General features: G+C 42.5%; 2 protein-coding genes across 2 annotated transcripts; both read left to right on the top strand.

Moving 5' to 3' along the window:
- Positions 1–11,092: 11,092 nt before the first annotated feature.
- Positions 11,093–40,636, top strand: dhrsx (dehydrogenase/reductase (SDR family) X-linked; the record flags this gene model as incomplete). Its single annotated transcript, XM_083632918.1, has 8 exons — positions 11,093–11,228; positions 16,623–16,811; positions 26,983–27,090; positions 28,905–28,976; positions 34,927–35,028; positions 37,075–37,282; positions 39,270–39,477; positions 40,454–40,636. The coding sequence occupies 8 exons, from the start codon at positions 11,093–11,095 to the stop codon at positions 40,634–40,636; spliced, it is 1,206 nt and encodes a 401-aa protein (XP_083489044.1).
- On the top strand, positions 21,677–23,728 carry LOC310774193 (E3 SUMO-protein ligase ZBED1-like; the record flags this gene model as incomplete). Its single annotated transcript, XM_083634261.1, has 1 exon — positions 21,677–23,728. Exon 1 carries the CDS (start codon positions 21,689–21,691, stop codon positions 23,726–23,728), a length of 2,040 nt encoding a protein of 679 aa, XP_083490387.1. The 5' UTR covers positions 21,677–21,688.
- Positions 40,637–58,038: the final 17,402 nt, after the last annotated feature.

Genomic DNA, 58,038 nt, shown 5'->3' with positions numbered 1-58,038 from the left:
TCTACGGGAAAATAAATGGCGGATGAAAATCTCTGGTACAGTGCTGAAGCAGGAAGTGACGTTCCACACCACAGTGGGGGTGAGCCAAAGTCACCCCCACTTCCAGGTTAGGCACACACACACACACACACACACACACACACACACACACACACACACACACTTGCCTTGAGATGGAGGACTGTGCTGCAGCGTTCTCCGCAGCCATCATGGCGGCAGCAGAAAGGATTCTCTCTGACCTGCGAGACCTTCGCTCGGCTGTAGAGTTTTCTGTTTCAGCCTGAGCTTGACGGGACCCGGTCCAGCCCGACGGGCTCCAGCCCGGGTCGGGGTCGGGCTGAGTAAAAAAATGTAATATATACTTTTTAATGCATTTACAGTAGGCCAGATTGATACTGTCTTGATTCTCTCTCTCTCTCTTCCATGCATGCACACACACACACACATGCATGCACACGCACGCACGCATGCACGCACACACACAGCTTAGAGTTCTGTTTCATCCTGAGCCCGACGGGCTGACTGACAATTTATGCTAATTGGTCGGGTCGGGTCGGGTTTCAACTTACTCGGGTTGGGTCGGGTCGGCTTTGGATTTTCAGGCCCGTTGAGAACTCTGCTGTCTTGACCCTTGACCACTGGTAAAGAAAAAAGGAGGGGGGGGAAGACCCATTAAATTCTCATGTTTTCCTCTGCCCCCTCCCCAATTGTACTTGGCCAATTCCCCCTGTTGTCCCAGTCGTTGCTCCACCCCCTCTGCCGATCTGGGGAGAGCCGTAGACTAGCACCATGCTGCTTCCTCTGATACATGTGCAGTCGCCAGCCGCTTCTTTTTTCACAGCGAAGGAGTTTCACCAGCAGGACATAGCCTAACGTGTGCCAGGATCACGCTATACGAGGGATCAGCCGAGCAGCATTTTGGTTAACAAACCGCGTCACTGGGTGGCAACGGCAACGGAACCCGATGGAGCCTGAGCTTTGGGAGGCTTGAGTGTCTGACTCTAGCCGGCTGACTCTGTTTACATTTTAAAAACGGCGACCGTTCACACAACTTTAACATGACATGCATATTATACATCAAACTCTTGAGCTACTTCTGCTCTCACTCAGCATGTCAACATATAAGCGATGTGATGTATAGTTTTTGAGATATTAACGTTTGTTTGGCACAACTCATACAGTTAACTGCCACGGGGTTCCGCATTTCTGGGTGGCAAGTGACGTCACGCTGATTCGTCCTATTCCCCCCCAGTTCCCCTCCCCCCCTTTTACTTGAATGAATTCAAGTGTCCTCATGCTGCACAAAGTGTAACCTGAGCCTCACCTGCGCGGCGGAGAGAGAGGGCAGAGATGAAGGTGTTTTCAGTTCCTCACACTTCCTCCACATGCAGATCTGCTTGCCAATCCTGCGGTTGAGGCAGTTATTGCACTGGTCACAGCTCACCTTCCTCAGGCACGGCTCGCACGACCCACACCTGCGCCTCTTCCTTCTCCGCGGGGGAAAGTAGGAAGGAAGCAGAACAGAGGGGTGGGGGGGGTCTCCGCAGCCCGCCTCCGATTCAGTGTCGAAGGAGAGGGAGGACTCGTGGCTCAAGGAGAAAGACAAGCTGCCGTCCAGGGAGGGCGTGGAGGGCTTTGGCACTGAGCCCTGCTCGGGTACGACGACCATAACGCCGCCGTCGCCCAGGTGTGGTTGACACACGGCTGTGACGACATCTGTGCTGGACGGAGGAATCGCCGACGCCGATGATGGGTTCTCTTCCCGCCTGTGGTGCTCCCATGGCTCTTGGTTGGACACACTTTGGTCTTTGGTCTGCGTCTCGGCTGCGGTGCAAGCTGCTCTGTCTTTCTGAGGGGGAGGGGCCTGCCAGCTTTCCGGTTCCCCCTGGCTTGAATAAAGGGGCTTGCGGGATTTGTTGCAGATAATAATAACAGTTTTTTCATTCTTCTCTGTCGTCTGATTCATGTCTGACATCGGGGTGGTCTGATCCGTCTGTGACATCAGGGTGGTCTGATCTGTGTGTGACATCAGGGCGGACTGATCTGTGTGTGACATCAGGGTGGTCTCGGGGACAGCCGAGGACGCTGGGAATTGGAGTTTAGCACCGTGATGGGTAGTTTTCGTGTCTTTCCTCGCCTGGCTCAGAAGCTTGAGTGACTCTGAGAGGGAGGGTGCTTCGGCGGGATCGGAGGTAGCTGGGTTTGACAGAGGCGACACCCAGACGAGCGATTCTGGCCGCGCCGTCGACACCCCATCGCCGGAGCGAGGCGGATCTGGAGATTGAGAGATTGGAGTGCTCAGGTGGGAGTCCGGGCTGATGGAGACATCGTTCTCTGCTTTTGCCCCTTCCTCATCTCTCGTAAGAGGATCCAGCTCCTCAACGCTCTCTCCCACCTCGTCCATTGTCTCTTCTTGTCTGGCGACTGCTTTCTCTGCCTCTAAACTTGCCCTTCTCTCTCCTGTTATCTCCTCTTTTCTCTCAATATCATCATGGCCAGCTTTCACTCTTTCATCTGTCCTCATCTGTACCAGGTCCAACATGGTGTGGACAACAATCACATAGTCTTCTTGGTACCCCCAACTTTTAAGTTTCGTTTTCTTTCAGGACCGTAGATATGCTGCAGTTATTTTTCCATTGTGAAATAACAGTCCATGACCTAAAAATAGTAGCCTACACATAGAAAAAATAGATGTACATTACATTACAGCATCTTCTTCCAATGCCCCAACACAGTAAATAACACCGCACCGCGCGCACGCACACGCGGGCACACACACACACACACACGCGCGCGCGCACACACACACACACACACACACACTTAATTTCAGTGATTACATACAGGCTACCCTACCGTAAAGGGAGACAGTTATTTATTGCACTGAAGTCTGAAGTGAGCTACTCCGCCGCTCCAGACGTACCGTACCGTGCAGTCGGTGTAGTGGTTCCTCTTTAAGGAAGATACGGGTGGAATGCTGGTAGTTCAATGCTTTTCACGACGAGAGCACACAGACACGCTTTGAGCACCGAATGTTATTATGCATATATTCGAGCAGAATACAACGTGCACATGTAGTACGACGCGTTTAAAGCGTCAATTAAGTATTTAACGCTACTAGCGCGCGGAACGGAGCTCCGCGAGAACAACAATAAGACTTCCGGTCGGGCTTCTTCAAAATAAAAGAACAAAAAGCACACAGAAGCAAAATAGGTTTATTTTGCGCATTAAAACAATAAACTATTAAAGTCAGCTACAATACAAATTATGTTTCTGTATGACATTGAGAACATTATTCCCAGTAAATGTATAAATGTGCACATTGTTGTGCATAGCACCGACATGGAATTGTGTTGCTACGGGACCGTTTAACATAGCTTACGTCCTTCATACGTGTTTCCACACGGACGTGTTAGTGTGTGACACAGGGTCTGGTGGTTCGCGTGTTCGTGTTTAGGCTAGTGCTTTAACCGTCCGTTCTGTGAGACCAGGCAGAATGAAACATCAGTTATTGTACTAGACACTGCAACACGGATAAGCTGGGGAGATGATAGGTCTAATAGCAAAGTGGGAGCATGATGACACACTCAGGAATCCATTAGGTGGCGGTAATGCAACATTAAGGATGCCAAACGACGTAAAACTCCAAACGGAAGAAGAAGAACGTTCACTTCCGGGTACAGCTTGTTGTTGTTTCTCGCGCCGCGGGTGCAGAGAACTCGGAAAGCAGAGCAGCAGCAAATCAGATTTTCTTCGCGATGGTTAAGAGCTGCTGTGTGACCGGCTGTTCTAACAACAGGAAGAAAAATCCAAGTATCCGTTTTTATATCATACCAGTGGTGGAACCACGGAGGACGAAGTGGCTTGCGGCCATCAAGAGGGCTGACGTGAATCCCGACGGGAGTACTAGACCCTGGTCCCCCTCTAGTTACACTTATGTCTGCTCGGCTCATTTCATAACAGGTGAGAGAACGTGTTGTTCAGGGCACAGAATGACTGCTAGATTTGCTTCACACACTAGCCCTTCTCAGGACGCTGGATACGACCTGAATCCAGCGTCCTTTATTGGACTTTACAAGTGTCGCACCGAAATGTCAAACTTTCATCCTCTGTTACCGGACAGTCTTGCAGTCTCGCGTGCGGAGTATTGAAAGTCTAGCCTGACTCCGCCAGATGGGGGCGGCATTGATGTGACGTTCGCGAACGACCCGAATCTATTGAACGGCTCTTTGCTTTGAACGATGGGAACCGAGTCCTACTTGACTTGAGAGCCGTTCGTTTTAATGTTGTGCCCAAATGTCACTGCCTGCCGCTCCCTACCACACAGTGTAGACCTCCCTCCCTCCCTCTGCTAGTCCACTGAGCAGGGAGGATAGTAGCCTGGGTAAACCCATCCCCCACGTGACCTGCTCTCAGGCCTGTTCTCAGTCACTAGTGACTGGGAACTGAGAGAGCAGGTCACGTGGTGGCTGGGTTTACCTAGGCTAGGAGGATAGGTGCACTCGTTACGGGCGCATGCTGTAACTGGGTGGGCGGACTCAGCTTAATATCAAAACGGGCTATCTGCCGACTTTCTGGGCAGCGAAGTGTTGCATGAATTGCATTCAAGGAAAACCAACTTTATTTACACAACACATTTCATAGAAGAAGTAAATTCACTGACTAAGCAGATGATATGGCATCACCTTGTGTTATGTTTACAATGCAGATCATTGACATGAGGTCTGGAATATGAGTAATTTAGTGCTGCTGCAGTTCACCAAAATTAAATAGTGGTGGCTCTAAGATAAAATCTGATCCAAATCGTACCATATCATTACCCTACTGATTTCGCAGATAAACAGTATTGCACGCCGCCTAAAAAAAAAAGAATAATAATAAAAAACAAAAAAATAAAAAGGAACGAGGATCCGCTATTTTGAACGGCTCTCGGAAAGGAACGGAGCCATAAGATCCGGCTCCCTTCAAAGAGCCGTAATTCCCATCACTGCGGCATTGTTCCATAAATTCACAATCCCACCTGGCAACGTCAGGTTATTGGACGCTGATAAACTATTCTATTCTTTCTAAACAACAGTTCAACATTTCTTGAACTGTTCTCAGCCACAAGACAAACACGAACCACTCGTGCCATTTACCCCGCTAGCCGGGCGCTTCTGGCTCATAATGCGCTCGTATGAGCCAGAAGCGCCCGGCTAGCGGGGTAATCGTGCCATCACAAACTCAGAAAATCCTCTTCCTAGATATAAAAAACAATTACGGCAAGCAATCTTTCTTTTACAATGGTACAATAAGCTGGAATGAGATTCCACAAATTTTACAGAATAGTTCATCTTTAATTAGATTTACATGGCTGTATAAGAATCTCCTCTTGGAGGAACAGGTCTGCGGTCATTGACCTGGGTAATGAGGAAACACTTGCAGCTGCCTCATGGCCTAAGCCAGACAATCTTGAATCCTCTTCTTCTTCTGTTTTTCTCGAAACTTTCCCATCTTTTATATATCTATTACTTTAACTGTGTTTTCATTTTTCTCTTGCTGCAGGACAGGAACCCTCTGAAAACCAGCATTTATGCTGAGTAGGGCCCAAAAGTATTTGAATTACCTTCTTGGTGTTGTATGCTTTTTTTCCTGTTAAATAAATAAACTGAAACCGAAACTGAAGATGGCACTATTGGGTTGGGTTTAGGCATGAGGAGTTCGTATTCGTATGTCCCAGAAGGGCACTTTGGGTTGCAGCAAAACAAAAACATAGAATACAGGCATAACATCACGCAACATCCTGGATAAAAACATACCGTACATAAAGTGCAGACAGTTAAACACAATATAAGTACAAAGTAGCAGTTCAAAGTGCCAGTGTGGTTTAAAGTACAGTAAAGTGCAAGGCTATAGGCCAAAGTGGTCGTTTTGACACTCAGCACTACACAATTACAAGAAATAAAATGCTACAATATACATACAGCATAAGAGAACGCAGAAGACCAAAGGAAGGTTCACATTTAGCTACTTACATATACTGTATATGCCAGTATAAGATGAGTTCAACCAAACTGAACATCATCATCATAAAGGCCTTACATTCTAGTCAGGGTAAGCCAATCAGAGGCAGAGGAGGGGCGGGATTTAACAAGAAGAGATGTGTGGTATCCAGTGTCCTGAGAAGGGCTACTACCAGCCAAAACAAACAGAAAACAGTGGTTGAGTGGCTTCACTGGCTTGTAAAATTTGTAAATTAATTTGCCATTTTTATTGCACCCTGTTTGTACATGCTCTACTATGGACTTGTTATTGAATTGCCTTGCTTTCAATGTACATTTCAGGTGCAAAGGTCAATGACGAAACACACCCAGACTATGTTCCATCTGTATTCCCTGTGCTGACGGTTGCTACTCAAGGCCGCCGAGGGACGTCACGCAAACAAGGCAAGCAGGAAAGCAACTGGAACTGGGAGTAACCCGGGCGTCAAAACAATGAGTGAATTCTGTAAATAAACAAGTATATCAATGACACAGACTTGGTCTGAACCTTTCGGTTAAAATTGGCTATGTGGCTGGTGTCTGGCGGTGTCAGTCATGATTGTGATGTCATCAATGATGTCACTTGAGCAATTGTGATGTGAATTAAATTCAACTCGTTTGTTTATAACGTTGCACCGATCGAAGAGCTCAGAGAGAGCAGGGAGAAAAGTCCGCTAACGATACGTTAGCCTACCTGAATAAATGAACATTTCGTGGCAAATAATAATATCATCATGCCAGATGAGGAGCTTTTTGTCACGATTTTATAAGCCTGGAAGAAAGTTTGCTGTGAGCTGAGTCCTATTTTCAGCATATTCAACCCAATGTGAGTCGCCGTTCCTCTGTTTAGCTGCATTGTGTCGCCTACTGTGTGTTACTCACAGCGCTGCTGTTGTCTGATATTCGAGCCACTACACAGCTCCAGCGCCATGGCCGAGAACGCGCGTTACCGGAGTTCCCCCCCACCGCCCCAACTGATCGCAGAAGCTTCGATTAGAATCGATGTTATCCCCTCGAAGCGACAATGCTCATATGGTATTCGGGACAGCCCTAATGACATCACAACAATCTAATTAAAATGAGTAAAGCACACAGCAGCCATTGAAAAGGGATTATTTTGGTATTTCCCTGTCTTTCTGTGTGTGCATGATGAGGGGGGAGAGATTGACACAGCGCTAGTGTTAATTTCGTCGACGAAAAATGTTAGTCGACTACCTTTTTCCCCAAGACTAAGACGAGACTAAAATGTTCAGACTTTTAGTTTCATTGACTAAGACGAGACTAAAATGCTCAAACTTTTAGTCGACTAAAAATTGACTAAAAAAAGGAGGATGGGGTTGACTAAATATGATAAAAACTAACAAGGACATTTCACACAGGACTAAGACTATGACTAAATTTAAAAATAGACGACAAAATTAACACTAATTATAGACTGTTTCCCCCCCTCAATGCAGCAGTTCAGATTCCTGTGCTGAAGCATCATATATGTAGCTGATATTTAGCTGTCTTAAAAACATTTACAGTAGTTACAACAGAACCCACCCAGTCTTAGCTGAGGGTCTTATCTATATGTGTATGAGGCATTGTGTTCCCAAAATGTACAGCTACTTGCTTGTCTACATTATATCCAGAGAGGTCTGAGTGCTTTCCGCACACAGCCAGCCTCCCTCCATTCTCCCCTCAGCTGCGGGCTGAGCAGGGACTGTAAATACGGTCCGCTTGTCGTTGCTACTGCCGCATGCCAACACTGGCCCGGGTGGGCAGAGTCACCATTAGCTACTTTCCCTGGGAAAGAGTTGCCAACACTGCTTCGAATTACAATTACTAGTGCAAGTGCATCAGCAGATTCAACAGTTTTCATTGACTAAAACTAGACTAAAATGTGAACAGTTTTCGTTGACTAAAACTAGACTAAAATACTTATGGTTTTATTTGACTAAGCTAAGCTGAGACTAAAATGCTCAAACTTTTAGTCGACTAAAACTTGACTAAATAAAAACAGGATGAGGTTGACTAAATATGATAAAGACTAACAAGGACATTTAACACGGGACTAAGACTAAGACTAAATTAAAAAATAGCCGACAAAATTAACACTACACAGCGCCCCATGCTCACTCACTCACACACACACATACTGTACATACACACACACACTAAATGTCAGGTGCACTGAAAATATTTAGGCGTACTGGCAGATTTTAGGGTGGGGAAAATGTGCCCAAATGGACGCACTCTGGAGCCCTGAAGCCTTATGTGCATTAGTCCCAATTCTATAGAGAGGCAAAGTGAACGTCACTTCCTGCTTTTCTCCCTGTACCAGTGCTGAAAAAAATATGAATGGCGGTGAACGGAGAATAACATTACTTTTTTGATCCCGTTTGAATTGTGCCACGGGGTGCCAACGTTAATTTTGTCAATTTAAAACATAACTTTGCATGTCAAGAAAGTCCCAGTTTGTCGCCAAACTGTTGCACTATAAGTTATAAATCAGAAAGACTACATGCACTTTCTCTACCGGCAAAGCTGAAGCGACATGCCACGAGCTTTCACGAGCTGTAGTTTTTATTCAAAACTAACCCTACCTTTCATTTTGATGACAAACTGCGACTTTCTTTTCTTGACAAAGCTATGTTTTACATTGACAAAATTAACGTTGGCACCCCGTGGCACAATTCAAACGGGATCCTAACGTTATTCTCCGTTCATCGCCATTCATATTTTTCCCAGCGCTGGTACAGGGAGAAAGCAGGAAGTGACGTTTCACTTTGCCTCTCTATTGCTCATAATGACGCTACATATTGAAGATGTTTGAGTACTAAAATGCCCCCTCCCCCTCCTTTTCTTCCCTAGACTTAAATACAGGACGGACAGGAGACAACAAGGATACCTGCAGTGTGAAGGACAACCATGGATTTGATCCTGGATACTTCTCAACTGTAGATTTCAAAGGTAGCATAAATAAGCTGGATAAAGAGATATGGCCGTTGCGCATCAGCCATGCCATGAGGTCTCCAAGATATAAAGACTCGTTCGATTACAGCAAAAGAATAGGATTAGATTTTAATGTAGCATCCAAAATAAATCAAAAACTGGATTTACAGTTATTGACGAATGAGGTTCTATTTGAGGTCTGCACCTTTGCCAACGTGGTCAGCAAGTGTGAACGACATTTCATCACTGACATCCTGGAGAGAAATTTTCATCTTGGATTTGAAAATGAGCAACAGCGGAATGAGTTTGCAGCCCAAATTCTACTGAGAATTGCAACAAGGTCCCACGAAGGTAAACAAGAACGTTTTATTCTTCCTGGCAGCTCATTTAAGGAACTGAGCCTACCATTTGAGCAAGCATCAAATCCAAGATCTTTGGACATCTACACACATCCTAGGAACATTGCATCTACTGAACATGTTCAGACTGAGTGCCTCTCAGTAAACGTAGATGCCATCTACCACCATCTGCCACCAATTTCACCAGCATCTAGTCCATCTGATGGACTAGATGCTGGTGAATTTGAACACGTAGATGAAGCCAAATCTCCAAGAACGGCATCAGCAGAAGAATTGAAAAGAGAGCCTTTCTCCCACTTATACCCGTTCTGTGTAGAAATTGGGCTGAACCTCGGCTTAAGGTCAAAGCAAAGTCTGAATTTAGGTTTGCTGACAACTGGTGTGATGTTGGAAGTAGAACACTTCTCCAGAATGGTGTGTGGATCCTACAGTCCCATGGTTCTTGATCTGTTGGAGCATAATTTTGACCTTGAGCTGAAAAATCCAGAAAGCAAGCATGAAGTAATGCAATCCAAGCTGCTTTACACGTTTGCTCTGCTTCACAAGAAGGCCTTTAAAAGTAGCCAAGGAGCAACATCGCACAATAACAAAGAAAGACAAGGCCCCGCCCCTAAACCTCAATTCAAAGACGGAACCCAAAGAAGGCGATCTGATTTGAAGCGTAAGCAAGAAAACGCAGCTCTTTCAAAAGCAAAAGAAAGAACCGAGCCTGAAGATGAAGATGGAACCAAGTCGTACACCAGTCAAATGGCAACGCGGGGCAAAGCTGGGAGTGATGTGCCTTCCTACATGTGTCCACTAGGGGAGTCTGACTTGGACTCGGATGATGGCACAGACACCGCAGATACTGGTAATCAAGAAAGCATAGTGAGCATTCTGAACAATTATCTAAATGAAAGCGAGCTAGCTGTAAATCAGAAGCAAACGCAGACCCCAACAGATGTACTTCATGAACATGACTATGTCACTATGGAACAAAGCAAAGTGGGACGAGATAAAACCGCGTGGAAGTTCTGCGAGCAGAAATATGAAGGATGGAAGCAAACGACAGAAAAAAGACAGTTGGCTTTGCAACGACAGAAGGCAGCTGCCACTTCCACAAGTCGTACAGCAAAACAGAGCTATCAAGGCAGCGAGGAGCACTGCTATCCTCTTTGCGAGAAAATAGGTCTGGACCTTGATGTAAAATCCAAACCAGGAGTCCAAGTCAAACTTGACTTGAAGTTATTGACTAGGGCTGTAGCGTCTGAGCTGCATACATATACACTCAGAGTAAAAAAAAATTATGCATCTACTTTGTATGACATCCTTGACTATAACTTTGATCTTAGCTCACAAATTCACAGGCGTGAATTATTTTTGTTAACTATTGCAGACAAAGTCAAAACCATGGCCAAGTCCTATCGTAGATATCCGAAGAAAGCAGAGGAAGTATTTGAGTTACCTTTTGTGTTCCCTTCTGATGCTTCAGAAAGGCCTATCAGAGAGGAAGGAAAGGCTTCAAAAATGCCTGTCAGAGACAAGAGACGACAAACAAAAAAGGCAAAACTTTCCCATGAAGAACCGCACGACGATGTTAAAAATGGTAGATTTGTGAAGGTAATGGGAGAGCGTACAGATGGCAATCGTGTCTATTTTTGGTCAAAATCTTTGGTTAAAACTGAAGAGCAACCTGGTTTCCATTATGGCGAGACAGAGTCTAATGGAGACCTCAATGACTTCATTTACGAAAACCCTGGTTTAACTCAGGCAGTCCTTGTAGATGACGGTACCATAATGCAGATCAATGGGGTTGTCGATGAGGTTGAAAATGGATTGTTCAACGTGGTCATCAAGGAGGAAGAATATGATCCACATTATGGTGATGTGAAAACGGAACCAAACACCGAGGACATGGAATACCTGGTCCCAGGTGAATTTTGCAACTATTCCACAGTGAGATTGGCAGTTGAATCAGGCTCCTTCTAACAAATCATCGACTGTTTGGGGTCACCCCTACCAGCTTTGTGCCACAAAGCGGACCAGCTGAAACCTCATGGTCATACTGGAGGGTCTGATTTTCATCATGGAGATGTGGACCTAAAACGAGAAGTGGACATTGAGGAGGAGAATGATCTTTGGTGTCCTACATGATGGATCCTATTTGCCTGGGTCCAGACCTTCGAATCCGCCGACTCCCCCGAGTTGAGTTTTGGCTCCTGCTTCTGGTCTGTCATCGTGACATGCAACAGCTATTTCCTCAGTCGAAAAAACGGCCGGTCCAATGAGCACAGATGGGGACTAACAATGAGCCAATCGGTGTCAATAAACAGTGCAACGGGCGGGACTAACACCATTGTCAAGTGCACCAAGGAGTAATAACAACAATGGCGGCCACTAGGGGTGCTCCGATCCGGCTAAGCCACGATCCGATCCGATTCCGATTCCTGGGGTCACGATCCGATTCCAGAATTGATTCTCGATTCCAACGATTCTCAATTCCAGAATCTAGAATCGATTCTCAATTATGTAGTTTTATATTGCAATAACACACAAAGGTAAATTATAAGACAAAAAATGACAAATGTATTAATGCTGAACTTCAAATTCAACTTCTGTATTACAGTCAGGGCCTAAATTCATTTTGCAAACTAGGGGGGAATTCCCCCCTTATGTTCTTCAGATAAGATGGATTTATAGGCTGGGGGGGATCTGTAGACTTTGAGAAGGATTTATAGATTTTGGGGGGAATACATTAACCAGAGTTCTTAAGTGCAAGAGGTGGTGGCACCGTGGCAGTACAGTACACAAATGACATGAACATTTGGACACTTATTCAGCCGGTATCTTGCATGTTGTTTTCAGGTGCAATGTAATTATTATTATTTATTTTTTTACGATTTTAAGAATCGATTCTTGGGAGTTTGGAATCGATCCAGGAATCGTGGCATTAAGAATCGTGATCCTTTCAGAATCTATTTTTTGGAGCACCCCTAGCGGCCGCCATAGACGAGATAGACGCTGCTATCGAGGCCGTTTTAAATTGATTAAAAGTACCACTTACTTTGAAATCTGAACAGCTCTCTGCTTTGATGGCATTTATTCAAAGGGGAGATGATGTTTTTTGCGTTCTCCAAACCGAATTTCATTCAGGCTGATGGGTTGGTCTTTACTGCATTGGTTAGGGAAAATTGAATTCCATGGAAATTGTTGGCAACTTTCAGAAAAAAGTACCTGGCAAATGAACCATCTGTCTATCACGGGCTCTCTTCTTGCTGCCGTCACACCTAAATCCCGTCCGTAGCTGGTACGGGTGGGGTAAAACATTAGATTTTTCCGATAACAATCGATATTCATTTGAAGGAACTGATATCGATTCATAAATCCCAATATTGATCTTTTAATATAATGCCTTTTCCCACTCCAGTCTGCTATGATATGCACATTTTGTGAGTCTGATCAGAACCCTGACCCACGCACATCTCCCCAGCCAGTCCCCCTACCAAATACCGACTCTCTCTGACCTTCCTATCCCCAGCTACGGCCGCTTTTTCCTAGCCGCGCCACCTTTTCTGACCACGCCCCCTCACGCCACCCAAATACACCTAGCCACCCCTCAAACCCAGGCTCTTATGACTTTCCTATCCCTATAGAGCACCGCAGGGATACATATTTTTGTAGGCTTTATCCAAAAATCACCACCATTTGGTTCATCAGTGGAAAAGTCTATGGGGTTTTCGAATGGGGATTTCACTTAAATGCATAAAATAAGGTCTGTGGTTAACAAAAGTTTATGGGAACGCAAATTTGGGTTCAGCATGATACTCTTCACAAACGTGAATAACTTTTATGCCTTTTGAAGTGTTTTCAAAAAATTGCGTTAAAAAAACGCATTCATGTTCCAAAAGTCATAAAAGTTATTCAGGTTTGTGAAGTTTATCATGCTGAAAAACCCACTCTAAAACCCATTCACCAGATACACCTAGCCACTCCCCCTACCCACCCCTCGAACCCTGACTCTACGACCTTCCTATCCCAAGCTATATGGCCCCTTTTCCCTGGCCGCCGCCCCTCTCCTGACCAAGATGAATTTGTGATTGTGATCTCATGATCTCACGTGAATCCAGTAGCTGCCTCGGAAGGTTACCAGGCTGCTGGGAAATTTACAGATTTTCTGGGAAATTACAGATTTAGCGTTTCTCTAGAAATGCTGCATGAGTTGATAACACGATGAGCTAGTTGCATTTAGAAAGGTCTTCATTGAATTTCTAGGTAATCTTGACTCCAGAGATATGGTTTCAAACTAGGGGTGGGTGATATGGCAAAAATATCATATCACGATTTTTTTCAGGCAGGATCCCGATCCACGATCTTATCACGATTGTTTTTCATGTTGGTTAAAGACTATTTTGCAAGTTACTGAACACTACAATTAGGGCAGAGCGATATGGACCAAAAATCATATCTCTGTATTTTTAGGTTGAATGGTGATACATATTTCGTACGAAGTGAAGTAAATGTTCAGTTGTAAGTCAAAGCTACATGTGAGATGTCACAAGCACTTTTAATGTGGATATAATGACTCAATTGGTAAAGGATAGAAGGTAAATAGAACAGCTAGAACATTCTGGTAAGCTCAGAAAATTACATCACTTTGCTGTAATGTAGCCTTTAAGACAACACTTATACCATCTCACGATATTACTATCTCCAAAGTCTACGACGATATCTAGTCTCATATCACGATCTCGATATAAATTGCCCAGCCCCATTTCAAACTATTGTTTCAAAACTGCTCTGTGTTTCTGCTTTATTTCAAAACAATGGAAGGGGATTGGGTACGAAATGCAGCAAGGATTTGGGACTCTCCAAATGCTTGAAGACAGTGAAGAGCTGCCAGTATTGAAAACATGGACTTGGTTTAAAAATCCCACAACAGGGAATGGTTCCAGCTAATGTCAGTCACACATTTTATTTTATTTTTATATTGGTATTGGAATGTCTGATTTTGAAGGAATGTGTATGATGATGTTTTGTCTTTCATTTATTTCTTCCTCTCAATCCCCCCGTATTTTGAACTGTTTTGTACTTTTTTAATCCAATCTTTTCTAAATGATATTCATTGAATTATTTTCTTAATGTTTAGTCAATTTTCTGACTACCTCAGGTAAAAGACGCATTTATAATCTATTGCTATTTATATAGTAGATGTAGTTTACTCTTGAAAAGAGAATCATACTCAATGAAAAGAAAAAGGTTTTGTTAAATATCAGACTGCCTGGGCTGGTTTCTTAAGTGCTATGAAGCTGTGATGTAAACAAGATGAGTGTGTCAGTAATTAAGATAATGACAATGCATACACTGCATAATAATGACACACAGTTAAGGGCTTGACCTCATCTTGATAGACTATAATGTTTATTTTGATTCCCGTTTCAATATTTTTCAATATAAAGTATTTAAAACCTCCCCTGTCTGCCTCTTTATGTCCTATCCATTTACTTTACTGGTGACAAGTTAAAGGCCGGCTTTACCGTGGGGAATATGAATATATATTAATTCTTAAAAAATCTTAAATTTCGAATCCGTTGAAATTTTTGAAATTGCTTGTTCACAGCCAGAGAAAAAAATAAATGAGAAAAAAAAAAAAAAAAAAAGGCCAGGTGACGCGTTCCGACGCGAAACGCGTCACCTGGCCCAATTTTTTTTTTTTTTTTTTTTTTTTTTTTTTCATTTTTTTTTTCTCTGGCTGTGAACAAGCAATTTCAAAAATTTCAACGGATTCGAAATTTAAGATTTTTTAAGAATTAATATATATTCATATTCCCCACGGTAAAGCCGGCCTTTAATTTTGCCCTCGAGGCAAAATGGCCACAGTTTGTTACATTGCAAATTGAGCATTAAAACCTATTGTTTGGTAGTGATATTGCTCATAATCAATTTGTTTATTTTAATCAGAATTCTTTCATTAAAGCATGAAATTCTTGAACACATACCACATAAATCAGATGATGCCAGTCATTGTAAATGGCTGAAAGTCTTCCAGACAATCCAACCATCGAAACCTGGGAAAATGCAGAAAAGATTATGCCATAGTGGCCTCCACAGAATTACATGAATACATCCAAAATATTATTTTGATAACTTTTTTTCTCCATTTCCAGTTAGTCTCACCTAGCTAATTATAATTACATGAAATGTTATATTTGTATTCAGGCATTGGATGAAACAATTGCCATTTGGTATAATTTGTTTAAATGTTCTGAAATCTTTGATAATGTCATAAAGACATATAAAATAGCCTCCCCCAATCTCTGGGAAAATAACCCTATTCTTCTGCCTATGTGTTTCTGGCTGTGAGATTATGGGTATTCACTACTAGGCTATTAACCAAATAGTCCCAGCTGACAGTATCATAGAAAATAATGTTATTGCTCTGTAGGAATTTTTACACTGACCATAATCATAATACCTTGTCAGTTTCATCAGTTATTTCTCCACTTTGTCATGCTCACAAGTTACAACAATCGGATAGTAGTTCGACCCATGCAAAATCACTTTACTCACATTTGTTTAGTGGGGGAATACTAGGCTACTTTAGGGTGATGTGAATTTTTGTGGTGCCTATTTCAGGATATGTTGGGAAAATGCAAACATTGACTCTGACTTTCCTCTCTACTGGCATATAATTAAACAATTATATATAGTCAGTTTATTATTTTAGCACAATTTCATATATTAAGAAAAGCAAATTTAGCCGTTCTAAACCAATTATTTATGGTATTTGAAAATGAAACCAAACAGGGTATTAAAACAATTTAACTCAAAAATAAGAAAGCTGCAAAGACTGTTGATGTATGCTCTTTATTTGATGTTTTCACTTAGAAATGCCCTCTGGCTCTGATGTAACTATTAATCACTGACCTATAAACAGTCAATCACATCTTTGTGATTTCTTTGTATATCTGTTTTCCTTGTATAATAACTTCGACTGTCAATAAAGATATAAACTAAAGTTGGGGAAATGCATAAATTAATGCCCCCCCCCCCCCCCCCCCAACCACGATTGATATTTGATTAATTTAATAGGCTAGTTGTTCTGACTCATAATGATCACTGGGGGTCAGCATACACTACTAGGACGACATCACCTGTTTAGAATTTGCACACGTGGCCACGGTAGACTTCTCCATCTTAATCTTTGGCCTAAGCCTACAGTGCCATATGCATACAATGTATGTGGCTATTGAGGGATGCGCCTAAAAATCAGCTGTATTGCATTATTGACACACTATTTTGGGGCGTGTTGCGAGGATATTATTTGAAGGTGGAACCACGCAACGAGCGGTCCCATCCAGGGTGCAACCCGGCCTCCATAGCGTGACACACCCGGGCGACTCGGAAGCAGAAGATATGCTGTGGCTGCTGTCGCTGTTGCTGGCTTTTGTGAGGCTGTATTTATGTGGAGTTAAAGTTCTTCTCTTTCAGCTGTTCAACAGATCCTTTACCTTGCCAGGTCAGCTCAGCTTCTGTTTGCCAATTTTCTATTATTGTCTGCGAATTCGTCTTCTTCAAAGCTCTATTTTGCCAGTATTTCCCATAGGCGCTGTTCTGGTGCCAAACTCTGCTAACAGATCTGCTAGTTTAATGTTGCCTTGCTAATCGGCATATAAACATGACTACAGACATTTTAGGAACAGCTGGAGTGTTCTGCTAAATTCATCACATCCAGCCAGGCAGCACCAAAATATCAACTCGGATTGGCTATTCTCCCAGTTATTCCTACAATCCACTTCCACCAAAACAACGCAAGTTAACGTTGCACCTGCGTGTGAAAACCATTTATAAAAGTTGAGATTATGTTCGAATAAAGTGCTGCTTAGGGGGTTCACATGTATGCCGAATTTACCATAAGGCTCTACTAATGCGTTAAAGTCAAGTTCAAGTCATGGTCTACAAAGTGTTTACATGTGCACACATGTTTATATGTGCATTCATTAAACTGGCATATTTTAAATGAGTTTTGCGGACGACGAGTCTCTGCTTAGAAGAGCACCAACGTCACGCCCTCGAAGGCATATGAACCAAGGGATTTCATCCATTTTTATAAAAAATAAAAAAATCCTTTGTCAAACCAAGCGATTCAACTGAATCAGGATATATATATATATATATATATATATATATATATATATATATATATATATATATATATATATATATATATATTCCAAATAAATGGTAGATGAAATCCCTTGATTATTATGCCTAACCCGGAAGAGGGTGTTACTTTGGCACTCTATTGTGACTAATCACGAAGCCTACAATGTACTACTGTCTGTACTACCTAATTATGTTTAATGCAAGAAGCAACCTTTAGCCTAAATACTGCCCAGTCTGAACATCACATGATTTTGAAATCAAAGATCATAGAGAAAAATAACACAGAATATCAGCATTTAATAAATTAAATCTAGGAACCTAGGTTTTGAAACATCTCTCTGTCTGGAATAGAAGCTGGAATAAGGCATAGTTAAACGTTTGCACTGTTTAATTCAAAAGGACAATATAAATACCAATATTTTTGCACAGCACTGAATGTTGGAATGATAGAATGTGGGATTGTTCAATTACATACACTCAGTTCCATAAATATTTGGACATCGACACACTTTTCATAATTTTGGCTCTGTACACCACAATGGTTTTGAAATGAAACAATCAAGATGTGTGATAGTGCAGACTTTCAGCTTTAATTTGAGGGTATTTACATCCAAATTAGGTGAACAGTGTAGGGATTACAACAGTTTCTACATGTGCCCCCCCCCCCCCCCCCCCTTTTAAGGGACCAAAAATAATTGGACAAACTAATGGTAAGTATGCAATCGTCCAATGGGTTCTGAAGCATTTGATTGAATATGAGCAGATAATGTCCAAAACACTTCAGAATTTATTCTGGTGCTGTTGTCAGCAGTTGCATCATCAATAAGGGAACCAGTTCCATTGACCGCTACACAGACATGCATGGCTGTCAATGGAAATGGAACTGACAGTCATACATGTCCACACGTGTGCATATACAGTACAATATGGCTGTTCATAGAATTGATTCCCTTGCATTTATTGATGATGTGAATACTGACAACAGCAGCAGGATGAATTCTGATGTGTTTCTGGCAATATTATCTGCTCATATTCAACCAAATGCTTCAGAACTCATTGGACGATTGGATGATTGTTAGTTTGTCCAATTGCTTTTGGTCCCTTAAAATGTAATTTTGGACTCTTATCATGTAATGTAATTCCTACACTGTTCACCTGATTTAGATGTAAATACCCTCAAATTAAAGATGGAATTCTGCAATGAAAGCACATCTTGATTGTTTAATTTCAAATCCATTGTGGTGTACAGAGCCAAACTGATGAAGATTGTGTCCAATGTCCAAATATATATGGACCTGCCTGTATATCAAAATATGTATTTCATTCTTTACGTTTGAGCATACGCCTCATCAGGTCATTGTATTTAGAGTTCAATCTTCAATCAGAAGGACTTGATTCAGTATGATGAAATACTGTGCATGTAGGCTAACTGTTGCCCCACATGTAGACAGATTACATGTTGATTTGATTTGATTTGTTGGCATTTGGTTAAAAAGAAAACATGAAGTAAGGAGGACATGCATCTCAGAAACAACATCAAGGATACACACAATAAAGTCAAGGACTTTCCATTGTGGTCCTTGGCCTCAGACAAACAAAAAGAACAGGCATTGGTATGTAAAAATATAAAAACTATAAAAGCTACAAACTATTTTCCAATACTAAAAACTATTAAAAAAAATATATATATATATATGTGTATATATGTGTATATATGTATATGTATATATATATATATATATATATATATATATATATATATATATATATATATATATATATATATAATTCAGGTTTGTCCTTTTATCTTTGTACTGTTATGAAATTATTTGTCAAATTGGCAAATGAGCACCACACCTCCATTTGAAAGCTTTATTAATAAGCTCATGGTAGACAGCCCCCTCCAAATCACAGATCACAAATGCAATTATTCATTAGTTAAAAAGGTAGCACTCATTCACGTGATCATTTCTGAATATTGAGTCTTTTTCTTTTTATATAATAACACATGAGGTTAATCTTTTGTATTATAACATGTCATACCAGAGTGAGAAATCCTGAATACGTTGCACCCTGACACAGTGAAAGGGTTCTTGGCTAACCTTGTAATCTTGCAAAGAATGCAGGCTATTTAACTGGGCATAAGGGCACAGCTTAAGCCCCTGTTATTCATTAGGCATATCTCTGTCACCATGACAAGGAGATATGGCCTCACTAACACATCATTTTTAAGTATTATACCGATAATTGCGGAGGAACATTACAGATCAATACATTCTGAGTTTCTGACTAGTGTTTTAAGGTTGGTTTAAAACTTACATCAACAAAAAATTTGAAATAATTTTAAAATTAACATTTGTGAAAGTGCCATTTCAACTGTTTAGGATCCAGAGCTATTTAACTCAAAGTAGGCCTACTTATTTCAAAATCTCATCTCTTCTCGATGGGGCGTCTGGGTAGTGGGGATGGGGGGAGGGAGGACGGGGGGATCGATACAGCATAGAGACAGTCTGCATGTGTGGGAACGCCCACAAAATGTTATACGGCTGGCGTGCAAGCGGGGTAAACCACCCATATATCTCAATGGGCTGCTGACTCACCAAGGAAGGTGCTGTGGCTCTCAACTACAGGTTTGGGGATTCTAGAGCAGAACACAAGACCGATCGTGTCTGCCTGGGCTTGGATAGCAGCTAAATTCTAACTTTGCTGAATGGATAGAGCGGGGGATTTACCCCACTCTGACCACGCCCCCAGCCAGGCTGAGCCAGCAGCTAACCCGGCGTCTATGACGAGACATCGCCTCAACCTATAGTAGTGCTGTACGATTTGGGGGAAAGGTGCGATTAGCGATTATGGTGGACAATATTGCGATTTGCCATTGTTATTGCGATATAATAAACACATGGTATCTAGGGATGTGGCATGAGTTTTTGACTGTATGATAACCTTGGACAAAAATACCACGCTTTCACGTATCACAGACTAAAATACATGAAATATATTACAATTTAAAATATATTAAAACTAAATAAATAAAACAATTTGAAATAAAATTATCTTTACAAAAAAATAAAACATTTTGAGACATTTGCCTGTCCCAAACATGTAAAAAGAAACACCAGAAAAATTTAAACTGCACTGTGTTACAGCACATAGAAGATGGCTCAGACTGCAAAGTTAGTTACATGTCTGTCCAGTAATACAATGATACACCCCGTTTATTTCTTTTTGTAGCGACAGATGGCCTTAAACGCCACACTCACGTGACGCTTCTTGAGAGAGAGGTGAGGTAACGTGCATCTGCAGACTTTATCGATGGACCATGAAGGCGTCATGTGACAGGCTAGTTAAAAGTGTGGCTGTGCTGCTGCAAGCAGCAGCTGCGACAGTGTTTTCTCTGCTATCAACCTTGTTAATCTCACTATATTCTTCATCACAGCGGGTCATTCCCCACTGTGCACTTAATCGTGCACTAGTTCTGTATACTGTAAGCACCTGCAGCTCTCTCCTTATTTTACTGACGTTCTCACTAATCACACGGCTGTTTACATGCGTTTCTGAACGGCTAGCTAGTAATTAGCATAGCTCGCTGTTAACGATCATGGATGTTCTCTCTCTCCCTCTCGGTAAGATGTAACCTTGCTGCGCATAACATTACTTATTTGCGGGAGTGCATGGGAGAAGTCTCCCGCAAATGTTGATGCCCAGTGTGATGGCAGAGAAATGTGTGTTTGCTGCGTCACGTGTAACGTTTAGAGGCACACACACACACACTCTCAAAAAGACGTGAAAATAATAATAATAATCGCACACTTTTGCGGTTATGTAATCGTACGTGCACGAGTAATCGTGCAGCACTAACCTATAGTATTGCGATATTTTGTGAAACTGGTGAAACACCTCACTATCAGGTGAAAAGAAACCCCTGGCGACTGCATATGCATCGGAGGAAGCATGTGCTCGTCGACGTCTACAACTCTCCCCAGATCAGCAGAGGGGGCGGAGCAACAACAGCAGGGTGAATTGGCCAAGTACAATTGGGGAGAAAATGGGAGAAAAATCTGGGGGGAAAAACTTTGATTAAAAAAAAAAATCTCAGTTCAGTTTCACAAATAGTTTGTTGTTTTCATCATCTTGTAAACATCCTTAAATGTTTATTTCACTATTCTTGTTAGGTACTCAGTAATGAGTGAAGGCATCTAAACAGACTGTTTACCAAAGGAACCAATCATGGAGGGTAGAAGTGCAGGAGCTTCATCCTCGGGCCTCAATCTTGTTGCGCACCCGCGGGCAAAAAGCAAAGTCTGGAGATACTTCGGCTTTGACACAGATGCGGATGGGTGCATATTGCACTGGAAGAGGATATACTGTCGCGTGTGCATGAGCCAAATCGCCTACTCTGGAAACACCTCCAACCTGTCGTACCACCTAGAAAAGAACCACCCCGTAGAGTTCAGCGAGTTTGTGAAGAGCAACACCGATCAGATCCGCGAGGCGTTTGCTACAGCCTTCTCCAAGATCAAGCCTGAGCCGCCTGGCCCACATCTGCAGCAATCCCACGACCCAAACCCCCGGCAGAACTTAGGCTACGAAAACAGACGGCACAATGACCTGACGACAGCTGTCATCAACTTCATCTGTGAGGGCATGTATCCCGTGTCCATAGTTGAAGAGCCTACTTTCAAGGCCTTACTGAGAACCGCCGATCCCGGATACTCGCCACCCAGCAAAAGCGACCTTGCCGTGAAAATGCTCCCGCAGATGTATTGCCGCACCCGCGAGATTCTCCTGACCGAGATAGCCGGCGTTGTGAACTGCGGGGTCACCACAGACCTTTGGCAAAGCCAAACCCGGAATAGAACTTACATTTCACTCTCCATGCACTCTGTTAATCACAACAACACGACTGGCTTCTTTGTGATTAGCAAGTGCCTCAAAACCTTCGAAGTGCAGGAGGACAACACAGCGGAGAACATCACCAGAGCAATGTACGAAGCCTTCGTCGAATGGGGCATAACTCATAAAGTCAGCGGCGCCACCACCAATGGTTCAGTGGACGTGGTGAAAGCGTGCTCTCTCCTGGAACTGTCAGTGGAGATGCCTTGCCTCGGCCACACCGTCAATCGAGCAATGGCCGAAGCCTTTGCGTTGCCCCGAGTCGACAGCTTTCTGGGGTCTTGCCGCAAACTTGTCGCCCATTTCCGCGAAACGGCAATGGCCATGTATCTGCTGAGAGAGAAGCAGAAGCAGCACGGCCTCTCCCAGTGCGCCCTCATCACGGACTGGGGCAGGTCTTGGTTGGCTGTGCTGGCAATGCTCCAACGGCTTAAAGAGCAACAGCTCGTGATAAGCGCCATGCTGGTAGAGGATTCCAACAACCACTTGAGCTTTGCTGCCGCCGACTGGGCCATGGTGGAGGGCTTGATCGAAGTCCTCCAGCCTTTCAAAGTTGTGGCAAACATGATCACCTCCTGTCGATATCCAACCATCAGCATGGTGAGGCCTGTCCTTCACATGCTCTTGAACACGACCCTCAAGGTGAAGGAAGGAGACCTCAAAGAGATCAGCACGACCAAGGAGGTCATCTCCAAGGTGCTGTCCAGCATCTATTCGCAGACGCAGGAGATCTCGACGTTCCTCAACATCGCTACGTTCCTGGATCCGCGCTACAAGCGGCTGCCTTTCCTGTCCTCTCAGGAACGCACCCAAGTTGAGAGTAACATCATCGAGGAGGCAAAGGCGATTCTCGAGAAGCAGATGGCCGACCGGCCGTGTAGCGACCATTTCTCCCTGGCGTCCGATGAGCCGCCTAGCAAAAAGCAGACGCCACTGAAAGAACGCGCAGGTAGCGGCGCGACCCCAGACAACCCGCTGGCTGCCATATTTTGCCAGTCGGACACGGACCAGGGCCAGGAAGAGCTGCATGCTCAGGTGATAGAGGAGCTGAGCAACTACAAATCACAGAGGATCCTGGGTCTGAACGAAGACCCGTTGTTCTGGTGGTCGAGCCATGCGGCCTTGTTCCCCACGCTCCCCAAGGTACTCCAGAAGTTCTGGTGTGTTCCGGCCACCAGTGCCCCATGTCACAGACTGTTCAGCTCCTCGGGCACCGTGCTCTGTGGGAAGAGGAACCGCATAGCGCCCGCACTGGTAGATCAACATGTCTTCCTGTACGAGAACTCGCGGAGCTATTACGAGCCTGAGCCCAGTGAAGATGATTTGGACGATGTTTGGGATGCCAACTGTATCCTGGGTCAGCCACTGGAGTGATTGTGTGCATACCAATAGCATGTCCATTGTCCAAGGACACGAGACGTAAGATTTTAGACCATTTATATTGTGTGGTCCACATGGGAGACCCATTCACACATTAAAATCATATGATCGAAGTGTCTGTATCGGACTATCGGTGTCCAAAAGTAATGGAACCTTGTAATATATATATATATACAGTATATATATATATACAGTATATATATATATATTATATATATATATATATTAGATTCAAATGATCTTGTCCAAAGTGGAAGGAATACTATATTTAGGACAAACTGTAAGTTTAAGAATTTATAAGGTAAATAAATTAAATCATACATATGGCTTGGTTTTGGTTTTATGTATAAAACCCTTTTAGAACCTTTTATCAATGCCACTCATTAAATTAACCCATTGATACCTGATGCAGCATTTGTGTGTGTATCCCTTTTAAGCGGTTTGCGGTCTTAAAGGGATACGCACACAAATGAGGGATATACATGCAAATGCTGCATCAGGTATCAATGGGTTAAGCATGTCCTATTCTGCCGTATAAAAAAATGCAGTAATGTCTTGTCAGTGTCACTATCAGAGCAAAGCAATGTGTGCTGCTGTAACTAAAATAACTCTAGTGAACATGTAATACTTATGTCTTTGTCCATTTATCTGTGCATCTTTCACTGTTCATTATGCACCGATATGAACATTTTGGCTGATACGATAACCGATATTAACATTGCTGTTATGGCCGATAACCGATACACTTACCGATGTCGACATGCTCTGTATAAAAACACATTTCTATGATAATCAAATTGTGTACACTACATAGGCTACTGAAAAACACATGTAAACCGTATTGTTTCCTCTCAATGTGAAAGTTTTGGCTGATACCGATAACCAATATTAACATTGTAACATCGGACAGATGCCGATATGACTGCTGATATATGGTGCATCCCTAGTTCATTACAACTGTCCTAAACATTCATTTTGTATGAGCAGCTCAGTCAGATTAAAGGTTCACTCTTTACACACCGGGGGTGTTTTGTTATTTCATTTTTTTTTTTATTACTTTTTTGTAATTAATGGCAACGGGCGGAATTCCACTGAGTGAAATTGCGACAAAAAAATGTCTGATCAACGTCGATTTTTGCTAGTTTTCTCCTGCGACATGACCAGTTCAAATTTGATTCAGACGGACATCAATAATGTCTCCATTATTAAATGACACCAAGTGCTTTATACTTCCGTTATAAAACGCTATACACGGCTCCATTATCTCACTCCTGGCACAAATTTTGAACCAACCCTCAGCTCGCCATCACAGGCGCCAGCTCGCCAAATACTCACCGCTGGCACGGTGTTAAAACTGGTTTTCAGTTTCACTTTCAGTTCAGCTGGTGTTTTCAGTTATTACTAATACTAATACTTTCCCCAAAAGCATGTCGTCGTTGCTGCTTGACGTTGACACATTTTTTCATGCCGTGACCTTTTTTTTTTAGAACCTATTTAATTTTCATTTCATGTTTATTTGAGTAGGGACAGATAAATAGAACATTTAAACAAGACGTGGTCTGATGTCATATATCATAACATATATAGCCTAAGCTAATTTGCAATGTTTGTCCCTACTGCAAAATCTCATCGTGTTTGGTGTGAATATATAACTGGGCGAATAATTTGCCTGTGAATGATTCTGTATTTTCCCAACGTTTCTTCACGTCGCCCCCGGTGTGTAACAGCCTTAATATAAGCCTTGTGTTTTCTGGTGTTCTCTGTTGCATCGTTCATTTTCATTTAAACTAAATGGTCAATTTACGGTAGTTTTGCTTGAGAGACATATTTGTAATAAGGTTTGGCTAGCCTACTCCTACTGTTGACAATGTGCACTTATAAAAAGCTCATGCGCTGCAATATACTGTCATATAAAATATGTTGTAAAAAAAACATGAAATTAAAGCATTTATTAAACCATTTGCTTGGTTGATTGGTATCCATACATTCCATATTGATGGTAATACTGATACATTTGTATGAGTACTATTGCAATTTTCCTTGTTTCATTAGGGCGAAAGAAATGCAGTTTTATTTAAGTGCCATAATTACAGCATAGATAGACATTATCACCAGCATCAGAAATGTTATGAGTCATAGATAGATAAGCACTTGGACTGATTGGACTTACATTTTGTTGTCAGTTGTCAGGTTGTGTTACAGCAGCTATCTGACAGGGTGCCGGTGGTCACTGGTCATGAATGAATTGTTGCAACAAAAAAAACAGATCAGGGGCACAGTGGTAGCGCTTTTGCCTCGCAGCAAGAAGGTCCTGTATTCGATTCCCGCCTGGGGCGCTGAGGGTGTGTCCCCCCTCCCTATGTCCTCAGTGCCCACGGCCCAGGTGCATGGGAACGTCAAAAAGGGCCTTTCTGTGTGGAGTTTGCATGTTCTCCGCGTGCTCCCCTGCAGTTTCCTCGACATAGGAACCCCTGCTAAAAAAAACGTGCAAGCAAAACCAGATCTTAGAAGGCTCTTTCCTTCCTGCAAAGGCTGGGCAATATAGCCAAAAAACATTGATATAAAATATTTCATATCAGTCAATATCGATAATTTTCAATTATGTATTTTTAATAAAGACCACGAGAAAAAAGGTTGAATTTAACCACTTTATTTTGAGCCGGCTTATTTATCAAGCCACACAGGTAATCATTTTAATGTTAACACAACAGTTAGAAACACAAATTCAGTTGCAGCTGTGTAAAAAATGAACCTGACTTTGTCAGAAGGGGGCGATATTCCTTTCATAAAAACAATACTGCCCCCATCTGGCAAAGTCAGGTTAGTATGTTTGGGTAGGAACTTTAGGATTTGTCCGTTTGATTGGCTGCTTGTGTGTCACACGCTCCATTATTAAGGGACATATCGATTTATATTGAACTATTTATTTTATTGTATTGATGAATTGTCTATCGCCGATATATATTGCTATTATTGATTTATCGCCCAGCCCTGCTCCCTGCATACCATGAGACTCATTGACCTGGCTGCAACTCGCCTCAGACGCTGTGTTAACCTTACCAATGAGTTCCACTGTGAAAATCACAGCATACACCCAATTCCAAAAGAACGACTTCACCAAACATAAACAATGGATGAGTTCAAGTCATTTTGGAAGTTGGAACTATTGATTTTCTTTTGATGGATGATTATTGAAAGTGAAGGGCTGGGCTATGTTCTCATGTGGTACCCTTTCTCCTCTTATACAGTCTTACCCAAGCAAAATGGAAGGGTTGCCATAGTGACTGGGGGTGCCCGTGGAATGGGCTTTGAGACCGCAAGACACCTGGCAAGCCTTGGCATGCATGTTGTAATAGGTAGGCTATATACTACACACACTGTGCCTTCACTCTGCCAGGCAGCAACCAGGTTGATGGGTCCCTGTTCCGAGTGCGAGAGCCTCCATTTGCTGTCAAATCAAGGATTTCTTTGCTGCTTAAGTCCCTTTCATAATTTACATCAGAGGTGTGGACTCTTAGTCCCATGACTGTGACTCGAGTCAGACTCCAGTCACAGTTTTAATTGCTTGAGTCTTTAGATGGGGGGGGGGGGATTCAAAGCATCATTTTTTAGATGGTTATTCCTGTAAAGTTATAGAGAACTGGGAAGATTTGACCGACTGAATTCTTGCCAAGCAGAAGTTTCTTTTCTCGACCGACAACACATTTGTTGACCATCCACACAGTTACATTGTCAGTTTTCCTGGTTGCTCATGATCTCGAAAATACACCTCTGCTAACTTGCTGATCATGTTGCTCACAGTGTGGACACAGTTATCAATACATTTATGGTCTATCTAAGCCAATTGAAGTATTTAGAGTTTAAATATCCCGAGGTTAGCATTTTATCTAGCACAATCATTCCGCAGAATGCAGCATTCAGAATTGAGTTGAGGTAATGATTCTGCTGTAGAAGCACAAAAACGTTACTGAACTTTAGCCTAATATCTTGTGTGATTATCTGGGAATAGTGAATACATGTTATGTCATTATGTCTTGGAATATGTGTGGTGGCCTGCAGAAAGCCTTCACATGTCGCTGTTGCACTTTGTTGGTAATGAGTCAAAGCAGGTTGAAAATGAGTTTTGCAGGTATTTTGAGTGATTTGGTTACATTCATCTCCGTAGTACATCATGGGGAATAATTGTTTTCATGAAACAAAATGGAAAGTATTTATTTTTCTCACGTTTGACTTTTAGACACATAACAGATTAAAATTCTCATAACGTTTGATCTGAGAGAGCTATCACAGTCGGTCAAAAAGTTATAGGCTGGGACGATGTGAACGCTGAAGGAATGCGTGCCCGTCCGCATGTCCTTGAGTGCCCACCGCCCGGGTGGGGTCGTCAAAAGGGCCTTTCTGTGTGGAGTTTGCATGTTCTCCCCGTGCCTCCCGGGGGTTTCCTTCATATAGGAACCCCCTTCACAAAAACATGCAATATCCTGGTTGCTAATGTGGTTCCTCCTCTGCTCGTTAAGGGCGCCTGTTCAGAGGGAGGGGAACTGGTTGGAATAGCGTGAACCTCCCACGTGCTATGTCCTACCGGTGAAGCTTCCTCTGTCAGGTGAAAAGAAGCGGCTGGCTAACTGCCCATGTCTCGGAGGAAGCATGGAGCCAGTTTCGGCTCTCCCCAGATCGGCAGAGGGTGGAGTAGCAACCAGGATAAAGAAATTACGTTAGCACTAATGGGGGATAAAAAATGGGATAAAAAAATCGGGGGGGGGGGGGGGAGTTATAGGCTATAAAGGGGAGAGTTTCTAATTCATGGAAATGTAAAAAAAAGAAAAAGTCAAATTGCCACCATGTGAAGGGTTTTTGCAGACCACCACATATATGAGGTTTTGTATTTGTAGCCAAATGACTCAATGAGCTCATGTTTCAGTGACTCAAATTTGACTTTCACATTTTTGACAAAACATTGTGAGGGGAAACAAAAAACAAACAAACATATACAGTACTGTATGTCATTTGATAGATTTCTTGGTATATGGCTAATTAGTATGAAGACAAATCATATGATCCTTAGCCAGAGTCCTTGTTGAAACCCAGTGAGGCGGTATAGTGTTTGAGGTGAAGTGGATATCTGCTGGACGTCTGCCCAACAAGCCTTTCTCATCTGCATCATCTCCAGCTGGGAACCAGGAAGAGGAAGGTCTGGCAGCTGTCAGGAAGATTCACGAAGAAGAAGACAGTGAGGGGAAAGGTAACTCCGTCTCCATCTCTCTCTGCCTCTGCTCACACCTCTCATCTTAGCACGATCCATACAAACAAATATAAAATAGTGCAAACATTGTCTATTTAATCTTCACGTCAATTTGATCACCTCCTGCTGCAGCACCTGCCTGCCCTCATTTCATTTCTACCGTCTGTCAGTGCTGATTTGTCAGTGCTGTCTGTCAGTGCTGACTGTCAGTGCTGTCTGTCAGTGCTGATTTGTCAGTGCTGTCTGTCAGTGCTGTCTGTCAGTGCTGTCTGTCAGTGCTGATTTGTCAGTGCTGTCTGTCAGTGCTGTCTGTCAGTGCTGACTTGTCAGTGCTGACTTGGACACCAGACTCTTGTATCACTGTCATGTTCTCTGTCTCAGTGACAAAGACAGACATCAGTGTGACAGCTTGTTGCTGCGTGCGTGACAGGGTAGGAAATTAACTTTTTTAAACGAGGGCTATTTTTGCCCCTGTGAAATATATTTCAGATGCATTTTGGATCATTTCCAGGGCAATTTTATCAAATGTTGGGAAATACTTTAGTTGCACCTATGTAGCCTGACAGACCAATCATTGACTCTTATCCAAGTATATTTTATTTCTAAAAGTTCATAAACAATCACAGTTAAAGATCCTCATTTCCTATCTCAACAACACTGTTGATTGTCCGGCATGTTATTAATGTACTTGGCAAAAACATGAGTGAACTAGCTGGCCAGCTAGCTTGCGCTGCCTGTCACTGAGGTCAATAACGCTAGTAGGAGGAGGGGCGGGGGTTGTACGGATGCCTAGTTGGCCATTTTCGAGTCACGCTTTGCAAATGCAGAATGATGTTAAAATACAGAACGTATTAAACTTGATTTTATGGGGGTATTTAAAAGCCCCCGTCACCCCAGTTCCAAGGGCAATTCTAGATTTTTGGGGGGCATCTTGCCCCGAGCCCCTGCTAATTGCCCTGGTGCATGTTCACAACTCTTTCCTCTCAGCTGTTGTGTATTCTGTCAATCTGTGGCTTGTGACGAGTGGACTTACTAGACGAGTCGAGAGTCAAAAACGTTGGGAATACCAACAAGTCCATAGATATAGTGATTATGAGTGATTATGCCCACAATGCATCACAGAAACAAGGGATTCTTGCGCTCCCTGCTTTGCAGCTCCTGAAATATGACTTGTCAAATATCCTGCTGGCTGTTTATTGGGTCTACCAAACATGGTTGTCCCCAATTGTCTCATGTACTGATGTGTAATGACACGACTATTTTATTATAGGCAATAAACAAAGTTTGGACTTTGTAACCTGTCTGGACTTAAGAGTAGGCATAAGGACAATAATAATAATGATGATGATGATGCAATAATAATAATCATGTGTTATTCCCACAACAGGAGAGACTATATATCTGTATTGGCAATCGGCCAAAAGAGTTAGACAATATTTTTATATCGTAAAATATTATTTAAAAAATCCAATATTGTGCATCCATATTGGACGTTGATAGGACGACCTGCACCAACGTTGAAAACCTGTCCAAAATAACAGTGCCAAAATGAGTCCATCCATACCTACCTGCAATGTTTTGTGAAATCAACACCTAAATATTTCTGATATCGGTTCAAAACAGCTTTTAAACAGCTTCCAGTTTGAATATTAATTTGCACGGTGCTGTACTTTTCTTAATAGGATCATTTTGGGTTCCGTTCATGTTGACCTTGGACACTTAGCATGTCGCGGTTTCATCCAACACTGGGAAGAGAATGTTTGTGGGTCCACCTTTTTCACGAGGTGGCTCATATCGCTTTTCAAATGGTCAGTCATGCCACCATAACCTGACTCCGCCAGATGGGGCGGTATTGAGTTCACAAATTCACAATGGAAACAAATGTGAAGCAACCTACATCCATCTGGCAGCGTCAGGTTAATGCCGCCATACAGTCAACTATGTATGTATGGCACAGCCTACAATTCTCAACTGACTAGACATGGGTCTAGGGCCAGCTTTTGGGCTTGTGCGCGCACACGCGCGCGTGTGTGTGTGTGTGTGTGTGTGTGTGTGTGTGTGTGTGTGTGCTCCAGATGGCATTGCACTTGGCAGTGTGTACCCTCCAACTGTCTGGCATCATCGCCACATTGTGCCTCGGCGATGTACTTCTGCTCTCTGGCACTGAGCTCAAGCACTGCCAGGTGACACACATCTGTTAAAGGCAACAGCAAACGGTTGCTCTTTCTGTGTGTAAGTTAGACAGGGTATGAATCTGGATTTACAGTCACCGTTTCTGGCAATTTAGGCTAGCTTGCTGTTGACAGTGTCTGACGGTGCAAGGACAAATTCACACCAAGCATGTTTGGAGCATTTTATTTTTTATTTCATCCTTTAGTTTGGTTCGGCCAGAATTGGTGAGAATAAATGTCGTTTGATATGAAACACCTGAAAATGTGAGTCTGAGTCCTCTCTTCCAAGTTAACTGTGATGCAGTTCATAGGAGTGAGAACTTTATTCAACCAAGGGAAACCACAGGAAATGACCCACTCAAGGGTTTATGAGTAGAAAGAGACTTATGTTGACATCTGATAGTCAGCAGTTCCTCATGGTTGGAAAACCTAGATGGTCTATCGACCGTTTGAAACCTAGCTTATTTCCTGTCAGCTATTGTGCCAGCAAACACTGCAACAGGAAGTAAGCTGCCGGCAATTTAGAAAACTTTATGTTGTCAAATTGAAACCTATAACACGAACTGCAGTGATTTGACCCAGATCCTGTTGTAGATGTTGAAAGAAGGAGATTAGCAACAGGAATGTACAATATTAGGGCCAAGCTAATGATACACACAAAAAGTGTATTGTTTTTGGTTGTGAGAAGCATTGCTAATAGGCCAGCTGAGTGTACTGTGTGTTTAATGGACATTTTCTAGCTTAGTATTACTCAAAACCCTACTTCTTGTCATAATTAGTGTACCGGTAATCTACCTTCAGATAATCACTGCTCCACAACTTCACTCAAATGAGCGTCAAAGTAAATGAATGCCTACAAAACTGTTTCCAGTTTTGTAATGACTAGGCATCTCGCGCGCTACGTGCGCTCGATTCCTAGGCTTGCCCGCTGCGTGGCCTCGCCCGCCCTGCAGCTCGACCGCTATGCGGGCTTACCTGCTCTTATGACATCAATGATGATGTCACAACTTTGCATCACTGATGACATCACATTGCTCTTATGACATCACTGATGATGTCACAATGCCTATGCCATCATCAGTGATGTCACAATGCACAATTGCTCAAGTGACATCACTGATGGCGTCACTTCCAGTTGAGTGACATCACTTCCGGGACAAAATTGAAACAAAGAGAGAACAGACAGAGATTGCCCACTTGGCCCTTTTATAGATATATAAAATATATATAGAACATACATAGACAGAAAGAAAGAAAGCTGGTTGAAAATTGGTTGACCCTAAAGCTTAATTTATACTTATTAGAAAGTGTCGCTCAGAAACACAGGACAATATTCGGAGAACTCTCCATATTATAGATAATGCTAATAAGAAAAACACAAGTATGGTCATGGTTAGTTTAGAGTGGCTCATGATAAATTGTTTGAATACACCGAATTGCATCTTCATTGAGGCCAAATCTCTTTAATACTTCATATAAGAATACCCAACTAACACTATCGAATGCTTTTTCTGCGTCTCTAGACTTCAGTGCTAGAATACAAACTGTTAAAGTAAATATACTCCCTAGGCTGCTGTATTTATTTCAGTCCCTTCCAATTGAGGTTCCTCGAAACAAGTTCACAGCTTGGGACAAGATGGTGTCTAGATTCATTTGGAACAATAAAAAGCCAAGAATAAAATTTAAAACACTCCAATTGCCTAAAAAAAAGGGGGGAATGGCTTTGCCAAACTTCAGGGAATACTTCTATGCAGCACAGCTCAGACCCCTGGCATGTTGGTGTAGACCTGACTATGAATCCAGATGGAAGGAAATGGAAGAGGAGACACAGGGCTACAAGACTCAGATTCTGGTGGGAGATACACTTTCGACAGGGGTTCGGGGAATAGCTATGGATCCAATAGTAGCTTACACATTACAGATATGGAAGGAGGTAGTAAGAAAATACAAACTACAGAAAGGGGTCCGCTTACTGAGGTGGTTTGCATACGATTCAAGGTTTAAGCCAGGGTTGCATGATTCAACGTTCAAAACATGGGCACAAAGGGGCATCACTGCAATTTGTACAGTTTCAGAAAGTGGTGAATTCATGAGTTTTGAGGACTTGAAGGGAAAATGTGAACTTGTGAACAAAGACTTCTTCAAGTATTTACAGCTGAGGGATTACTTTATAAAAGAAATAAGGTCGGAACCAGATGAAGTTCCAAGGGTGATTGGAGTAATTGTGGATGCGTATGAAAGAAAGGGGACCCGCGTCATCTCTGCTTTCTACCAAGCTTTGGGGGGGAGTAGGGGAGACACAACCCTCTACATAAAAGAGAAGTGGGAAAAAGAGCTACAGATTCAAATAACAGAAGAGGAATGGTATATAATGTGTGAGGTGCAATGCACATCCACAAACTCACTTATATGGAGAGAATTTTGTTGGAAAAACTTAACTCGCTTTTTCATAACACCCAAAATAAAAAGTAGGCAACTCGCCGCACCTCAACAATGTTGGAGGCTGTGTGGGAATGAGGAGGCCGATCACTCACACATTTTCTGGAACTGTACAAAGATAAAGCGGTATTGGGGAAATGTCAATGCTGTGATTAAACATATTTTGGGTTATGCCATCCCAAATACATGTACTGTGATGTATCTTGGTAACATTGAACATGTTGTGATGAGGGAGGACCTCTACTTGACCAAAGTCTTACTCGCAGCTAGTAAGAAGGCTATTACAAGAAACTGGCTAAACGCAGACACCCCAAAACAGGGGCAGTGGTTGGAAATTGTTCGAGAGATCTTTTCTATGGAGAAACTTACATATTTTTTGAGAATCAAAGAGGATGTTTTTGAAAAGAAGTGGATAAAATGGAACATTTATGTGAGGCAGGACACCGACTAAATTAATGCATAATCAAAGTAACGGAACGAATGTACGAATGAAAGAATATATCTGGACACTTAATGTGATTTTTTTTTTTTGGTTATATGTGTCAGTTTTTGTTTGAAGGTTTGTTTGTTTTGTATTGAGGCCGATGTGTGGCTGCTATATTGTTTTGTTCATATCTATGTGAAAAACGAATAAAAATTTGAGTGGAAAAAAAGAAAAAAAAAAAAGTGTCGCTCAGCACATGGTCGCAGACGAAAAATAAAGTGTCGCTCATGTTGCTGCATTTATGCTTCTGTCCTCGGCTCCACGGTCACGTGACGCTATAGACAGAGGGAGGCAGAGAACTAGTGCAGACAGCCAAGAGAGGGAATGCTGTCAGTGAACCCACGTCGGAGGCAAGATGTAACTGCAGCCGCATATAACGACACACAACCACAAAATCACCTCCTCTCTCTGGGAAGTTGGTCACGGTGTTCTTTGTGATTTTCACGAAGTCATACATCAAGGACAGGCTGATCAAAATAGCGGGGACACGGTCATTCATTTCATTTCAGCGAAAACTAAAACAAGGAGGTCAAGGCGCGTGCCCTCTATCCAATCACACTTGCGCGACATTATGTGACATAGTCAGCGACACTAGAAATTTCACCAGGTAGCAGACACCTCTTGCCGACACTTGAAAGTGTTGACTCAAGTCCTCATTTCTGTCGGCGACCGTTTCAAAAGTGTCAGCAGACAAAGCATAAATTGGGCTTAAGTGTTCCGTGGTCAGACCAACCCCATCAAGCCAAAATTCAGACCAAAGTAACTATATTTGTAATATCGTTCTGTCAGATATTCCCTAGTCATATGAGTCAAATCTGTTCTAACAGGCCTTTATGATTTTGTTTTTGTTTTTCAGCTGAGTTTGTCTTCTTGGACTTGGCCTCCCTGGAATCTATCCAACATTTTGTTCAGAAGTTCAAAGCCCGGGGTCTCCCCCTTCACGTTCTGGTTAACAACGGTAGGCCTCATTTTGCTTTTATGAAGGTTTGTATTTTGACTGGGAATGAAAAAAGTCATAATAGGGTTAATCAAAGAGTCTAACAAAATTCGAAATCTTTTACTTAACTTCCTCTTGTGATTTATTGTATATAAAACCTTTTGCCCAAAATATGTCATCTCTGCATCTCTTCATCCTCCATTCACTCCAATGTCACATTCAATTCCACAGTTTTTATTGGCAAATGTTTAAGCTGATATATAAGGAGGTTTTTTGATTTCAAAGGATAACTAACACAGGTGTTTTTAATGCATTTCTTACCATCAACAAATCCTATGAAAATAACAAAATCAGCAATGATTTGGTTTTGCCAACACGAGACGTCCATAATAATAATAATAATAATGATTGGATTTATATAGCGCCTTTCCAAGTGCTCAAAGCGCTTCACAGAATCATTATTCGTTCACACCATTCGTACCGGTGGTTCGAAAGACGGCCCCTACGACCACCATCATTCATGTCAATCATACCATTCATACCAATCATACGAGGCAAGGAGGGTTAAGTGTCTTGCCCAAGGACACAACGACAGCAGCTGGGAGGGAGCGGGGATCGAACCGCCAACCCTTGCGTCATTGGCCGACCCGCTCTACCTCCTGAGCTAAAGCTAATTAAGCTCCTAATGAAAGATTCTGTGTAATACATATTTAATAGGGACAGATGGATTAAGCATAGAGAATTGCTAAACAATCATCTACTACAGTACTATAGCTACTGCTAATTTCCAGTGCCCGTTCCTAGATGCCTCCGGGGAAAGGAGAAAACGGTCAAGCCTTTCTCATTCTTTTTAATGCATCAATTAATAATTCGCCAACTCACTGAGCTATTTTCCACTGAGAGAGAAATGAGTAAAATATGTTCAGTGTCTCTATGCCTCAGTGGTTCGCTGCTCAGTGGTTTCTGAAGGATTCAATGTTTTTTTAGGCCGTACAAAACTTCCTACAGTCAGTGACGGTGAATGAGGATGTTACAGTAACAACTGATTCATATCGAGTGGTATGCATTGGTAGGCATCCTTTATGTTGCATTACCGCCTCTTTCTGGATTAATCCATCCACCGTTTCCCTACATTCCATCTCTCTTCGTATCAGTTACCCTCTCACTTCACACTGTTTATCCATTCTCTGTGTCTCAAAAAACAACTGCTCCTATCACAAATAATATAAAAAAATAACTAAAAGGAAGATGGATGTTTTTTTGGGAGCGTGTTCCATTGGTCAACTTAGCTGTGATGAGAACATATACAACAAAACCATCCATGTGGGGCACGGTGGCGCAGTGCTAGCGTTATCGCCTCACGGCAAGAAGGGTCCTGGGTTTGATTCCTGCCTGGGCACTGTGGGGGTATGTCTCTCCATGCCTTTGGTGCCTAGTGCCCACTGGCCAGGTGGGTTATCTCGCGAAAAGGGCCTTTCTGTGTGGAGTTTGCATGTTCTCCCCGTGCTCACTTGATAATATCAACAATAAGAACCCCCATGCTGCTGCATGGACTGTACGCATGGGTTGTCATCAGGGGTGTAGCGGTAAATATACAGAGGTGGGGAAAACTATGCAAGGTGAGTAGTTTAGCGCCTTGTTTCCCCTCATTGATTGATATAGGTGATCTGAAAACAGGTAAGTGAACTATCTGCCTCATCCCAAAGAGGTTGGTAAACTGCGTTTACTTGCGTTTAGTAAACGTTTAGTGAACGCCATTTACCCTCCACTATGCCCCTGCTTGTGGTATGCATGCGACCAATAAAGACAATCATGTCCATGTGTCCCCGGTAGTCTCTGGTGCTCCGATGCTAACACTTTAGCATACACTATGTTGAGTGAGGCTGCTATGCTAACACTTTAGCATACACTATGTTGAGTGAGGCTCCTATGCTAACGCTTTAGCATACACTATGTTGAGTGAGGCTGCTATGCTAACACTTTAGCATACACTATGTTGAGTGAGGCTCCTATCCTAACACTAAATTCCGATCCTCTTCTATTTTTGTGTGTGGCTCTGTTGTTTAGCTGGAATCATGCTGGTTCCCGAGAGAAAGACGGAGGATGATTTCGAATTGCACTTTGGCCTCAACTACCTTGGCCACTTCCTGTTGACCAACCTCCTGCTGGATATGCTGAAGAAGTCTGGAAATCAGGACTGCTGCTCTCGCATCGTCACCATGTCCTCCGCAACTCACTACGGAGGGATTCTGGACTTGGACGACTTGCAGAGCAGGTAACAGGAGCAAGGAGACGCCTAGTTAGCCACCAAGACTCTCCAACTTTGGAGCAGGGAGAAAATATGCTAATTTACTTCCTGGCTGAGGCTACATAAGTGGTGGGAGTATAAGTAGGGAGAAGAGGACCATCTCCAGAGTAATGCACATGGTCCTGGGCCGAATTTGCCCTTGTTATGCAAATAACCACTTGATTATACTGTAGATGACAATAACTACACAGACAGTAATATTGTTAAGTAAATTATTACTTTCAAATGGAAGTCACTAAAGTAGAAAAGGCTAAATTTCCTAACAAAAATTGAATTGTGCTTGCTGTCCTTGCGATGCCCCGCCCCCCTTGCAATGCCCCCCGCCCTTCGATCCAGTCTAAATGCAGCCCTAATCGGCATGTAATAGGGAATGCTTTCAAACAGTGCTATTGTTTCAATTTTGACAAAACATTTACCACAGATAGCAATTTCTTTGTGATAGTGTTACGTTTGTTTTGTGACATAAACGCAGGATAACACAACAAAGAACAAATATATACAGTGTCATACATAAACACTCAAATCCCCCCTCCACCACAGATAGCAATTAAAAATGTTTACTCTCCTGTGTGGATTATCATGTGTCTGTTGAAAGCTTGTTGTTGACCAAAACCTTTACCAGACTGAGCAATTAAATTGTTTCTCTCCTGTGTGGATTAACATGTCTCTGCAAGTCTCCTTTATGACCAAAACCTTTGCCACACACTGAGCAATTAAATTGTTTCTCTCCTGTGTGGACTATCATGTGTGTCTTCAAGGTTGCTTTATGACCAAAACCTTGACCACAGACTGATCAAATAAATTGTTTCTCACCTGTGTGGACTAACATGTGTTTCTTCAAGTCTCCTTTCTGACCAAATCATTTACCACAAACCGAGCAACTCAAGTGTTTCTTCTCAACAACTTCACTGTTTGTCTGTGAGTCAAACCTGACTGAGGTTCACTAGTTTCCATCCATTCTTCATCACTGTCTTCAGTCTCAGGTTCAGAAGAGTCTGAAGCTGGTTGTGTGAACTGCAACCTATGAATGAAATTTGGCAACATTCAGCAGCTACACTGCGACCAACTTCAGTTACATGCTCATATAGCGTTACTGCTGCGAGGAGCCGATGGCTGTACCCGGTCGACATTTAACGTTAGTTACAAAAGCACGTCAACAGTTGTTTTCTCACTGCCAGTAGTAAGCCTAGTAGGGGTTGACAGATACTAGCTAGATCGACTGGTCCCCTCTCAGTCCTCGCTGCTCGTTAAAAAAATTCCAAATAGGCGTTATTCTGATAAACTGGTCACATGGAATGTTACGTTCTCATCCGAAAAAATATTACAACTTTATAACAGTTTGTTTGTTTTTGCTTGAAAACAGCTTTTTGGCAAGTCTAAAAATGATAAAGGTAGGAGGTCTAAAACGGAAGAACGATTACAAAATGACGTTATGTGGAAGCGTCCTTATATGGACAAATAATAAAGTGAATATAGTCCTTGTGTGTCCGCCCCCCCCCCCCCCCTGTTGCCTATGTGCCCTCGTTACTCTGCCATAATATCTGAGTTCTCTCCACCAATCAGTTCTCCCGATTTGCCCTCTGTGTTCCTGCCTTCCCAGCTGTCCCTCATGTTTCATTAGTTACCTCTGTCCAAGTGTCTATATTGTCTCAGCCTGTGTGTAGTGTAGTCCTTGTCTATGTGTCTCTGGTATGGTACGTATTGTCCACCCTGTCCTAGTGCTCTGAGTTCTTGTCTTTAGTCTAGCTGTGTGCTAGTTCCTTGTTGTTTTGTTCCTGTTCTATGACCTTCAAGTACAGACCTTTGTTGCACCTAAAACCTTGCCTGCTGCCTTCTCTGTTCTGCATTTGGGTCCACACACCTGTACGTATATCTGACAACCCTTTTCAGCTAGCACAGGGCTTTAATGTGTAGGCGGCTAACAGGAACACCTCCTTCCTCCGTGTTTCCCCAGGACCTGCTATAGTGCGCATGGTGCCTACTCCCAGAGTAAGCTGGCCCTGGTCCTCTTCACCTACTGGCTGCAGGAGAAGCTGACGGCCGGCCGCTTCCCGGTGACCGCCAACGCCGTGGACCCTGGCATGGTGGACACTGCGCTGTACGACAACCTGTGCAGCCCGGCCCAGGCAGCCAAGAAACCAGTGGCCAAACTGCTGTTCAGGGTAGGCTAACTTTGCACACTAGAGCCCCATCAAATTGTGTGTGTATGTGTATATATATATACAGTGTATATATATATATATATATATATATATATATATGTGTGTGTGTGTGTGTATATATATATATATATATATATATATATATATATATATATATATATATAGGACCACAGGTGACTTAAATAGCGTTTCGTGGGCAGCGTCATCAGGTTCACTCATAATGCCATGAGGACCACAGGTGACTTAAATACATCAGGGTCATACAGTTAATGGTCACATGACTAATTATCACAGTAGGCTTATACAAATTACAAAAAACATCTAAAAAATAAATCCATGTTTTTAACAATATATCAAAGAACATAGCAACGTTATTTTTACACATTAGAAATTTTTGTTTTGTTTTTCAAAATATTTTAAGATTTTCAGAAAGTACAAAAACATTAGGCAAAATACATCATTGGAAAAACATTCTGAAGTTAATATTCAGTTATAGGATGAGAACATTTGATATAGATAGGCTATAAGCTGCAAAATACAACTGGAGGAGGATAAAGGACCCTATAACTCTCCCTCTTATCACTGTTTCATGCTCCTGCACCCGACCAGCACCTGATCACACTGTGTGTGTGTGTGTGTGTGTGTGTGTGTGTGTGTGTGTGTGTGTGTGAGTGAGAGAGAGAGAGAGAGAGAGAGTGTGTGAGAACATCTGTTATACCAAAACACAGTAGCTGGAATCGCATACTGTAGTTTTTTTATTACATGACTATATTGGTACAAATACTATACCACTTAGCTTTCAGAGATTTACTCGCCAAACACAAAATCTACCTGCATTTGGCGCATTTCTTTTTAAAGATACAAAACTATATAGTGACGAGAGCGTTTCATAATATTTGAATTATGCTTTTGACGGTCAGAAGATTCTTGGATTTGGACTTCTTTTTTTCATTCTTTTTGGATGTCCTTCCCCCAGACCCCTGCAGAGGGCGCGTCCACAGCAATCTATGCTGCAGCAGCCTCTGAAATGGAGGGGGTGGGCGGCTGCTACCTGTACAACGGCCAGAAAACGCAGTCAGCCGACATGACCTACGCGGCTGACGTACAGGCCGAGCTGTGGAGACGGAGCTGTGAGCTTGTGGGCCTTCAAGAGGCCTGAGATACCAGGCTGTGACCCTTAACCTCACGGATAGTGCCACATCTTCCAGAGCCATGGAAGGGAGGAGGAGGAGGTCAGAAATTGACAAGTGACTAAACTACTATCTGCCTTTTTGTTGCACCGCTAGTCAACCATTGGTATTACACAGCATCCACACTAGGGCTGGGCGATATCGACCAAAAATCATATCTCTGCATTAAGCTGAATGGCGAAACACAATATATGTCAGCATTTTCTACAAAGTCGGCTAAATGTTCAGTTGTAAGTCAAAGCCACATGTGAGATGTCACAAGCACTTTTATTAAAACAAGACTGTGATCAAAATAAAATACAAAGACAGGGTTTCCTTCCCTGAATGTTCGTGCTTTCACAAAATATTTACAGATTTTTGATAAATAATCATCAGTAATGTGGATATAATGACTAAGGGGGTAAAAGCGAATAATAGAACAGCTAGAACAGTCTGGTAAATTTTAGAAAACTAGAAATCTCGCACGCTCGATTCCTAGGCTCGCCAGCTCGGCGTGGGCTCGCGTATGCAGCTCGCTCGTTGCGCGCCCTCACCCGCAGCTCAGCTGCTGCGTGGCCTCGGCTGCTCTATTGGCATGCGCAGCGGACAATTGCTCAACTTCGCTTCACTGATGGCATCACAATTGCCCGAGTGACCATCACTGATCACATCATGCAGTGCTCGAGTGACGTCACTCAGCGCACAAATGCTCAACTTTGGCCTCGCCCACAGCTCAGCTGCTGCGTGGCCTCACCTGCTCTATTGGAATGCGCAGCACACAATCAATTGCTCAACTTCGCATCATTGAATGCTCGAGTGACATCACTGATGTCATGGACATTGTGACATCATCAGTGACATCACAATTACAGTGACATCACTGATGATTTCATGGACATTATGACATCATCAGTTTGACAAAAATTCGAACAAACAGAGCCCACTTAAGCGCCCGGCATGGTTTTGCGCAGCCACGACTTGGAGCCTTGCCGCCGACGAGTGGCGACAGCGAGACTGTGCATACTCGAACGTAACTCGTTCAAAACACGTCCAAAACGTTATCGTGTCGTTTACCAAGAACTTGCAATCATGTCGGTGGAGGAACATTTTATTGTCCCGGTGAGCCTGCAGAAGGCTTTGCTAGATGAGGGACAAGCACGTTAACTCATTGAGTGCCAGCCACTTTTGGAGAACAGACGCTCCCAGTGCCAGAGTTTCAGAGCGTTTTCAGTGATTTCTCGAGGCCCACAGAATATTGTGTGATATTACTATGTAAACACCGAACACGCACAAAGAACGATGAGACTCTATTGTATCAGCAGCAAAAAAAAGTTTATTGATATCATTTTCCGTTCTTTACTTATCAGCCGGAGAAGATAGGTCAAAAACAGAAGAAATTGGCGTTTCCATCTAGAAGCTGAGATATTGAGCCTTTTGTGAAATATAGCATTTCAAGCAAATCACTGACTCTGAAACTAATATTTTCTGACCTGAAACATCTGAACAGTAATTTCCTTCAATATAACAGCACCCCCACCCCCCCCTCTACTGCAAACTCCTCCTCCGTGGGTGTGTCATGATGTTGCTGCTCGCTCTGAGTGCTGCTTGTGTCAGGCGAGTCTGCTGCCTGGATGGCGGCCGCTCGTCAGGGCAGTCTGGATCGGGCTCGCTCGTTTCTGGGGTTCGGTTGTGAGCTGTGAAGCTGCGTCCGATTCTGGGCTTTCTGGGCTTTCTGCTGCCCTGCGTGACCCACCCCCCTCCTCCTCCTTGGGAGTGTCTCTGGGCTGCTGCGTTTGCTCTCGCTCTGCTTTTGCTCTGACTCTGCACTGAAAAGTGCGCTGCATCCCCCCGCTTTTTCACATCGTGTCGCCGGCTCCCAGCTGAGAATAATGTAACTTTTCAGAAAGACGCTGGTGTCACAACTAAATCATATCTAGGGGCTATTGCAGCGGAGACGGAGGGGCTGTGGCAGCAGATTGACTGCTGTTCACAGGCACAGCTAACGTTATGCTTCATGCATATCGATCGATGCGATTTCGGTTTCCTCATGACTTCTCTCTTTTCTCCTGGCCTTTCTCTAATCTGGAGAGCACTGTCGCCACCTAATGGGTCGGTAAAATAGCTTTTACACATTCAACATGCCCCAAAATTTTACAGGAGATGGATCTGGCTTTGATCCACGTCCCACCGTCAAAAAACGCAATTGACGACTTTAGTCGTCTTTGGCACTCAACGTTACTAAAGCAATTGACGACTAAAGTCGTCATTGGCACTCAATGAGTTAAATGAGGAAATGGCATTTCCTCATTCCTCACAACAAGGAGTTGACGGCGCTAGACGGCGCAGAGTGACCTTTTCGAGGAGCTGCACGCCCCCTACGCCGAGCTGCGCCGATAGGACGCCCAGCTGCAGCGACCCCCTCGGCACAGTCAACGCCGTCGATTTCGCTCGAGCATAATTTGCGCTTTACTCCTTTTTATTGATGATGATGATATGATGATGATGATGATGACTCATTTACTGTAATGCAGCCTTTAAACTCCACAAAAAGACAACACTTATACCATATCACAGATTACAATATTTAAACAGTCTAAGCTGATATCTAGTCTCAAATTAGGATATTGATATATTGCACAGGCCTAATCCACACCAGTGTACTGGTGGTAATGACTATACAGAAACAGGATGAATTGCGGGGTGCAGGTAAATGGCGAACACTGCTTTCATGATGCCTGTTAGATTTACAAAGCTGTCAATGCTTTTTCATCTGTTCAAAGCAGTAATGGCAAACTTATATTTAAAGACATTTTTGGGAGATTTTCCGCTCACCATGCCAAGCTCTTGTGATCATGCAGCTTCTCTGTGTGTTAAATTGGCTAATAATTACAATCTGAGCACATGAGAAACACTGACGGGGGGTAGTCTCTATCCTAGACTCAGCAGATGCCCTGCTCTCTCACCACAAGAAGAGGGTCATCTTACCTCGGAGTCATTACGCCTTGCGCCTTATGCCTACCAAATGCCTTAGTGGTGCCTCTTTAAGCCTACAAATGCCTGGCATTCTTCCCATTTTGTACGAGGTTACAGCTGTTTATGTCTCACTCACTGTTATAGAATGGAATTTCACCACTCCTCATCTGCATTATGATTCAAACAGCTTATATAAACCAAATGAATGGAAACCAAGAGTCCAGGAAGTGTCTTATGAAAGTATATTTATTTTCCCATCACTCTGGCCGTGAACAAGGCCCTTCAGTGTCCATTCTTATCTCAGAGAGCAGAGTCAGATGAGAGTATAATTGGGTTATCTTTTTGTTTTGGTTACAGAGCCGCTGTTTTCAGAGCCAATTCTGTTGCGTGTCTCTCTCTCTCGTAAATCACTCCCTTTGGCAAAAGGTGGAAACTGTTATCAGTTGTTATTGGACACGATGCACTGCCCAAGGTCTCAGCAAAAGAGAGAAGTCCTCAATGCCACTGGGGTGAATCTATATGTGTGAGATGTCATGTCATGTTAACTTACATGGAACTTAGATTTTCTCTAACACTCACTCAGCTGTTTATGTATCACTTATGAGTCACAGATGATGTGCGTATAATGCAGCTATCCTGTAGCTCTTTCTAATTACACTGTCAGTAAGGACACATTGAAGAGAGAATACGCACTCATTGAGAATTCACACGTATTATGGCTCTGCTATTGGAAAATTCAGTCTAGATGCATGCATACTGTTATGGTTGCCTGACTTTCTGGTCTATTAGCCTGTTTCACATGCCACCCAAATCAGCCATTTTGTGTCTAAAGGCAGGAACTAAAACAGGTGCAAGCAAGAAATTGATTAGAGCCCCGGGACTGGAACACCTAAATGGGTCCAGTCCTGGGGCTCTAATCAATTTCTTGCTTGCACGTCCTGTTTTAGGCCATGTTCAGACTAGGAGGCCAAATCTGATTTGTGAACTTCAATGACCTATTAATGATTCTATCCAGATTGGTTTTATGAGTCTGGACGCTCCAAGTCTAATTTGTCCCAAACCACATCTGGAGGTAGTTTCCAATCTGCTTTTGACTGATGTGACTTCAGTGTGGACGCACTGATCACCCAAATCAGATTTGAGAGTGTCTTTTGCAGGGGGCGGGGACTTGAAGAGCAGAGAGCAGACATGCAGTCACTGCCAGAAACATTGTATGTTGGCTCATTGTATCTGGACACACAGAGGCCATTTACACCTGGCATTAACATGCATTTTCTGCCATCAGATTGCAATCAGATTTTGTTTTATTACTTGAAAGTGCAGGTGTAATTACCCCCAAAACGCATTGAAGAAGGATTGCAATCTGATCGGCCAAACCACCTCCGGAGGTGGTCAGGGATGCATTGTGTACACATTGAACACAAGTGTAAATGCAATGTGTCCTCTCACTCTGGATACAGCAACTTTATGTGGATTGAGAGGACACCCATTTATGCCATAAGATTGCAATCAGATTCCAATCTGATGGCAGAAAACGCATGTTAACGCCAGGTGTGAATGGAATCAGGTTAATGTGGTCAAGTACAATCTGATTGCAATCTGATGACAGAAAACGCATGTTAATGCGAGGTGTAAATGGCCTCACAGATCCGACTTGAACACTTGCCCAAATCAGATTTGTAGCAGTGCGGACACACTCCCAAATCAGATTTGGGAAACCAATCAAGATAATGATGATTAATGACTTTAGCAGCAAATCGGATTTGCCTGTAATGTGAACATGGCCTTAGACACAAAATGGCTGATTTGGGTGGCATGGCATATCCATAGGCTCCACACGAACAATCAAACCATGTCGACAAGAGATATTGTAATTTGTATAAAAGAATGTAAGAGACATTGTCTTGTCTCAAAAACATCCCCTTATCTATTATCAATATACATGTGCCAATATTACCTTGATAGATGTACAGATTTCAGTTGGAAATTGTCTAATTTAATGTTGATTATATTGCACAAAATGATCACTGTGAATGACGCCTTTTTCTTTTTTCAATATGTCTTGATTTATAGCATGTGAATTAAAGTGAATTTAATATTATTATGTTGACCTTAATTTAATTGAGAAAGATGTATCGCTTTTTGACAAAATCAATGTAAATCAGTAATAAAGAAATTGCCTTTGAGAGTCCCAGCCATTTTCTCACAAACTCCAGTAACTCTATTTTGTTCTAATATAAATGCCAAGACATGACACATACCTACAGCCCAAACTGGACACATAATTGCTGATTGACTGATCGGTAACCAGACTAACTGAAATTGGAGTTTTAGTTCTATAAAGATTTCTTGGAGGGAGAAATAATCTCATAGGTTGAGTTAAACCTCAATGGGTGGAGCCAACCACCACAGTGGAAAAGTTTGTTTCTGATTCCTCCAGTTCAGTACATTTAACTTAAACCGTGCATAATGGACTTGTCTGTGCTCGCTTCTGAATATGTAGTAGAAAATTACTACGAACATCGGCTGTGGGTGCTGGGCTAGATGCAGTACATGATGAAATAGGTAGCCATACACAGTATGGCTAATTCAAATTTTATTTTTTATTTTTTGCATGTTTTTAGCGGGGCTTCCTATCTGGAGGAAACCCTCAGGCTGCCTGTCACATACTGTATGTGTGCGTGTTTTGGGGTTGTTTTCTCTACGGTCGGTGTCCCATTTAAAGTTTGAATGGAGTTTCCAAGAGTAGTGTTTAACACATTCACTGCCAACAGTTTTTTTTTACTGTAGGTAGCTTCTGCCAAGGTTTTTTTTTGAGGATTCTGGCTCATCTTTCAGGAGAGTTAGGATTTTGTGAACACAAAATATCTCAAAAGAACTAATAGAATGTGTGCTTTCTCTGTCTAAAAGAGTTAGTTTGTAGAGTTAGTAGTTATGTAGGCATTAGCAGTTGAATACAGCATGTTTTCAGCGTCTGAAAATGAAAGGTGAGAAAAATGCCTTTTAGTGAAATTCGATAGAACAGTCACTTTAACCATTTATTTTTGGCATCAGTAAGACGTCAGACATCTAAACAATAGTTTTGAACAGTAATTTCCTCCATAACAGCAGGAAACCCCCCTCTCCTTCAAACTCCTCCCTCCGTGTGTGTTCTCCTCCTCCCTCCGTGGCTGCAGCGGGTGTGTCACAAGCGAGTTTCTGCTGCCTGTCTGCTGCCTGGCTGCCCCTCGTCGGGCGAGTCTGGATGGGCTCGCTCGTTTCTTGGGGTTTCGGTTGAGAGCTTTGATGAAGCTTTTGCGATTCTGGGCTTTATGCTGCGTGTTTCAAAGTGTGTTCCACCCAGTCTATTTTTGGAATCCCCCACCGTTGTGCGCCACCGTTGTGCGCCAGCGCGAAAGCGTTTTCGCCAAACCATTCTACAGTATGAGAATGGTTTCCTCACGCTTTTCCCTGCAGTTTTGGCTCGCTTTCTCTAGTCTGGAGAGCACTGTCGCCACTTAGTGGGTCGGTGGAATGGGTTGTACACGTTCGGTGGCTCCCATATTTTTATAGGAGACGTAAAAGGGTTTGATCCACGTCCCACCGTCAAAATTGTTTTTTTTTTTTTTTTGACGAGTTAACTCGTCAACGGCAGTCAACCGTTGGTTTCTGTTTGACGAGTTAACTCGTCGACGGCAGTGAACGTGTTAAAGAGGGCATGGACAGTCCTCCCATAGACTTACATTGTTTAACAAAAAATAGTTTTTGGTAGGATCATAGACCCCCTTTACACCTGGCATTAAAATACATTCTGGGTGATCAGATTGCAATCAGATTGTGCTTGACCACATGAAATGCGTGACACATTGTGACCACATTGAACACCAGTGTAAACGCAAATGGATTCTCAATCTGCATAGAACAGTCACCGCTGTTTTTCTGCTGCTCTAAGCTATGGAGCTTGCGTGATCCGATCACAATTGGATCTCAATGTGGACACTGGAGACACGTGTAAATGTAATCAGGTTAATGTGGTCAAGCACTATCTGATTGCAATCTGATCACCCAAAACACATTTAAATGCCAGGCCTGGGGTCATATTTGCGTGATTTTCCGCTCATACAATTCCTTCAGACTTTTCTCTCATTCAGAACATATTGAAGACAAAATCCATTGAGTTTGTTTCTGTAGCAATTTGTGAACAGGTCAAGTTACATTATTGGACTAAAACATCAAGTTGAAAGAAGCAGAAGAACACCAATCATCAAAAGTATGTACCGTACACTAGTCTCAAAATAGTGTAGTGCTCCATAGACTGATCTCAAATAATGTGGGCATAAGCATCTGTAAAAAGGGACTGACTGAGCTAATTTACTTTTTTTTTTTTTTTTTTTATTGTCACGTATTTTTTATTGTAATGTAGTTGTCCAATCAAGCTGACAGTTGATCCTTTTGAGCCACACTTTTATTTTGTTATGAAATCCACATAGAAACAGCAGAAACCTTTAGCCTGTATGGACACTATTTAAGGTAAAGGTAAAGGTAAAGTCCCACTGATTGTCACACAATGTGTGAAATTTGTTCTCCGCATTTGACCCATCCCCTGGGGGAGCGGTGAGCGGCAGCGTGCGCCGCGCTCGGGAATCACATGGTGATTTAACCCCCCAATTCCAACCCTTTGATGCTGAGTGCCAAGCAGGGAGGCAATGGGTCCCATTTTTATAGTCTTTGGTATGACTCGGCCGGGGATCGAACTCACGACCTCCCAGTCTCAGGGCGGACACTCAGACCACAAGGCCACTGAGCTGGTTTTAAGCACTATGGTAGAGATCATTGCACAACCCTTTTTGTGGATGATGCAATCACTCTTATTTGTCCCAAGTGTGATGACATCCTCATACGTTAAGTGGCTCTTATTCTATATTGACAAAAGGATCAGAAACATTTTTAGGCATCAGTTTTGATACATTCTCAACCCTACCCTGCAGGTATTATGTATCCTAGATGATCTCTGTGTCCCCTATATGCTAATATTCATATTTTTAGGGTTTGAGCCAATGTATCACTTATATTGCACTTATCTAGGTAGCACAACTTTACCTCCACCTGCAGCTTTCTGGTAAACTGTTATCTCACTGGTGCAGCACACAATGATAACATCTGGGGGTTTTCTCCTTAACGTTATCTTTATTGACACGCTCTGTCACAGGAAATGGTGTTTGTAGTGAGTTGAATCTTTGCAGTGATGGTCTTTTGGTGACTGTTTACTACATTAATTTCTTTAGGAAGGCCAGGGGTCCCAAAGTTGATATTTCTAAGAATTTGTATGACGAGTTTGTAAGTCTGCATTACAACTTACAAACTCCAGGTTTCCTTGAGTCCCACATTCAAATGAGAGTGAGGAGGAGGGAGTGGGCGATTCATCGGGATCTGGTGATTCAGGATCTACTGAGGCAGAATGCTCTGATTCGGACTGATCAATTTTATTAATTAATTAATAATTTTACATGAAAAAGTGTATTCATATACTTATCTAGGTGCTCTGGTTCCACTCATTGTACAATGTTGTGTTACCATAAAAAAAGCCCAAATAACAGTACTGTAAACATATTTTGTAATTGACTTGTTCATGGAGGAAAGGCAATGTTTATTTGTATAGCATATTTCATAAATGGAGGAAATTCAAAGTGCTTTACATAAAATACAAGAAAAGCTTGGCACAGAGAAATAAAAAATATTCAAATGTGAAAAAGATAAACTTCTTATAAAAGAACAAGCAAAATACATTGAAAATCAAATCAAGTAAATAAATATTTATATATACCTCTAAAGGAAACAGAATCAAGTGGCATTACTTCTTGGTACTCTGTTTGCTGGTCTTACTGGACAAAATATGCATATAGGGCTATATGACTTTACAGAGAATGAACTCCCTCAATTCTTCTTAGTATTGACTAGTCACTCTCCTACTGGTGACATTTGTCAACCAGTACAAAAGTCTGTGTTACCTCTAGAAAGACAATCATAACTCAAAAGACCAATTTACATGAGCTCATGAAGGATTCTTAGAGAGAATCTGTGTGCCTGGAGATTTCACAGCACACATCTGGTATCTGTGTCACACATACAAGCACATCAATACATACATATTTTATATTCAATCCAGTATGAAGAGTATCATATTCATTATGTAGCCTACACATATGCACATAGGCCTATATATCAATTAATTTGTACATACTGTACATACACACATGCATACAAAATACATACACACCCTTGTATACACTCACACCACACACACACACACACACACACACACACCATGAATGTGTTTTATAAAACGGATAGTTCCGGTTCTTGCACAGGCACATCTGTGACCACATCACATCGTATTGCTGCACTGCTGTGTGTTGCTGCTGCATGACGTAAAAATTGTTACCAACAAAATTATTGCATTTTGTTGTTGCTGTGTTTATTTTCGGAAATCCTGCCAGGTATATGTACTGTCGTAACTGGTTTATAAAAGCATTAAAGAGCATGGTGCAGGTTAAAAAAAAATCTGAATTGACATTTTGGGCTCATGATTACAGTGAAAACACTCCAAAAAGACAAAGATTCCCCCCCCCCCCCCCACAGGCCCCCAGGGTATAAATATGGAGGAAAAGGTGGCATTTTATGAATGGGTGTGTGAAACAACAGGAATGACATCACAAGTGGAGAATGTTCTGCTGGGAATGACACAGGGATGCAAAGTCATGGAGAGTGAAAAAAGGTGGCAGATACCAGGGCAGACATAAAACCACTCAGAAATCCTCATATTTTGGGCTGAAAAATGTGACTGTCACCTAAAGGTGACTATTTTGCATCCCTGTGACATCACAAAAGGTAGTTCCATGAAATGGACCAGTGCCCCCTGCTGGTTACAAAAACAAGTCTAAACGCAGCTATGTGTGATTGAAAAAAAAAAAAAATCCCCCAAATCCCATTGCTACCCCTTCCACATATTAATGCAATGTGGTCTCCAACCTGCACCATGCCCTTTAAACCCTAAAAAGTTACTATTTTTGTGCACCCACAATTAAAGTAGTTAAAGGGACACTCTGCCGATTTTCAATGCGGACTTATTTTGCACATAATCTCACACATATCCAAAAAGTGTAAACAGTTTTGCAGGCATTCATTTAGTTTGACCGTTATTGAGAGTTGATTTGAGTTAAGTTGTGAACCAGTGATGTCATTCATGCACAAATAGCTGGTCCACACCTTAACTCAAACCAACTCTCAATAACTGAGGTGTGACTACATTAGAAAAGATTAGCTTCAGAGTCAGTGATGTGCTTGAAATGTTTAATTTCACAAAAGGCCCATTATCTCAGCTTCTAGAAAAAAAATTGCTGTTTTTGGATGAATCAAGCTATCTTCTCCGGCTCATAACTAAAGAACGGAAAATGGGATCAATAAACTTTTTTTTGCAGATGATAGAATAGAGTCTCATCGTTCTTTGTGCGTGTTCAGTGTTTACATAGTAATATCACACAATATTCTGTGGGCCTAGAGAAATCACTGAAAACGCTCTGAAACTCTGGCACTGGGAGCGTCCGTTCTCCAAAAGTGGCTGGCACTCAATGAGTTAAAGTAGCTATTTTTATTGTTCAGAAAAAATATAATTTTGTTGATTATTAAAACAGCTCTAAGCACAACAGCAATGCAGGTTGGTTGACAGCAATAATATGGGGTGGCAATACAGTATAATAACAATTAAATCAAGGCAGGTCACTAGCTGTAAACCAAATGAAACAAAACATAATTAGTTCCTCATACTTATAACTATCCCCAAAAGTACACAAACCAGAAAGAAAATGTATTTAAACCCACCAGCTATATACAGCCCAAACCCTAGCCCCATAACGTGACCCTGCTACTGTACTCCGATATTCTCATACAGCAGTCAGCGTCACACAGCGTTCGATTCGTCAATGAGTGGGAAACGCTGTTCAAAAAGCTCTCCTACCCGTAGCCGACCTCCGATTGCAGATCCGAAGATATGATACTCCCCCTACTGAATCCAGTAATTTGACCGGCGCTGTTAAAATGATACTGCTGCGTGAAACAACCGTTTAGAAGCAGTCTTTCCACAGCCTGTGCCGTATTGAGGACAGGAGAAGCTTCCTAGTGCCGACAGGAACCTTGGGAGTTTGAGTATTTCATGACATGTTTTGCTTCCCAGCTGCGGCTGGATTTGCGTTGATCACTGACAGCCGCTGTCTCCGTGTGACTGCATGTGTTGTTTGCTCGCAAGTGGTGCACCATGATAGTGAGATCAAACACACCCTGCTGTAAATTCAGCGCAGGCTGTGGAAAGACTGCTTCTAAACAGTTGTTTCACGCAGCAGTATAATTTTAGCAGCGCCGGTCAAATTACTGGCTTCAGTAGGGGGAGTATCATATCTTCGGATCTGCAATCGGACGTCGGATATGGGTAGGAGAGCTTTTTGAACAGCGTTTCCCACTCAAAGACCCCTATAAAACACACATACAACTTGATATTAGTTAAACAACATACTATAGATATATTACTAAGATATTTGCACGGCAAACCACCCTCCCCCCATGCATCATATTGTACCTTGTACAGGCGGTGCACTGGCACACAGCATTAAAAGGAAGGCCAGACGCCTCTCCAACACTTGGCTCACTCTCCTACGAACAGATTAATTCATTCATTTGCGGTCCGTAGGCCTCAACACTAACACAAGGCAGGGACTTGACCCCCAAATAAACCAAGCACCAACGCGGTCACCGTCAGCCTGTTGTCGTAGCCTCACAGGTAAGTTAACTGCTCAGTACACCCCTGCTAAACTCAGCCGGAGTCAAGACACATTAACTTGGAGCAGCGTGTGTTACCCACGCTGCATGCGGGATCCTAGCCCTTCGTGGAGGCGACCAAGCCCAGTCTAGCAGCCGCGGATCGCCAACAGGTGCCTAATCATGGTCCTGCACTCCGACACACTTCCGGGACCGCTACGGCAAGCCTACCGGGCCACATCCACCCCCCTGTTTATCAATCAGTGTCCCACTGATGCGGCGTGGCCCCACAGCTAAACCTGAAATAATTTGCTCCAGCACTGCCACAACACGCTGCAGCGGCAGAATCACAGACCTATTCACAGATATGTATGAACTAATCTAATCATTAGCTAATGATTCATTAATATAGTATCACCCAGTTCTGTTCTCTAGTAACTCGTGATTATCTAGCCTACTATATAGTCCTCGACTCAGAGTCAGGAACTACTCATTAATGATTAATTAATTATCGGGTCACACTTGATTCGTTCCTTAGTAACTACTACCACAATTTTGTAGTGTTACCAAAAATCACCACCTGTACAGTTTTCATCACATGTTTCAAGGAAACATGTCACACATAAACACACATCAAACTTCTTTTCTGGAGTATATTGTCAAATATTTTTGGTGAAATTTGTTTACACTTTTGAATGATCCCTACCTGCGTTATGACCAGACCCTAATCCTGTTTCAACAGAGAGCAGAACATTTTATACAAATACAAAAACATTTGTTGTTTCATCAAATGCAGGTACTACAAATACAAACTCAAGAACATCAGCACTCCACTACTATCTCTAGGCTGTCTGCATGACAGTAGAGTATATTTGGTTCTGATCCATGGTGGCTGGACTGAGGCTCTGGTAGGTGGAGTCTGGCTCAGAGCTGGAGGCTGGAGCAGAGTTCTCATAGGTGACACTCTGTAACAAACAATCATATTATGAAGTTCAGCAAGGTGACAAGACATGACAGCACACCTGTAATACAGTGGTAGCCATGGGAACAGTCCTCCATCTTGAATGTATCCTCCATGTGTTCTAATCTGCATTAACAGTTGACTACATACTCTAAACAGTTAACTTAAGTCTATTTTAAAGGATTTCACTGATGAGGCTCTTGTCAAAGGATGACACACAGCCTTATTCCCCATTGAAGTCAGCTAGCATGGTTTCAACATCAGTGCTATTTCTTTCAGAAGGTTGGCTTGACAGTGATTTTCAAACTTTTTGCGCCCAAGGCACACCAAAGGGCACGACAACATTTCAAGCCACACCTATAGCCTGTATAACACTTATAACTCTAAACGTTTTTTTTATTTACTAATGCCAAATACAATTTGACAAACAACTATATATTACTCATGAAATATTTATTAACAAAATAATTCAGTAATTCATTTGAAACTTTGTAAAATTACTACATCAAAGCAGCAACACAGCCATTTAAACCAGAAAATAAAAAAATATATGTGTGTAGGCTAATGGAACTGAAAAGAAGGAGACACTGAAAAGTGTGTGTGTGTGTGTGTGTGTGTGTGTGTGTGTGTGTGTGTGTGTGTGTGTGTGTGTGTGTGTGTGTGTGTGTGTGTGTGTGTGTGTGCGCGTGCGTACATATGCGCACACGTGTATGTGTGTGTGTGTGAGAGAGAGAGTTTCCCCCATCACATATTTTTCTTATTACATCCAAAAATCCAGGGAAGAAAACTGTAAATACTTGTAGCGGCGTACGCTAACATGGCCGCGTGGCTGTGGCTACAGTGAAGATTTCAGCTAAAGACAGGGTAAAATAATGTCTTTTCAAGTCTAATTGACATCTCGGGGCTTTAGGACACTGATTACGCCATACGAGCACTATTTAGCCTTTTTTGTGGAAAAACACTTGGCCGACCTTCCTGGCATGGGGGTGAGTATAGAGACAATGTGGAGCGCATCATCATTCAGAAATCACACCCAAAACGGGGGAAAAAACAAAAACTCACCCCCAATCCTGGCGTTCTCCTATGTCGCGTGCATGGTCGCGTGTTGCACACAAAGATCATATATACGGAAGATGAACACTCAATGGCTTCCTTGTTTTGCTCGGGAGTACAAAAAAACTTTAATTGGCCATTTTTTTTTGTTAATTTGTTGTCTGCGCAGCCCACTACACAGCAGCTTTTAACTATGTTTATTTCAAGGAAAATGACGCTGGTGTATGGGAATGAATGGAGTGCTTTCCCCTGTGATGGGCGTGGCCTATTTCTTGCAGTGTCTCCATGGATAATGATTGCATTTTCATTTTTGGGTGAATTTATCCTTTAAGTAGATGCTGCAGTTTTTGCTTGTATCAAAGCCTCTCTGATGTTGACTTCACCTGTCTGACAGTAGAGTATGTTGGGTCCTGATCCATGGTGGCTGGACTGAGGCTCTGGTAGGTGGAGTCTGGCACAGAGCTGGAGGCTGGAGGACAGTTCACATAGGTGGCACTCTGCAATCAACAATATGAAGTTTAGCAAGGTGATAACAGCACACCTGAAATATATCTAAAATATATCTAAATAAATATATCTCATATTTTGCATACCTTTTATGTTCTGCATTAATACTACACTCAACCAGTGATACTGGAGCTGAGGCTCTAGAGCCGCATGCGGCTCCTTTAGGAGTAGTTGTGGCTCTTTTAAATCCTAGACTAACAAAACAAACATATTAATCAATATTTCATTCTCATTCTGATGTCACATCTATTACGCCCCAACCCCTCAACCATCTGAACAACCAATCACAATTTATCTCTAGGTCTCACATGTTTGCAGGTGTGCAAGACAAGTACAAACTCCATCACACTGGGAAAACTGGCTTAGCATGAACCAAAAATGGCTAAAGAACATAAGAAACACGAATATGAAGAGGAAGATGGAACATTTAAGGACGACTGGGAACTCTACCTCTAACCCTTTCTGAAAGGTGGAGAGCTCAGGCCTGAAGAGCTGGAGAGGCTCAAACAGAACCCAGCTTGTTTCAGGAGGAAAGGGACGTTTCTGGATTGTGGCTCTTGCAAAATATGATTGTTTTGTCAATGTGGCTCCTGAGTATAGGGCAAGGTTGACCACTAAACACTTTATACAATGTACATTCTAAAGGATTTCACATTTTCCAAAATTATTACACTACCTAAACTTACCTAAAATTACAGGTAAATTATTAGTTATTAAAAATTATATTTCTTTCTTATTTAGCAGATTATAAAATGTGTTATCTCTTTTAAAAAGCATACTAATGTTAGTAATAGTGCTAAATAAATTCTGAAGGGAGCAACATTTGATTGCCGCCGAACAGTTTTTTTTCTAAAATGTTGGCCGTTTGAAGCCAGATTTGGAGGAATATCTCATTTTAAATTAGCATTAGGATTAGACTGTTGTCATGTCATTATTCAGTTTTAGCCATCAATATTTGCTCCTTTTCTGATTAGGGTACATAAATACTGTATATTTATTTAGGGATTTTTTTGTCAATTATTTGTGCTGTTATATTATTAGCTTAGCCACTCACTTCTACACTAGCTTTATACACTGCTGCCACTTTTCTTGAAATATAGCTATATTAAATAAAGCTAAATATTGCTTCACCCTTTCTCCCTTTTATATAATTCCTAAGCTTGGCCGCTGCGTGGCCTCGCCCGCCCTGCAGCTCGACCGCTGTGCGGGCTCGCACATGCAGCTCAGCCACTGATGACATCACAATTGCTCTTATGACATCACGCAGCAGCCGAGCTGCGGGCGAGGCCGAAGTTGAACAATTGTGTGCTGAGTGACATCACTCGAGCACTCCATGATGTGATCAGTGATGGTCACTCGAACAATTGTGATGTCAACAGTGATGCAAAGTTGAGCAAATGTGTGCTGCGCGGGCGCAGGCGCTGCAGGGCGGGCAAGCCCGCGCAGTGGGCGGGCCTAGGAATCGAGGATGCGTAGCCGTAGCGCGCTCAATTTCTAGCATATATATATACATACATACATAATATACATGCATGCATACATACATACATACATACATACATACATACATACATACATACATACACAAACACACACACACACACACACACACACACGCACACACACACACGCACACACACTAAAAACTGAGACAAAGGGAAAAAAGTCACCTGCAAGTTTATGGTGTCTGAGTTTCCCCTGGTGTTCGAACCTGTGAACAGACAATACAAAGGTTGTGTGTGTGTGTGTGTGTGTGTGTGTCTGTCTGTCTGTCTGTCTGTCTGTCTGTCTGTCTGCGTAGGAGTAAATACTGGAAGTGAGATAGAGTGAGTGAATGCGTGGGTGGGTGGGTGACAGGGTGTGAAGGTAGCTCACCATCACTGTCCCTCTGTGTCTTCTTGCATTTGTAGAGCAGCAGCAGACTGACAGCCAGCACCACAATAACAATGACCACAGTCACACATATAGGTACAACTACAACCAGAACATCTCCTGGGTGAGAGAGAGAGGCGGTAGAGGGACAGTGGGGAAGAGGGGAGAGAGAGAGGGGGGGGCAAGATAACATAATATTATAAATGAGAAAAATCATCCTAAATAATTTGGTCAGATCAACTCAAGGGAAACAAACAGGAAATCGTGGTGAGATGAGCAGACGTTGCCTGCCTTAACTACATTCATCAATAGCTCATACCTCATGTGATTTAAGAATCCCCCCCTCACTCACACACACACACACACACACACACACACACACACACGTCTGTGTTGTTCCTGAGGAGAAGTGGCACAATTGTAACACTTTTTTTGTTTATGCTAAATTACTCAGAAACTGTCACTTTCAGACATAAAACAATAAGTTACACCGAAAATGAGGGTCTCCCACAGTGGGCTCTGAGTTGAAATAAAGGCTTGAAATGAAAATGGAATTAAAAATTGATCTTCCGTCTGAAAACGTGACAGACAAACAAAAGAAACGTAACCACGGGCCTTTTAGGATTGACAAACTACAGGCGACTAAACATCTTGTCTCACTAGCCAGACTATTTCCGTTTCACGCTGTACCAGTGCAGGAGAGAGTCTGGCTCCTCCTACCCTAACTCTGAAGCGGGGAAAAAGGTTGCCGTTATCTTTACAACCATCCACTGAAAGTACCAAGCAGGCCTGCTTTATTACACAATCCAAATCTTCATCAAAACTTGTCATTTTCAGCATGTAGGTTGGTTGCTCGTGGAGCAGAAGGAGATTTCCCTTCGCTCTGACTGAAATGGTCGGAAGCGGAGCCAATGGCAGAGCTTATCCCCGCAGCCTGCTTCCAGTAAGTCACACTACTAAACATCCAGTAGCCTACTGGAAACCTCTATAGTCTATAGTCAACCCAGCAATGGTGTTTACTATGAACTTTTATGATTAAAATGTCATATAGGCCTAGTGGATGTAATTCAACGTGGTTGCTAAGAGTTGCATGTTGAGCAATTTGTGTAATTAGCATAATGATCTAATTGCTAAAAAACAGGAAATGCTATTATTGTGCTTCTTCTAATTCACTTATAAATGTGATCTAAGAGTCTATTGTGATGAGGTCAAAATCAGGAAATGGCATTTTTAGTAAAC

The sequence above is a fragment of the Poromitra crassiceps genome, assembly GCF_964638095.1.
Source record: "Poromitra crassiceps genome assembly, chromosome: 3".
Classification (NCBI taxonomy): domain Eukaryota; kingdom Metazoa; phylum Chordata; class Actinopteri; order Beryciformes; family Melamphaidae; genus Poromitra; species Poromitra crassiceps.
The sequence above is the reverse complement of the archived record's forward strand: the minus strand, read 5'-3'. Positions and strand labels throughout refer to the sequence as shown.